Consider the following 72089-nt stretch of genomic DNA (forward strand, 5'->3'; position numbering starts at 1 on the left):
TTGGGTACAGCATTGCATGACCGGGCAATTGTCAGTTAAAGTCGCACAGTGCCAAGTTGAAAAAAGTGGCCTGGTCATTAAGCAGCCAAATCCTCCGGGGCTAAAGTGGATAATGATCCTGTTACTGACACAGGTGTAACATTTTATGTTTAAGTTTATCATCTTAAAACTCAGATAATAAAAAAAATTATGCTGCTTTACTACAGCCAAAAACTGTGAGATCACCACCAATCCAGCTGTTTTGTCTAGACTGGCAGGGCTGTATAAATCTCAGAAATTGTTGGAGAGAAAAAATAAACTTTTTTGGTGGGTAAAACAGCTCCCATATTTGTATATGAACTAAGTATTTTTTTGTTTTTCCTGGAGTTCCACTTTATTTCAAAGCAAGAACCATTTGGTAAATATATATTTTTTAACCACTTCCCGCCCACCCTATAGGCGATTGATGGCCGGAAGGTGGTTGCATCCCCCCTGACCGGGGGACGCGCAGATCGGCGATCGGTGATGTGGCGTGTCACTCTGACACACCGCATCTCCGATCTCTGTAAAGAGCCTACTGATGTAGGCTCTTTACCATGTGACCAGGTGTGTACAATCACAGCAGGTCACATGGGACACAGGAAGAGCCATTGATCGGCTTTCCTTAGTTCGTGCCTGACAGGCACGAGTAGAGGAGAGTCGATCTGCGGCTCTCCTGACAGGGTGGGGTCTGCACTGGTAATCAGAGCATTGATTACCAGTGCAGACCCTTGGGGGGGGGGTGCCACTAGAACCACCAGGGATGCCCACCCATGACCCCAGGGATGCCCACCATGGCCACCAGGGATGGTAATCAGGGCTCAGGGAGCCTGCCAGTGCCCTCCCCATCAGTGCTGCCCGCCAGTGCCCTCCCCATCAGTGCTGCCCACCAGTGCCCATCATTGCCATCTATCAGTGTCGCCCACCAGTGCCCATTATTGCCCACCAGTGCCGCCTATCAGTGCCCATTAGTACCCATCAGTGATGCCCACCAGTGCCAATCAGTGCCTATCAGTGCCACATATCAGTGCCCATCAGTGCCGCCTATCAGTGCCCATCAGTGCCACCTATCAGTGCCCATCAATGCCACCTATCAGTGCCAAGCAGTGCCGCCTATCAGTGCCCACCAATGCTGCATATCAGTGCTACCTATCAGTGCCACATATCAGTGCCCATCAGTGCTGCCTATCAGTGCTGCATATCAGTGCCACCCCATCAGTGCCCCCCCATCAGTGCCTCCCCATCAGTGCCTGTCAGTGTGGTCTCATGAGTGCTCATCAGTGCAGGAAAAAATTTATCTATTTACAAAATTGTTTAACATAAACAAAATTTTTTTTTTTAAATTTGTTTAGCAAAAAAGAAAAAACCTTGCAGTGATAAAATACCACCAAAAGAAAGCTCTGTTTGTGGGGAAAAAATGACATAAATTTGCTTTAGGTACAGTGTTGCATTACACGCAATTGTCATTCAAAATGCAACAGCGCTAAAAGCTGAAAATTGGCCTGGGCAGGAAGGGGGTGAAAGTGCCCGGTATTGAAGTGGTTAATGAGGTGTAGGGGTTCACAATTATAAATAATTATATTTTTTCACATGACTTAGCAAAGCTAAAATCATATCATCCAATTTTGTGATTTTTATTTTTTTTTTTTTTAATCTTAATTCCTTTGCACACGATTAGGTGTTCAAACCAAACATTTTGACAGTTCCAGACCTTATAATTTTCAGCTTTTGTAGTTTACCTTAAAACATTCATTTTTTTGTGAAAGAAAGGGCTTTGCCTTGATAGCAGGTTACTAGCAAACTGTGTATGGCCCCTTTCACACAGATGTTCCGATCGGGTCCACCAGTGGCGGCCGGTCGATAGGGGGCGCAGGGGCGCCGCCCCCCCCCCCCCCCCCCATCAGCATCCAAAGAAAAAAAAAAGAAATTACCATTTTAAAGCCAACTAGGGGCACCGGACCTATTTCTGCTATGGAGGGGGTGGGGTTTGGCATCCCACGTTCTGACAGCAGAGGCGCCGATTGGCGGCCTTCTGGGTGTCATGGGGGCGCGGATCAATGCGCCCCGACACTCCCCACTGTAGTCCTGTCCTGGCTGTGATTGGTCCAGACTCCAGCCTGGACCAATCATTCAGGACATCCCGGCTGACGTCGTTGTGGGGGCGGTGCGTGCGTCAGTCACCCACCGTCCGTCACCTTCCCGGTTCCCGCCACCGTCAGAGCGAAGAGAAGAGCAGCGCATGGACGTCTCACAGTCTGGGGACACAGGAGTTGAGTCAGCCAGCCCCCTGCCCAGGAGAGCAGGTAAGTGAAGTGATTGAAGCCGCTGCACAATACTCAGACGCAGACCGGGGTACAAGAACAAACATGACCGCTTCTCTTTAATTCCTGTCTGTAACAATCTAATCAGTGACAATTGAACAGTCTCTAGTCTAGCTGGCCGGTGACAAGGGACATATTCAAATCATGGCAAGCTACTTCCTTAATGTTATTACCCATGACACCGGTGTCACCAGAACAACCAAATATACTGGGAGGAGGAGGAGGGGCCACCGGGGGTGACAACACAATCATCGGTCATTGATCAGGAATCTAACCACTGCACTACCTGTCCCTGTCTAAATCCCAATCCCTGTACAGTGTAGAGACCAGCACTGTCCAGTGTCCCCAGCAAGACAGGTATAGACATCAGTCCTGTCCAGTCCACACTAGTCACCAGTATAGCACCCAGTGCCCCCAGTAGTAACCAGTATAGCCCCCAGTGTCCCAAATAGTAACCAGTGACTATGAATACTTTTTCAAGGCACTGTTCCTTGATTACTGAAGGCCCCTTTCACACTTGTGTGACCTCAAAGTCACGCAATTTTTTTACCGCGTTTTTCGCCACGAAGCAATACCTATTACATTTTTCTTTTTGCGCCCCCCCCCCAAAAAATTTTGAGCACCAGCCGCCACTGGGGTCCACCTGTCTGTTAGTGGATTTTATCGGAATCTCCATTGCTCTCTATGGAGCGGCCGATATCAGTGGACATGTGTCAGCTGACACCCGCCAATATCCGATCCAGTCTGCCAAAAACAGATGGATGGGGATCCATTTCCCATCCATCTAGCAGATTGGATGACATTTCCATCTGACTGCCCCATAGAGAACAGCGGGCTGACCTGTCATCCGCCTGCTCAGCGAACAGATTTTTGAGCAGGAGGATCCACTTTATGGAGTCTGCCCTGTGTTAAGGGGCCTATATGTATTTTAAGGTTTTAATTGTGAAGAAATAGAGAAAGTTTAAGAAATATGCTGTGATTTTTCCCAATGCCACTTTTGGGTAATTTGCCTGGCTCCAGCTATTTACTTCACAATATAACTAACAAATCCATCTGACTAAACTTGTAAGATGACTGTGATTTTTTATGTAACATTCCTTTTTTCCTCTTCTGAGGTTACATTGTAATGAATACAGTAATAATCTGTAAATTGTTAGTGTTTGATAAATGAACTCAGCTTTGGGCAGGCAGAAATTAGCATAGCTGCACCATTTTCACAAGCTTGTGATTACTACCATGAGCGATATCAGCAATAAGGTTTAGTTTGTGCAAGTAGTCTCTCCATTTTCACAAATCACTCATGCCAATAATTGATTTAGCTGAGCTCCTAGTTTTTCTTCAAGCGGGGTCTGGATCAGGCCTCTCCTGACTTGATCAAGCGCCCCAAAAGCCTTGTACACATGATCAGATTATTGAACGATCTGTCGTCCATTTTTTGTTGCATGCTATTCACATGTCGAAAGTGAAGAGGTTACTTTCATACGAATTTTCCCGTACGACAGAATTCAACTTCAGAAGTGATGTCATGTGTTGAATTGTTTTGTATGTGTTCTTTCGTTTCTGAGCATGCCTAGTCTTGCTCTTACGATTTTTTTCAGATGAAAACTGTACTGATTAAACGAAAATCGGACGTTGTGTTGACGTACGATAAAAATTTTATAGCCTGCACATCCAGTTTTTGTCATCCGAAAATTCTAAATTGGTTGTCGAAAGCACTATACTAACAATCCCAAAATCGGCAGATCGTTCGTCGGACTAAATTTTCCTTCCGATTTTTGTATCGTATGGGCCTTTACACTTCTATAGCAAAGGAACACCTATAATGTGTAGAGGTGATCTATTACTGCAGGGGTAAAGGGAAGAAAAAAAAACGTATTACTTGCATTTTAGCAAAGTGTAACGCGTAGTAACTTAGATCCTAGGGGCTAATGCTGTCACTGTGCAGGGACAAACAAGAATAAATCTTTTTTAAACTAGCACCCAGAACTCAAGTGGGTATCCTGCAAAAATGCCTAGTCTAAAAATGTTTTACTCTTTCTTAAACACTCATACAATGCTCAAGAAAATAAACAAAAGGTATATAGACTCTCAGCAGTATATAGCAGTCTTTTGACTTCTATCAATGCCTGGTTAAAGCTTGTAGGAGGAGTTTTCATACTACACTAGCTGCCCTATCAGCATGCAGGACCCCTGACCCTCTTCTGGACAGTGCTGATTGGCCCTGTGCTGATCACATGCACGGTCCCAAGAAAAAAAATCTCTAGCAATACACACCAAACTGAGCATGTGCAGCCTGACTCTGGTAACTCTGTCTTATTCGGACATGTTATGGGGACAATGCAAGAAGAGGAGAATCAGAAAAGCCAGGATCAAACATACTTTTTACACAATGCAGAGGATTAACCCCTTAGGTTCCACAGTGAGTATAACAAGCATGCTTTACTGCATATACAGACTGATTTTACTGCAGTGGGTTTTGTAACACTTTAACATATTTAAAATGTGGTGAATTTGTGCTCTTGGTGAAAGTAATTGCCTTGCTTGTTGTGAAGTTGGTTGGGCATGCCTAGCTTCTGCTTGCAATAGTTACATCCTAGATGAGCTCTCTCTGCTTTTCTGTTTCCAGACAGGGCAATGTCGTAGGTGAGTCTCTACTTACCAACACTTTTGTGAAGAAAGGACAAAAAGAAAGGACTTGGAAAAGTGAACAAATTGACAGACTATTTTTCCACACCAGACTATCAAAGAAGTTAAGATAGGGATGGATCTTCCTTCATCCTCAGTGAGCTCCTCACTTGGTAGCAGGATGGCATTATTGGTTGTACCATCTCTGCCATCCACATAATATATAGTAAAGTATATGCAGACCAACTAGGACCAAGCTGAGGAAGGCCAACATGCAGACTAATGCCTTGGAAGTCAGAAACCAGAACACATTCCTAGACGACACCAGACAGTTTTCTGACTTAATTATTAAATTTATCACTCTTATTAAACCTGTCTTTAAAAACACACTAAAAGATATACGGTACTTTTAGCTTTAATGGACATGATTATGATAGGCATGCTTTGATAGATATGCTTACTCTATACATAGATTTAAATGGGACATGTATTAAATTAGAGACAAGGTCAATAATATTTAGCATAAAATTGATACACTTGCTGCTGCGCTAAACAAATTAGTAGGCTTTCACAATGATAGGGAGGAAGACACAGCCTGGATTAAATTAGCAGAAGTTTTAGGTTAGCAGGCATGGAAGACCACTTACACCGCAACAGTGTAAAAATCTGCAACCTGCCAAAAAAGAGTTGGCTCTTCAATCTGATTTATAGCCATAACTGCAAAATTTATTCAATATGTTAATCCCCTCACTTTTGAATATGGGCTGATTATTGATAGAATTCACAGGCTTACTAAGCCTATTTTCTGTAAAAACTCCCAAGGAATGTCCTGACCTGCATCCATTTTTACCATGCAATCATTGGTGACCGATAGTGAATTGCACATTCAAGATGAAGCTGAAGTAGCATTTTGTAAAGGTGAAGCATTAATATCTCTTAAATATAAACCCTTTTTTGCATGATAGTATTCTTCTAGCTTTCTTAGCTACAGAATGGCCTCTCAATCTATCATTAAGTTTGTGACCCTTCAAGGACCCACAAATCTTTTTACATCACATTCTCCAGAGGAACCCCTTCTAATAAATAGTTTGATGTGTATTTTCAGCACCCACATGCACAACTATACATTTTTCATTATTGAACCTCATCTAAATGTAGATAATGATTCCACTCTTTTTTAAGGCCTTCCTGTAATGTTGCTACATCCAGGGCCAAATTATTTCCCTGCATAGTTTAGTATCATCAGCAAACACTGAAATTGAGCCGTTAATTTCAATATCATCAATAAACAAGTTAAACAGCATTGGCTCCAAGACAGAACTTTGGGACACACCACTCAAAACCTTAGACCATTTAGAAAATGAGTCTTTTATCACTACTCTTTGGACCCATCCATGTAGCCAGTTTCTTATCCACGTACTTACAATTTCTTCAACATCAATAGATCATGTTTTGTAAATGAAGCATTTAGGAGATACTGTATCAAATGCTTTAGAAAAATACAGATATACTATGTCCACTGGCCTTCCACTATCTAAATTTCTACTTACTTCCTCATAGAACATTAACCACTTCCGGACCGCCTGCCGCATATATACTGCAGCAGGGCGGCCCGCTTGCGCAAAATCACATACATATATGTGATTTGTTGCATTTGATTTCGGGGGCACGAGCGCCCCCCAGAGCACCGCTCCCAATTAGTGGGTCCCGGTGGCCCCAAATGATGGAATGACAGAGCGGCGGTCTGTCTATGTAAGCAAGGCAGACCACTGTTCTGTCAGGAAGGAAAAGAGAGATCTTGTGTTTCAACTAAGCTGAAATGCAGATCTCTCTTTTCCTCTAGTGCATCCACTCCCCCCACAGTTATAAAGCACTCCCTAGGAGCACACTTAACCCCTAGTGCTCTACTGATTGTGGGTGCAATGCTTTCCAGGCTCCTGCAGGAAAAAACACTAGATGCACATTTTTTTCTGTGTAAATATGTGCTTTTTTTTTTTTTGTTTGGAAAGGTGAACTTAGCCTTGAAAGGCATTAGTTGAGAGGAATCATGGCACCAATTTGCTTCTGTGCTCATTCAAGACAAAAATGGATGATAAAATACACTGCTCAAAAGAAATGAAAGGAACACTTCCATCAGATCTCAAATGGAAAAAAATATCATGCTGGATATCTATACTCATATGGACTGGGTAATGTAAAGATGCCACATTGTTTGATGAAAATGAAAATTATCACCCTGCAGAGGGCTTTATTCAAAGACACCCCGAAAATCAAAGTGAAAAAAAATAATGCAGCAGGCTAGTGCTTGTATGCATGTCTGGGAACTACGGGGCATGCTTCTAATAAGATGACGGATGGTATACTGGGTTTTTTTCTCCCAGATCCGGACCAGGGTATCACTGAGCTTCTGAACAGACTGGGGTGCAACCTGGTGGCCTCGGATGGACTGGAACATAATGTCCCAGAGGTGTTCTATTGGATTAAGGTCAGGCGAGCATGGGAGCCATTCAATGCTATCAATTCCTTCATCCTCCACAAACTAGCTGCATACTTTCGCCACATGGGGCTGGGCATTGTCATACACCAGGAGGAACCCAGCACCCACTGCACCAGTGTGCGGTCTGACAATGGATCAAAGACTTTCATCCTGATACCTAATGGCAGTCAGGGTGCCATTGTCTAGCTTGTAGAGGTCTGTGTGTCCCTCCATGGATATGCCTTCCAGACCATCATTGACCCACCACCAATCCAGTCATGTTGAATGATGTTACAGGCAGCATGACATTCTCCATGGCTTCCCCCGACCATTTCAAGTCAGTCACATGTGCTCAGAGTAAACCTGCTCTCATCTGTGAAAAGCACAGGATGTCAGTTGCAGACCTGCCAATTTTGGTGTTCATTGGCAAATACCAATTGAACTCCATGGTGCCAAGCAATGAGCACAGGGCCCACTAGAGGATGTCAGTTACTCAGGCCACCCTTATGAAGTCTGTTTCTGATTGTTTGGTCAGAGACATGCACACCAGTGGCCTACTGGAGGTAATTTTGTAGGGCTCTGGCAGTGCTCATGCTGTTCCTCCTTGCACAAAGGAACAGATACCGGCCCTGCTGATAGGTTAAGGACGTTCTCCAGCCTTGTCCAGCTCTCCTAGAGTAACTGCCTGTCTCCTTGAATCTCCTCCATGCTCTTGAGACTGTGCTGGGAGACACAGCAAACCTTCTGGCTATGGCACATATTAATGTGCCATCCTGGAGGAGTTGGACTGCCTGTGCAACCTCTATAGCAGTGATGGTGAACCTTGGCACCCCAGATGTTTTGGAACGACTTTTCCCATGATGCTCATGCACTCTGCAGTGTATTTGAGCATCATGGGAAATGTAGTTCCAAAACATTTGGGATGCTAAGGTTCGCCGTCACTTCTCTATAAGGCCCAGGTATCGCAACATGCTACCAGTAGTGACACTGACCCTAGCCAAGTGCAAAACTAGTGAAAAACCATCAGAATAGATGAAAATTCAGCAAAATAGACTAACCTGCTGCATCATTTGTTCACTTTGATTTTTAGGGGTGTCATTGAATTCAGCCCTCTGTAGGGTGATCATTTTCATTTCCATCATATGATGTGGCATCCTTTCCTTCCTAACACATTACCCAGTCAATATTAGTATATAGATCCAGCATGATATATTTCCCCATTGATATCTGATGTGTTTATAAAGTGTTCCTTTAATTTTTTTGGTGCAGTGTACAAGATTTCCAAGAATCCAGATTAGATATTAGATCAGAAGCTAAAAGAGCACATCAATTTACAGTGCCTTTTAACATAAGATGTCAATTGACAGCTTAATCTGAATATACATGTGTTAATTATTCCCATAAAATCTGTTTTACCTTCAGTTCATTATACATAATATACAAAAGATAGGATAGAGAACAGGCTAAAAGGATAATTACAAGACCAGCTTCTATGTGACCAAACATTTGCTGGGTGGGTTTTCTTCAGGACTTTATGCCACTAATGAATCCTAAGAGGCTAATTACTTGTTTAAGCTGCACACCTGAAAATGTATTTATTCTGATTTTTATGGGCTTGCTTCTAATTAGTCTTAATTCATTCCTTAGTGAATCAATTATGAACCTGGCAGACACTTGAACAGGCAAAAATTAACTTGGCTCTCTGGAATTTGAGAATAACCATCAGCAAAAACTGTGAACATTGATACAATTAGGAAAGCACAAGATCTGGAACTAATTTTTTAACCACGTAGTTGCCAGTTATATATTGGTCCAAATGATCACATTCTTGATGATTTCACTGTACTGATTATTTGCAATAGGTAATACTAGAAATATAGCGGAAGGAATGAAAAAAAAAAAAGGTATAAGGCGTCAATTAAAGTCAGACTCCAGACAATGTGCTTTTTATTACTTTATGTGTTTAATCTGTAATAGTCATGCTAGCACATATATTTTTTAACTACTTTTTTTGCTTTATAAGTCCAGTTGCCTGTTACTGTGTTTAATAATGATGTAAAAAAGAGATATGCCTGGAGTTGTGTTTTAAGCAATGTTTCTAGTTTTTTTAGGATAGGTTACAACTATATATATATATATTTTTTTTTTTTAGCTGTCAGTGTTTTTTGGGGACAAAAAATAAAGGAAAATCTCCCAAAGACAAAAGTGAGTAGAAACATTTCTAATTTGAGGGAAAATAGCAGATCAGGTGTACCTACTAAAAAAATTGCTACCCATTTTTTATTCTGCTGACAACTAAAAATTTTGAATATCCCTTCACCTGCTGTGCTGGAGATACCAATACAAATGAGGCCCAGTTCACACTAATTCGGTGCGGAAATTCACAGTGATTTCTTTGCATTTTCCACACGTATAAAAATCGCACCACATTCATGCAAACCACTGCGAGTGTGTATGTTAAGCTACCCCAAAATGGATTTGCAAATCCCAGCGCAAATTGCAGAATCAGACCGCATAGGTGTAAACACCCATGTAATCTGATACTGGTGTGGCAAAAAAAGGATCCTGCATGATTCTGGTGCGGATCAGGAGTGATTTGAGTCATACAAAATGAATGGCTCAAATTGCACTGCTGCAGAATCACATGTGATTTGAACAGGAATGCGGTGCAATTTCCGCACTACACCAGTGTGAACCAGGTCTAAAGAAAGTAAATCTCAGCAGGACACACACAGCAATAGCAACCTGACAGGGTTTACAACTATTCCCCACTCTATCCAGAACTAAAAAAGGTTCTGACTATAGATATAAATTATTGTGACAGAACCATTGAACAGAGGGAAGAAGCAGAACACATGAAGTAATAACAGTCATCATTAATGGGGAGTACTCGGATTGGGCGGGTGTGGAAAGTGGGGTCCCCCAGGGTTCGGTCCTGGGACCAATCCTGTTTAATTTATTCATAAATGATCTAGAGGAGGGGATATTTAGTACAATCTCAGAATTTGCAGATGATACTAAACTAGGCATGCCAATATCTTCTATGCTGGAAACCTTACAAGCAGACCTGAACAAAATAACGGGGTGGGCAACTACATGGCAGATGAGGTTTAATGTTGAAAAATGTAAAGTAATGCACTTGAGGGCCAAAAACCAGAAAGCAAGCTACTCACTAGGGGGGGAACCTCTGGGTGAGTCTAAGATGGAAAAAGACTTGGGGGTACTGGTAGACAACAGGCTTGGCAGTGGCATGCAATGCCAAGCCGCTGCAAGTAAAGCCAACAGAATACTGGGATGTATAAAAAAGGGGATTCACTCCAGAAATAAAGAGATTATTCTCCCTCTCTACAAGACTCTGGTCCGGCCACATCTGGAGTATGCTGTCCAGTTCTGGGCACCGGTCCTCAGGAAGGATGTGCTGGAATTGGAAAGAGTCCAGAGAAGGGCAACAAAAATAATTAGGGGAATGAAGGACATCAGCTATGAGGAAAGGCTGCAAGCACTGAACCTATTCTCTCTGGAGAAGAGAAGATTGAGGGGGGATATGATATCAATGTACAAATACTGTACTGGCGACCCTGGCATAAGGAACAAACTATTCAGAGTAAGGGAATACAATAAGACGCGTGGCCACTCACTAAAACTAGAGGAAAGGCGGTTTAACCTTAAAATGCGTAAGGGGTTCTTCACTGTAAGAGCGGTAAGGATGTGGAATTCTCTTCCACAAGCAGTCGTATCAGCAGGGAGCATTGATAGTTTCAAAAAACTGTTAGATGGTCACCTTAGAGACCACAACATACAGGGGTATACAATGTACGGTTAAAAGCAAACACACACTCACATCAGGTTGAACTGGATGGACTGTTGTCTTTTTTCAACCTCACTAACTATGTAACTATATGTAACTATCCTGTATGTAGCTGGAGTGTCAGGAACACTGAGAAGGATCTTTATCAAACATTGCATCCCTCTTCTTTTCTAGCCAAGCCATGCCATATACTAAAGCCCCGTACACACGTACCGATTGTCGGCCGTAAATATTTGGCTAACGCCGATCGGCCGATTGTCGGCTTGTTAGTATGATGCTTCCGACAACTGACTGCGACTTTTCGGCCGAACAAAATCTGGTGTGCAAGCTATAAAATTTTTGCTGGCCGTCAGCAGAACGGCCGATTGTTCTTCAGTCAGTACAGATTTCGGCCAACAAAAATCAGATGATCAAGACTGGGTATGCTCAGTGAAGAAAAAACACACGAAAAGTATACCAGAACATGACATCACTTCTGCAGTTGGTTTTTGTTGGCCGACAAAATTCGTGTGCAGTCTAGGCACATTCCAACCAACACAACAACACTGGACAAAAGACGGCTGATCGGTCGACCAACAATCGGTACGTTTGTACGGAGCTTTAGACAGAAGTTTGTACACACAAAAGAACTAACACCCAAACACAAGGGATGTAACTTGGTATATGTAGTGCAGTGTAGGGTAGTGAAGAAGGCAAAGACCTATACGTTAGGAAGATGAAACAACCTAGGAACAAATGAATTGCCCAATATAGAAGGTATGTACTGTAAATAGGACAGGATGGTCCCACAATAGACACACCTACCAACCTGTTTTTGTATCATAACATTTGCCTTGTCATGGTGATTGGATTAAGGCATCTCTGTTATATGTATGGCATTAGGATTGAAGTAGTGGCTTGGATAAGATAAGAAATGGCTTCAACATTACAAAACAAGTCCAGACAAATGTAACTAACTTCTACTAGCTATATTATAACGTGGATAACTAGGACATTTCACAAACACTGTTAAAGTCAGAGAGCGTTTCTTTTTACTGTAAAGCTGTGCACTTATACACATGGATATTATGACTCATTCTCAAATAGGTCACAAGACTTTTTCACAGACTTATTATTAGGTATACAATTCAGATTTAGGTATTATGAAGCTCCTTGGATCTGTCATTTAGTGATGGTAGTTTGGCAAGGCAGAACTGCCAGGTGAACGGTCATAGTGGTGGCGGGGGTACATTGTTGAGTGGTGGGTTATTGTGATTTATGATTGATCCACGTCACTGGAAAACATGATTGACAATGTGTTTACTTCTGGGGGCATTTTTCTATTTTTAATAAAGGACTTGTTCATGGTGTGTTTATTTACTTTTAATTTTTGGGGGAAGGAGTAATAAGGGGTGCTATTGTGCTTGTGCTCATTCCACTGGGGTAACAAACATCTAGGGGCCCTCTTTCTCTAAAGGGGGTTTCCAGGTTACCTATGTAGCACCCCCTTGCTAGAGTTAGTTTTTTTGTACAGAGTAAGTAAATTGTTCAGGTTTGGCTGGCAGCCAAGCCTGTGTCACTTACTCTTGGTCGGGTAAGTGACTAAGGGAGGCTGGTATGATTCACAGGCAGCATTTCTAAGACCTTCCCCTATTTCTAGAAACATGTAGAAGGTTCTATAGGAATGGGAGTGGAGGGAAGGAGGAGCTGCCTGGAGTATTCATGAGGGCCCCAGATGGGTTAGCAAGGGGCAGGCTCACTTAAATACTCAGGGTCAGCCCAGCTGGGGCAGTGAATTTTGGGTGGAAGCTGGAGTGTTAGGCTGTCAAGGCCTTTGAGAGTAACACCCTAGTTTGGGGGGGGGGGGGGGAACCCAGGCCTGGGCTCGGGTGTGGAAGGGACCTTCAAGACACACAGGGGGATCCTGACCAGGAGGCACAGGAGCAAGGATAGGACAGCAGGAGGGCACTGCCAGTAGGGCTGGTGAGTGACACACAGTCAGGAGGACTGAAAGGCATGCCTGAGAGGACTGGGTGAGAGCTGTCTGTGATAGATGCAGAGTTAGTCAGGAGGACTGTTTTGGAATGGGTAGGAGAAATGGGCAGCAGTAGCCAGGTAGGCTGGCAGTGCCTTAAGAGGTGGTACTGGAATCAGTACCCACAGGAATAGGACAGCTAAGCACTAAGACCTCCTTTCTGCTACACTACCAAAGGGTGCCAGCGGTCCCTGCCTGCAAAGGGCAATTGCTCTGGATCCGACTGTGTTGGATCATCTTTTCAGTGCTAGCTGGTCCTGGGTGTAATAATTACACAAGTAAGACTTTTGCTGGAGGAGAAGGAGTAGATCTGCTAGCAAGTTTGTGCAGAAGGCAGAGGAGTGTATATACTAGATGTATATAGTTGTCCCTGAAGAATCGATTACCTTGATCAAGTGGGCATCACATACTCCCCTCAACCCCTCAAGCCTATCCAAGTTCTATTCCCCTAATAAAATACAAAAAAATGAAATGACTGTTTTCTGATTACAGTGTGCTTGGAAGATTTGTGTGCCTGGCTGTGCAGACTGGGAGATAATCATAGTCCCCAGCGGCTCCAACGAGGGTAGTGCTATACCTACAAACTCACATTTGCCTTTTGGGGGACAGGATGTAGGAAATACTGGTACAAGGTGTCACCTTACAGGAGTGGGAGGCTTCCCCAATGTGGTTAAGGAGGGGGTAGAAACTTGCTGCCACTCCTTTCATTGCCACCCAGGCTGCATGTCTGGATAAGAATCTGGTTGGAACTTTAGGGTGACCCTTTTTTTTAACTTTTTTTTAATAAATGTAACTTTCAAAGGACTTCATTGCTTTGTTCCATAATTTCACAGGCAGGTCTAAAGTAGGGTACACATTATAAGAAAATTAGAGGAATGATCAGTTAGTTTTCCTTGATGTTTCACAGCAAGTTGGAACCTAGGATAGAAATAATGTACAAAAATTCTCGTACACAAAGCCTTTTTTTTCTTTTTTTTTTTGCTTCTGATCTTGCACAGTGTTTCGTATCTGATATTTCCCGTACAAAAAAAATCATATGAAAAGGGTACATGTTAGATGAAAATCATTCATTCCGTTAATTTACGAGAAAAATGTTGGAGCTTGTTCCGTTGGAAATTTTAGTTTGCAAAGTCGGAAGCTGATGTCAAAATTTGTGTACACACTATACGAAAATTGAACTTCAAAGGGAAGGCACTGTGGGGAAAGTAATATTGGGCGTATGCTATAGGCCCCCCAACCTGAGGGAGGAGGGGGAGGCGGACCTCCTTTTACAAATAGGATTGGCAGCAAGGATGGGAAATGTCATTATAATGGGGGACTTTAATTATCCAGATATAGACTGGGCAGAAGGAACCGCGCATTCAGCCAAGGCTCGGCAGTTCCTAAATGTTTTGCAGGATAATTTCATGGGTCAGATGGTGAATGCACTGACAAGAAACAATGCGTTTCTTGACCTACTGATTACCAACAATACAGACCTGCTCACGGATATAGAAATACGGGACAACTTAGGAAACAGTGACCATAGGTCAATTAGTTTCAGTATTAATTACAGTAATAGGAAACACAAGGGCAATATAAAGACACTGAATTTCAAAAGAGCCAATTTCCCAAAACTGCGCTCTCTGCTAGAAAATATCAAATGGGATAGAACCCTGGGAACAAAGAACACGGAGGAAAAGTGGGAGTGCTTCAAAAGCATACTTAACAAAGGGATTGACCAGTGCATTCCAAAGGGAAATAAATTTAAAAGAGCAAAACTAAACCCTGGGTGGCTAAACTCCAACATTAAAATGCATATTAATGCTAAAGGAAAGGCCTTCAAAAAATACAAGACTGAGGGGTCATTGGCAGCATTCAAGCATTACAAAGAGTGTAATAAGAAATGTAAAGACGAAATCAGGGCATGTAAAATAGAACATGAGAGACATATAGCGGAAGAGAGTAAAAAGAACCCCAAGAAATTCTTTAAGTATATAAACAGTAAGAAAGCGAGGCCAGAACACATTGGCCCCATAAAAGACGATAAGGGAGTTTTGGTCACAGAGGACAGGGAAAAGGCGGTAGTGTTAAATAATTTCTTCTCTTCAGTCTTCACAAAAGAATCTGGGGGCTACACTAACCGAGCTTGTAAGGCCAAACTAAACAACACACCTCAGGAAATACCGCCGTGGCTAACAGAAGATAGACTTAGAACTAAACTAGAGAAACTTAACATAAATAAATCACCGGGACTGGATGGCTTGCACCCGAGGGTTCTTAAAGAGCTCAGCCAGGTGATTGCCAGACCATTATTCTTGATCTTTAAGGATAGTTTACAGACGGGTATGGTGCCAGCTGATTGGAAAAAAGCCAACGTGGTACCAAAAAAGGGGCCGAAATATATCCCGGGTAACTATAGGCCGGTCAGCCTAACATCAGTAGTCTGCAAGATTTTGGAGGGGATGTTAAGGGACCACATACAAGACTTTAGTAATGAAAACGGTATTATTAGTAGTAATCAGCATGGATTCATGAAAAATCGTTCTTGCCAAACCAATCTATTAACCTTCTATGACGAAGTGAGCTGCCACCTAGATAAAGGTAAGCCTGTGGATGTGGTGTACCTGGACTTCGCAAAGGCCTTTGACACCGTTCCCCACAAACGCTTACTGTACAAACTAAGGAAGGTAGGTATGGAACATAAGGTGAGTACCTGGATAGAGAACTGGCACCAGGGGAGGTTGCAAAGGGTGGTGATTAATGGGGAGTACTCAGATTGGGCGGGTGTGGAAAGTGGGGTCCCCCAGGGTTCTGTCCTGGGGCCAATCCTGTTTAATTTATTCATAAATGATCTAGAGGAGGGGATATCGAGTAAAATCTCAGTATTTGCGGATGATACTAAACTAAGCATGCCAATATCTTCTGTGCAGGATGTGGAAACCTTACAAGCGGACCTGAACAAAATTATGGGGTGGGCAACTACATGGCAGATGAGGTTCAATGTTGATAAATGTAAAGTAATGCACCTGGGTGCCAGAAACCAGAAAGCAAGCTACTCACTGAGGGGGGGAACCTCTGGGTGAGTCTAGGATGGAAAAGGACCTGGGGGTACTGGTAGACAACAGGCTTGGCAGTGGCATGCAATGCCAAGCCGCTGCAAGCAAAGCCAACAGAATACTGGGATGTATAAAAAAGGGGATTCACTCCAGAAATAAAGAGATTATTCTTCCACTCTACAAGATTCTGCTCCGGGGACATCTGGAGTATGCTGTCCAGTTCTGGGCACCGGTCCTCAGGAAGGATGTGCTGGAACTGGAGAAAGTCCAGAGAAGGGCAACAAAAATAATTAGGGGAATGGAGGACATCAGCTATGAGGAAAGACTACAAGCACTGAACTTATTCTCTCTGGAGAAGAGACGATTGAGGGGGGATATGATATCAATGTACAAATACTGTACTGGAAACCCTAGCATATGGAAAAACCTATTCAGAGAAAGGGAATACAATAAGACGCGTGGCCACTCAATAAAACTAGAGGAAAAACGGTTTAACCTTAAAATACGCAGGGGGTTCTTCACTGTAAGAGCAGTAAGGATGTGGAATTCTCTTCCGCAAACAGTCGTATCAGCAGGGAGCATTGATAGTTTCAAAAAACTATTAGATGGGCACCTTAAAGACCGCAACATACATAGTTACATAGTTACATAGTTACATAGTAGGTGAGGTTGAATAAAGACAATAGTCCATCTAGTTCAACCTGTGTAGGTATGTGTGGCTGTAATCATCTCCCATACCCCTGAATGTTCTGATCCTTGAGATGTAAGTCTAAGAGTCTTTTGAAAGCCACCATACTACCCGCAGAAACCACCTCTTGTGGTAGAGAATTCCACAATCTTGTTGCCCTAACAGTAAAGAACCCCCCGCGTTGCCTGAGGTTAAAACGCTTCTCCTCTAATCGCATTGTATGCCCTCGAGTCCTCATGCAATCCCTTCGAATGAACAGCTTTTTTTCTAAGCTGGGATCCCCATTAAGATATTTATAAATTGCTATCATGTCCCCCCTCAGACGTCTCTTCTCCAGGGAGAATAAATCAAGCGATTGTAGACGCTCTTCATAGTCAAGGTCCTCCAATCCCCTAATTAGTTTAGTTGCCCTTCTCTGGACTCTCTCCAGCTCCAACACATCCCTCCTGAGGACTGGCGACCAGAACTGGACGGAATACTCCAGATGCGGTCGGACCAGAGTTTTATAAAGTGGAAGGATTATAGTCTTATCTCTGGAATGCATCCCTTTCTTTATGCATGCTAATATTCTGTTGGCTTTGGAAGCTGCCGCTTGACACTGCATGCTGTTTCCTAATCTATCATCAACCAAGACTCCCAGATCCTTCTCCATTTTTGATTCCCCCAAGGGCTCCCCTCCTAACGTGTATTGTGTTTTTATGTTTTTAGTCCCCAAGTGCAAAACCTTACACTTCTCCACGTTAAACCTCATTTGCCATGTCGTTGCCCACTCTGTTATTTTGTCCAGGTCATTCTGTAGGATATCTGCTTCATGTTGTGAAGTTATTGCCCTGCCCAATTTTGTGTCATCTGCAAAAACTGATATCGAACTACTGATCCCGGCCTCAATGTTGTTTATGAATAAATTGAACAAGGTTGGTCCCAAGACTGAGCCTTGGGGGACCCCGCTTACCACCTCAGACCAGTCTGAGTATGCGCTGTTTATTACTACCCTTTGGACACGCCTTTTTAGCCAGTTCCGTATCCAAGAGCAAACCCTGCTATCGATACCTGCAGACCTTATTTTATAAATTAAGCGCTTGTGGGGAACTGTATCAAACGCCTTAGCGAAATCCAAGTACACCACATCCACTGGTCTCCCCCTATCTAGCTCACAGCTCACCTCCTCGTAGAATGTTAGGAGATTGGTTTGACAAGAACGCCCATTTGTAAACCCGTGCTGATTACTGCTGATGATGTTGTTGTCCTTAGCAAACTCTACGATATAGTCCCTTATCATCCCCTCCAGAAGTTTACATACTACTGATGTCAAACTGACAGGCCTATAATTTCCAAGGATATGCCTCTGGCCCTTTTTGAATATTGGAATCACGCTAGCTTTCTTCCAATCCCCTGGTACATCTCCTGTCCTAATACTGTCAGCAAAGATCAGGAACAGTGGTCTCGATATAACTTTACTGAGTTCCTTGAGTACTCTCGGATGTATGCCATCCGGTCCTGGTGATTTGTTTGTGTTAAGTTTATCCAGCCTTTCCCTGATTTCCCCCTCTGTTAGCCATGGTGGCAAGTCCTGTTTATTACTACTAACCATACAGTCATGGTCAGTGTACCCCTCCTTTTCCTGTGTAAAGACTGACGAGAAAAAAGCATTTAGCACGGTTGCTTTTTCAGTGTCCTCTGTAACCATCCTCCCATCATTGTTAATTATGTGTGCAATATGCTCTGCCTTAGTTTTTTTGCTGTTGATATATTTAAAGAATTTCTTTGGGTTTTTTTTACTATCCTCTGCTATTTGTCTCTCAAAGTTGATTTTAGCCATCTTGATTTCATGTTTACTTTTCTTATTTGCCTCCTTGTATTGCTCGAAAGCCGATACTGTGCCCTCTGATTTATACTTCTTGAAGGCCAATTTTTTCCCCCTAATAAGTTTTTTGACTCTACAGTTTAGCCAGCCAGGTTTGGCTTTGTCTCTTCTAAATTTATTCCCCATAGGAATGCACTGCAAGATGCCTTTGCCTAATATGTTCCTAAAGCATTCCCATTTTTCCTCTGTGGTCAGGGATCCCAGGGTTTGGTCCCAGTTTACCCTTTCCATCATTGTGTACAATTTTGGAAAGTTTGCCCTTCTGAAGTTTAGAGTTCTTATGTTCCCCACTTGTCTTGTTATATTGTTATTTACACTAAATGTGATCATCCTGTGATCGCTAGAGCCCAGGTTGTCCTGGACTCCTACCTCCGAGATTATGTCTGGGTCATTAGTGAGCAAAAGATCCAGGACTGCGTTTTCTCTGGTAGGGGAATCCACCAACTGTGACATGTAATTATCCAGTAAGGTTTCCGTGAATAGGCGGGCCTTCTGTGAGTGTGCAGTCCCCTCTTCCCAGTCAATGTCGGGGTAATTGAAGTCCCCCAATACGATGACTGATCCCAATTTTGCCACTTTACCCATTAGTGCTAAAAATTCCAGCTCTACCTCCTCCCCTTGGTTAGGTGGCCTATAGCAAACCCCCACAATTACTTTCCCCTTTTCTCCTTCCCTATGGAGTTCAACCCACACAGATTCTAAATCCATGCTCATCCCATCCGTAATGTCACTCCTTTCTGTCACCTTTATATTGTTCTTGACGTAGAGACATACCCCTCCCCCTCTTTTTCCTACCCTGTCCTTCCGGTACACCGAATACCCTTGGATATTGGCCAGCCAGTCATGTGAGGGGTCGAACCAAGTCTCTGTTATTCCCACAAGGTCTATGTCCTCCTCATGTACTAACATTTCCAACTCATCCATTTTATTAGCTAGGCTCCTGGCATTAGCATATACCCCTCTTAGTTTTAAGGAAGTTAAGCGCAATTGGCGGTTATGTTTACTCCTGTTTGGTCTGAGGTTCTCCCACACAGACCTGCCAATTGACATTGTGGACCTACTGTCGCTGCTGACACTACAGCTGCCTTCAGTCCTCTGCTCCCTCCTGACTGACTCTACTTCTGAGCCCCCCCCCCGTCTCCTAGTTTAAAAGCCCCTCCAACTTGGTGGCCATCTTTCTCCCCAAAAGAGCTGTACCGTCCCCATTAAGGTGCAGCCCATCCTTACTAAAGAGCCGGTAGCCGACTGAGAAGTCAGCCCAGTTCTCCAGGAACCCAAACCCCTCCTTCCTACACCAATTCCTCAGCCACTTGTTAAGTTCCCTAATCTCCTTCTGCCTCTCCTGTGTGGCTCGAGGTACAGGCAGTATTTCAGAGAAAACCACCTTGGAGGTCCTTTTCCTCAATCTATTGCCTAAGTCCCTGAAATCGTTCTTAAGGATCCTCCACCTACCTTTAACTTTGTCATTAGTGCCCACGTGCACCATGACCGCTGGGTCATCCCCAGCCCCGCACAATAATCTGTCTGCCAGATCTGCGATGTGCCGAACTCGGGCGCCCGGTAAACAACAAACTGTTCGGTTCACGAGATCTTTTTTACAGATTGCCCTCTCTGTCCTCTTGATAATTGAGTCCCCAACTACCACAACCTTTCTAACCTTTCCTGAGTTACGGCCCCCCTTCTTCCTGGAGCCGTCCCTCCCCTGGCAGCTGGGGGAGGGTGCATGCTCCAGCTCTGCCACCCCTGAGCTGATATCCCCCTCAACCTGCAACTCGACAGATTTGTTAGGGTGTACCAACTCAGGATTGGCCTCCCTGGCTCTCCTCCCTCTACCCTTCCTAACAGTCACCCAGCTGCGTACCTCTGCTGCTTGCGTCTCCTCTGTTCCTCCCTCCTCTATGCTGGCCCCTACCAGCGCCTGATAGGTAATGTCCAAGCTCCTTTCCAGGTTGTTGATGCCACGCAGTGTTGCCACTGTGTTCTGTAGGTCCAGGATCTGGTCTACCAGAGCAACAAGTTGCTCACATCTTGCACAGCAGTATTCGCCCTCGAATGGTTCATCAAGGAACGCATACATGCAGCAAGAAGTGCACTGAGTGGCATCCGCAATCCTGTCGGACATTATTACCCACTACTCTATGGGGATATATTAACTAACTGCTCTTCCTAACCTACACTACCTCTAACTTCCCTGGTACTAAACCTGGGGTACTCACCAGTCGCTAATATACTAACCAGTCGCTAAGATACTCACCAGTCGCAAAGATCCAACAGACGCAAGATACTCACCAGTCGCAAAGATCCAACAGACGCAAAGATACTCACCAGTCGCAAAGATCCAACAGACGCAAAGATACTCACCAGTCGCAACGATACTCACCAGTCGCAACGATACTCACTAACCGCAACGATACTCACCAGTCGCAACGATACTCACCAGTCGCAAAGATCCAACAGACGCAAGATACTCACCAGTCGCAAAGATACTCACCAGTCGCAAGGATACTCACCAGTCGCAAAGAATCTCACCAGTCGCAAGATACTCACCCGATACACACCAGTTGCAAATATACTCACCAGTCGCAAGATGCTAACCCTCGCAAGATGCTAACCAGTCGCAAAATGCTCACTAGTCGCTAAGATACTCACCAGTCTCTAAAATACTCACGGTCGATCAGTCCAGAGCGCCGTCGGTCTTGTCGGTCGCAGAACGGTCTTGTCGGTTGCAGAACGGTCTTGTCGGTCGCAGAACGGTCTTGTCGGTCGCAGGACGGTCTTGTCGGTCGCAGAACGGTCTTGTCGGTCGCAGAACGGTCTTGTCGGTCGCAGAACAGTCTTGTCGGTCGCAGAACAGTCTTGTCGGTCGCAGAACAGTCTTGTCAGTCGCAGAACAGTCTTGTCAGTCGCAGAACAGTCTTGTCAGTCGCAGAACAGTCTATCGGTCGCAGAACAGTCTTGTCAGTCGCAGAACAGTCTTGTCAGTCGCAGAACAGTCTTGTCAGTCGCAGAACAGTCTATCGGTCGCAGAACAGTCTAGTCAGTTGCAGAACAGTCTTGTCAGTCGCAGAACAGTCTTGTCAGTCACAGAACAGTCTTGTCAGTCGCAGAACAGTCTTGACAGTCGCAGAACAGTCTTGTCAGTCGCAGAACAGTCTTGTCAGTCGCAGAACAGTCTTGTCAGTCGCAGAACAGTCTTGTCAGTCGCAGAACAGTCTATCGGTCGCAGAACAGTCTTGTCAGTCGCAGAACAGTCTTGTCAGTCGCAGAACAGTCTTGTCAGTCGCAGAACAGTCTATCGGTCGCAGAACAGTCTATCGGTCGCAGAACAGTCTTGTCAGTCGCAGAACAGTCTTGTCAGTCGCAGAACAGTCTTGTCAGTCGCAGAACAGTCTTGTCAGTCGCAGGGGTATACAATGTACGGTTAACAGTAGACACACACACACACATCATAGGTTGAACTGGATGGACTGATGTCTTTTTTCAACCTCTCTAACTATGTAACTATGTAACTATGAACGATCGTGCCTCATACAGAATTTTTCTTCTGATTTTCTTTCTCATAGTGTGTACTATGCATCCACTGAGGCATGCTTTAGCCATTCACTGGGCATGCTATTTAACCTTTGCTATTTTTATAGCTAGCTATATGCTATTTTTTATTTTTCCATTTACAACTATCAGTTTATAAAATAAACCTCAAACTATATCCATGGTAGCCAATCAGCTTCTAAATTCAGCTTATTTAACTAAGCTTTGAAATACATATTACTGCAAAGCAATACTGTATGTTACAAAGCACAGCAACATATTGAAACACTCCGATTCACATTGAGTCATTTTAAAAAGTAAAAAAAAATTAAAGTAAAAAAAAATTTAAAATTCAAATACTGCAATAAATTGCAACAATGCACCGCAGCACTTGTGCAATGCATTGTGCAAAGAAACAAAATCAAGTATTTAATAAATTGCAACAATGCACATGTGCACAACACACACAAGCACACATGCACACAAGCACACATGGGTTATTTACATACATGCCCACTAATTTATTAGGCCCCAGGAGTCACAGGTGCTTGTTTACAGCCACAGCCAGCAGCCTGTACAAATCAATGCCAAGGTCACAGACATGGCGGCTGTGTGCATATACTGCATATCTGGTATGTATTTTTGATATTTTTTGCAATGGTACATGTCCCCTATGGCAGTGTCCAGCTAACCATGTCATTTTTTTAACACAACTTTGCAAACTAGCTTTGGAAAAGGACAGAAATAAATTAGGAAATTCAATAGGACTTCATTCAAACACACGTCAAACTGAACCTGACCCAGTTTACTAATGTCCACTTAATTATTATTAATATTATTATCATTATACAGGATTCATATAGCACCAACAGCAGTGATTTACAACATGAGGGCAGGCAGTACAGTTACAATACAATTCAGAACAGGAGCAATCAGAGGGCCCTGCTCATTAGAGCTTGCAATCTAGCAATAATAAGTACTGTTGGCTAAGGGGGACAGGGAGGACTGGTCCTTTAACTGTAGATTGTCCAGGTACTCCTCAACATGTAGTGCCTGAGCACAAAGCAGAGCTAAAATTAGGGCACGAACACTGGTGAAAACCCTGGGAGCCGTAGACAGGCCAAAGCAAAGGACTTCAATTGTTGGTCTGTATTTCACATATTAGTTATTTAGCAATAAATTACAATTTCAGTAGTTCTTTTTTTGGGAAAAATTATCAACTTAGTTTCTGTCTGTTTCAGTAAAACATTTTAATTGTGCATACAGTATCTACCTTTGTTTAAATGCTAACAGGGTCTCTAGATGGCATGATATTTACATGACGATTTTGCCTTCAAGGCTCAAGTGACCTAAGTAAAACAGCTTAAATGCTCCAATCAATTTTGCTCAGAGTAAGAGCAGGAAAGACTTGGCCATGCTGACAGTGCAGGAATGGCCCAGCACTGTCACTATTAGAAAGTTGTGTGTAGCAGACACTAAGGTGAATTTAGGCAGACAGGAAGAGGCTGGAGGAGATGTTAAAATGATGGGCTGATTTACTAAAGGTGAATAAACTATGCACCTGAAAGAGAATTTGCTACAGAGCCGTGTAAACTTCCATCAAATCAAGTGCAAGCAAAACGCTGTTTTTTTTAATTTTATTTGCATGTAATTGAGTACTCTTTGCAAAGTGAAACTTTGCCTCATTTACTAAGCTCTGGAGCAAATGTCCTTGCAGGGTGCAACTGCACATAAAAAGTGCATAGTCTTAAGTAAATCCACACTGATGGAAAAATTACAATTACAAAGCTTAAGTAACTACTTTCCGCCCACCCACTGTCAAATGACAGCAGATCGGTGCGGCTCTCGTTCTGGGAGAACATCTTATGACGGCGCCCCAGAAAGGCAGTGTGGTGATCTTGGTAAAGAGCCAATGACGTGGCTCTTTACCCATGTGATCGGCTGTGCCCAATCACAGCCGGTCACATGTAAATGAGAAAGTGCCGTTTATCGGCGCTCCTCGCCTCACACTGTCAGGGTGTGTGGCGAGGAGAGCCGATCAGCGGCTCCTCCTCAAAGGGAAGTCCAGGACAGGTAGTCAGGGCACTGATCGTCAGTGCCCTGATTACAGTAAAATACAGTACAGTAATAACAGTGCCCATCATTGACACCAAACAATGCCCATCAGTGACACCAATCAATGCCCATCAGTGAACCCAATCAGTGCCCACAGTGACCTTAGTCAGTGCAAATTAGTAATGCCAGTCAGTGCCCATCAGTGCCTGCTCATCTGGGCTGCCTATCTGTGCTGCCCATCAATGCCCATCAGTGCCGCCCACCAGTGCCACCTATTAGTGCCCATCAGTGCCACCTATCAGTGCCCATCAGTGCAGCATATTAGTGCCTCCTCATCAGTGCCCATAAGTGCCACATCATCAGTGTCCATCAGTGCCGCCTCATCAGCGCACATCAGTGAAGGAGAAAAATTACCTTTTTACAAAATTTACTGACAGAAATTAAGAAAAACATTTTTTTTTTCAAAATTTTCTCTTTTTTCTTTTTCTAAAAATAAAAAACCGAGTGGTGATTAAATACCACCAAAATAAATCTCTATTTGTGTGAAAAAAAAAAACTAATTAATTTATGAATCATTAATATCTGGACATCGTGTCAACATTAGTGGGTAACCAATTCATCATGTGTTGACTGCTTACAAAGTTTGTATCAAGGGTATCACTAACAAAAGCTTAGAGTATATAGCTGACCTTTGATTTAAGCACTTAGGACATTTCACCTTGAGATTTTAGTTAGCTATACTCATCATACTGATATGCTGCCACCGAGTCAAATGTAAGCTCAGTTTCAAAGTAATCAACAGGATTTGTATAGACAGAAAATCTGCCTGCACTACTAACATGAGTTACATAACAAACACATCACAGCTTCTGCAATTACCAAATAATGCGTTCTGCATAAAAAAACAAGTAGTATACTCTCAAGCATACAATATTACCAAGGGAATTTCTGTCTCACTTTTATAAAAAAACAATTGGCAAACCTTGGTGTTTTTACAATAACAACTGACCCAATTAGCAGTTCTGGAACAAGTTTAAACTTAGCTTATTACTTTATCTACCAGGGTTATTTGTGGATTATACTCAGTGGGTTAATTATTTGTTGCCAAATACATTTTTTCCTATGACTTCTTTCTCTGTCCCAGTAGTGTTTGTTGATTGTTAACTCCCAGCAGATTTCACTGTTGAATTCATTGCATTAAATTAATTAAGATCACAAATAGAAATGTACTTTCAATCTTGTTTCTGGCATGAAGATAATTGTTTTCAATGAACAGTGTAGCCTCCTCTATGACACACATTTATATTTTCAAAATGCATAATGTGATTGAAGGTGGTGTTTTCATCACAGCATTATAAAAACATGCATCTAATTTATTTTTGGTGTTTATTGCATGCATACTAACTAATGTTAAGATTTGGATTCTGTCACATGTGACTTTGACCTAAAATTCAGGAATTTGAATTTAATTAATTCATTTTCTATATCTGATCGGATTTGTGGTAGGCAAATTTGGCACCAGCCATAATGCCCTGCGCCCAGCAATTTAAAGATTGCTGGGATAAGTGGGGAGGTTAAAAGAAGAACTCCAGGCAGAAAATGTATCAGCCAGCAGCGCACGTGTGTGTGTGTATGTGTGTGTATGTGTGTATCTTAATACAATATGCTTCTTGTTTCCTTCCCCACTGTGTCCCCTTGAAGAAATCCAGTGTGCATTATTTGAATTAAGGCTTCATTCCCTGTTACATCCGCATTGCAAGACCAGTGGCCGCTATGCTGTGTATTCCCATGGCCACTGGTCTTGTCTCTGCCCCCCTGTAGTTCTTTACAGTGAACAGGGACATAATTACATCCCTGTTTGCTGTAGTGGGCAGACTCAGAAGTCTTAGATCCCCGTTCTGAGCCACCCACGTGTATCCGGCTATGTGGGCATGCCTGAGATAGAGCAGTCAGGACCAACTCTGCCCACCAATTCTCCTCAGGTTCAGACTGTATGTGACTTCTTGCATTCCCCTTTGCATAATGGGAAATGTGTTTTTTTCCCCACATGGATTTAATGTGAAAAAAGAGATAAAGTCCTCCTCTTGGCACCAGGAAGAAGCATAGATTTCATGACATCACTTAGATTGTAAATGACAAATTGCAAGAAAAGTAAGGCACTATGTTTTAAACTTTGTCAGTGGTGTAACAGAGCTTACAGAGAGGGATATGCATTTGCAAAGTTAGCTAGATCCCGGAGTTCCTCTTAAAAAAAAGGCAAACTGATTTATGAAAGTGCCAAAATCATAAAAACCTCCAGTTGCTTTAAGGCAAAGCATTGCCTTGTCTCTTCCTGACTCTAGATGACAAAGGGTTATCTTATCAATCAACCTTTGTCATCTTTTGGTGCTCATCCCATCTCCCCATCACTTCAGGTATGCATTTGTTCGCATACACGCTATGCTGTCAAAAGACTAATGACTCTCCCTACATTTTTATAATTATGGTTATGCACATCAAGTCTGTTAATAAAAAGTTATGAATGGGCTTTATCTTATTCCATCGCACTGATAGCTTATTGAAGTGTTTTGTAATGGCATTGAGTAGTTTTTTGATATTTAAGGCTTTCTAGGCAATATAAAATGTTCAAATCACAGCTTTGAATATTCAAAGAGTCCAGTAACTCAAACATGTGCATAGTACTGAAAGTGCAAAGTCTGCTATTTATTTATTTTTGTAAAAATGATAACAAAATATGTCAAAAATAAGGAAGAAAACATAGGGAAAAGGCAAACAAAGTTTTGGATTTTTAATTCGATTTGCTTTCGTATTTTATTTGTCTATATTGTTGTTACAGTATTTGAAGTTTTTTTAGACAATAAGTACAAGACCAAAAAAAGACAATAGGGTTGATTTACTAAAACTGGAGAGTGAAAAATCTGGTGCAGCTGTGCATGGTAGCTATAGTTGGGCCGTACACCCCCCTGTTCGGTTTGCATTAGAACTCCCGAACATGTTAAAAGTTCAGACCCAAGACGTGAACTCTAATAAAGTCTATGGCAGCCGAACTTAAAAAATCAAAAGTCTCCATTTTGAAGGCTTATATGCAAGTTATTGGTCATAAAAAGGATATGGGGGCATGGGTACTGCCCTGGGAGACATGTACCAATACAATTTTTTTTTTCTTGTTAAATTGTTTTTATTACGATTATTTCAAATAGTAAAAAACAGGGAAAGGAAATCATAATAATAAAAGAGGAAAGCAAACTCATAAAACATTGATATCATGGCCAGTAGTACATAGGTGCAGTTATGCAATCTAACTTCATGCCCATGAAGATAAGCCATTACAGCATTAAGCAATCCAAATATACGAATAGCATTGATACTTATAAGATGGGATCACTGATGGCCCCCCAACCCCCCTGAACACCCCAAATGGGTACACACTGTGTCCAGTTGGGGGGGTAGACTCTCCGTCATCTAAACATCCGCGGACCACCATATATTAGACTGACATACACATAGTTCTACATGATATTATTTTTGACACTAACAGAGAATATATGAAAGGTAAAGTAAAGGGAATACTCTTTGGTGGTAAATAGAGTTGAGCGGACACCTGGATGTCCGTGTTTGGCGGGTTCGGCCGAACTTGAAAAAAAAGTCCGGGTCCGTGTCCCGGACTTTTTCCGAACTTTACCCGGACACCGAACCCCATTGAAGTCAATGGGGACCCGAACTTTCAGGCACTAAAATGGCTCTAAAACACCAATGGAAAGGGCTAGAGTGCTGCAAATGGCAGCAAAACGTAGTTAAGAGCATGGTGAGTGCTCTGCAAACAAATGTGGATAGGGAAATAACTTAAAACAACAAAAAAAAAAACAGAAAAATAAAACAATGTTCTTCATCTGTGAAGGACGAGGCCCATATGGGAGTAGGAGGGAGGTTGAGGTGGTGGTGGATGTGGCGGTGTCATAGGCATGCGCACAGGGTGTGCCGGGTGTGCCTGGGCACACCCTAATCACCTAGGGCATATTAGCATTATCGCTCTGTTTGCCAGTGAGGAGATGGGAAAGATCTCCCTCGGACCTGCTCTGCCATAAGAGAAGTGCCACACACTTCTATTTCACTTTGCCAGCAGGGAGAGTAATGTACCGGGGCCATATACATGTAGGCAAACACATGCATGTGTATTTAAACTTTGGGGTGCACACCCTAATGCAATAGGCTGCGCACACCTATGGGCGGTGTAGGTGGAAGCGGCGGTGGAGGAGGACGAGGTAGCCAACACTGCTTTTTTTCAGTCATTTTAACCACTTCCCGCCCGCCCTATTACAAATTGATGGCGGGAATGTGGTTGAGTTATCCTGACCGGACGTCATATGACGGCGGCAGGATAACACAGCTCTGGGCACCCCCCCGGGGGCGCGCAGAGCGGCGATCGGTGATGCGAGGTGTCAGTCTGACACCCTGCATCTCCGATCTCGGTAAAGAGCCTCTGACGGAGGCTCTTTACCATGTGATCAGCCGTGTCCAATCACGGCTGGTCACATAGTAAAACAGGAACAGCCGTTGATCGGCTTTCCTTAGTTCGTGCCTGACAGGCACGAGTAAAGGAGCGCCGATCGGCGGCTCCCCTGACAGGGGGGGGGTCGGCACTGGTAATCAGATCATTGATTACCAGTGCAGACCCTCGGGGGGGGGGGATGCCACTAGATCCACCAGGGATGCCCACTATGACCCCAGGGATGCCCACTATGACCCCAGGGATGCCCACTATGGCCACCAGGGATGGCGATCAGGGCTCAGGGAGCCCCCCATTGCCCTCCCCATCAGTGATGCCCACTAGTGTCCTCCCTATCAGTGCTGCCCACAAGTGCCCATCATTGCCATCCTTTAGTGTCGCCCACCAGTGCCCATTATTGCCCACCAGTGCCACCTATCAGTGCCCATTAGTGCCCATCAGTGCCGCCCGTCAGTGCCGATCAGTGCCGCCCATCAGTGCCCATCAGTGCCCACCAGTGCTGCCTATCAGTGCCCATTAGTGCCCGTCAGTGCCGCCTATCAGTGCCCGTCAGTGCCGCCTATCAGTGCCCATCAATGCCGCCTATCAGTGCCCAGCAGTGTCGCCTATCAGTGCCCACCAATGCTGCATATCAGTGCTACCTATCAGTGCCACATATCAGTGCCTATCAGTGCCGCCAATCAGTGCCGCCTATCAGTGCCACCCCATCAGTGCCACCCCATCAGTGCCACCCCATCATTGCCTCCTCATCAGTGCCTGTCAGTGCAGTCTCATCAGTGCTCATCAGTGCAGGAAAAAACGTATTTATTTACAAAATTGTATAACATAAACAAAAAAACTTTTTTTTTTTTCAAACTTTTCTGTCTTTTTTTATTTGTTTAGCAAAAAGTAAAAATCGCACAGGTGATCAAATACCACCAAAAGAAAGCTCTATTTGTGGGGGGGGGAAATGATATAAATTTGGTGTAAGTACAGTGTTGCATGACCGCGCAATTGTCATTCAAAATGCAACAGCGCTAAAAGGGGAAAATTGGCCTGGGCGGGAAGGGAGGGAAGTGCCCTGTATTAAAGTGGTTAAATGAGGGTACACCCCAAAAGAGTGAGAAAGATCAAAAATAGAACAATGGCTGGGTAAGGTCGGTATCCATCTCTATTCTGCACAAGGTACGGAAAAGTCATGTGGGATCCATGCCTGGTTCATTTTAATGAACGTGAGCTTGTCCACATTGTCTCTGGACAGGCGGCTGCGCTTGTCTGTGATAACGTCCCCAGCCGTACTAAATACACGTTCAGATAATATATAATACACTGGCTGCAGGGCACGCCAGCACCTCCAAGGCGTAAAGGGCAAGCTCAGGCCATGTGCCCAATTTGGAGACCCAGAAGTTGAAGGGGGCAGACACGTCATTCACTACATGTAGGCGTGTGCACACATACTGCTCCACCATGTTGGTGAAATGCTGCCTCCTGCTAAGACGTTCCATATGAGCTGCTGGTGCTGCTGTTTGTTGTGGCGTGCTGACAAAGCTTTTCCACATTTCGGCCATGCTAACCCTGCCTTCTGAGGTGCTGGCGGTGCCCTGGTTGCGTTGGCGACCTCTTCCTCCTCCTCTGCCTTGGCCTTGTGCTTCCACTGTGACCCCGCTGTCAGGTGGGAATGCCAGCAGCATCGCGTCTACCAGCGCGCGCTTGTACTCGCGCATCTTGCGATCGCGCTCCAGTGAGTGAATTAAGGACGGTACGTTGTCCTTGTAACGGGGATCCAGCAGCGTGGCCACCCAGTAATCAGCACAAGTTAGAATGTGGGCAACTCGGCGGACGTTGTGGAGACACTGCAGCATGTAATCGCTCATGTGTGCCAGGCTGTCCAGAGGCAACGAAAGGCTGTCCTCTGTGGGAGGTGTATCGTCTGTGTCCTCTGTATCCCCCCAGCCACGCACCAGTGATGGCCATGAGCTGGCCTGGGTGCCACCCTGCTGTGAACATGGTTCCATCTCCTCCTCCATCTCCTCCTCCTCATGCTCCTCATCCTCCAGAACTGTGCCCCTGCTGGACAATTGTGTCCCTGGCGTTTGTGTGTGCAGGAACCCACCCTCGGAGCCCCTTGCGAATGACTGCCCTGAAAGCCTTGGAAATATTACCTCTTCATCCTCCTCCTCCTCATCCTGTGGCACATCCTCTTCCATCATCACCCGAATCGTTTTTTGAAGGAGGCATAGAAGTGGGATAGTTAAGCTTACAACGGCGTCATCGGCACTGGCCATGTTGGTGGAGTACTCAAAACAGCGCAACAAGGCACACAGGTCTCGCATGGAGGCCCAGTTATTGGTGGTGAAGTGGTGCTGTTCCGCAGAGCGACTCACGCGTGCGCGCCGCAGCTGAAACTCCACTATGGCCTGCTGCTGCTCGCACAGTCTTTCCAGCATGTGTAAGGTGGAGTTCCACCTTGTGGGCACGTCACATATGAGGCGGTGAGCGGGAAGGCCGAAGTTACACTGCAGCGCTGACAGGCGAGCAGCAGCAGGGTGAGAACGCCGAAAGTGCTCACAGACGGCCCGCACTTTCTGCAGCAGCTCTGACATATCGGGGTAATTTTTAAGGAACCTCTGCACCACCAAATTCAGCACATACGCCAGGCAAGGGATGTGCGTCAAACCGGCTAGGCCCAGATCTGCTATGAGATTTCGCCCATTATCGCACACCACCAGGCCGGGCTTGAGGCTCGCTGGCAGCAACCACTCATTTGTCTGCTGTTCCATGCTCCTCCACAACTCCTGCGCTGTGTGTGGTTTTTCCCCCAAACAGGCAAGTTTTAAAACTGCCTGCTGTCGTTTACCCCTGGCTGTGCTGAAGTTGGTGGTGAAGGTGTTACGCTGACCGGATGAGGAGGCGGTAGAGGATGAGGAAGTGGAGTAGGAGGAGTTAGGAACAGGAGGCAAACTGAAGCGCCCTGCAATCCTCGGTGGTGGAAGGATGTGCGCCAAATTGCTATCCGCCTCAGGCCCATCCGCCACTGCATTTACCCAGTGTGCCGTTAGGGAGATATAACGCCCCTGACCGTGCTTACTGGTCCACGTATCGGTAGTTAGGTGGACCTTGGCACAGATGGCATTGTGCAGTGCACACCTGATTTTTTCCCCCACTTGGTTGTGCAGGGAAAGGATGGCTTGCCTCGAAAAGTAGTGGCGGCTGGGCACGACATACTGTGGGACAGCCACCGACATAAGGCTTTTAAAACTGTGCGTCTCCACCAGACGGAATGACAGCATTTCAAAGGCCAAGAATTTTGAAATGCTGGCATTCAGGGCCAGGGATCGCGGGTGGGTAGGGGGTACTTCCTCTCAAGTGTTTGGGAGATGGAAAGCTGAACGCTTCCACAGGACATTGTGGAGATGGTTGGTGAACCCGGTGGTGGCGTTGCTGACAGATCGTCTGTTTGCGGGTGGCAGGTGCCGGTATCACTACAGATGTGGATGGAGAGGCAGAGACTGCAGCAGAAGAGGAAGCAGGAGGAGCCAGAGACCTTTCTTGGTTTTGAAGGTGTCTACTCCACTGCAGCTCGTGCTTTGCACTTAGATGCCTGATCATGCAGGTTGTGCTCAGGATGAGAAGGTTTATGCCTCGCTTCAGGCTCTGATTGCACAGGGTGCAAACCACTCGTGTCCTGTCATCAGCACATTTTCTAAAGAACTTCCACGCTAGAGAACTCCTTTGAGCTCGCTTTGGTGCGCTCGTTCCCTTGCTGCGTTGGGCAGTAGCAGGCGTAGTGTCTAGGGCACGGCCGCTCCGCTTCTGCACCCTGCTCCCTTTTCTGCTGTGCTGGTGGCTCTGTGCGACCACCGCCTCTTCCTCCAAACTACTCAGGTCACCTGCATGACCTTCATTCCATGTGGGGTCGAGGACCTCATCGTCCTCCACATCATCTTCCACCCAGTCTTCACCCCTGCCCTCCTTGTCGGTCTCCACAATTCTGAATGCTGCAGCAGTTGGCACCTGCGTTTCGTCATCATTGGAGACGTCCTACGATGGTCCTTCCATGTACTCATCTTGAGAAATAAGTGGTTGGGCATCGCTGCACTCAATCTCTTCCACTTCTGGGGCAGGGCTAGGTGGATGGCCCTGGGAAACCCTGCTGACAGAGTCATCAAAAAGAAGAAGAGACTGCTGCATGACTTGGGGTTCAGACTGCTTGCCTGATTTGCAAGGGGGTGAGGTGAAAGACGGTTGGACATTGGCTGCAGGTGCCAACTCTGACCTTTCTGCAGTAGACTGGGTGGGAGACAATGTGAAGGAACTGGAGGCACTGTCAGCAACCCAATCTACTATCGCCTCTACTTCTTCTGGCCTCATCACTTCTAGAGGCGTATGATGCCGTACCACTTGAGGAAGGTGTTTCACTTGTGCGTGTAGCTGGCACAGATCGACCACGTCCTCTCCTTGCAACAGGAGCTCTACCAGCAGCACCACGACCCAGGCCACGGCCCCTATTTGACGGTCTCCTCATATTTCTGTAATTTATGATCTTGCCCTAGAAAGGTGTTTATTGAATAGCGGAACAAAACAACAACAGTATCGCACGGGTGTATCTCACAGTCAAATATGCAAACTATGCCGCAATTTAATTTTTCTTACCCCAAAAGGGTTTTTATTAAATAGCGGAATAGAAAAACAGTATACAAATACAACGGGTGTATCTCACAGTCAAATATGCAAAGTATGCCGCAAATTAAATTTTTTTCACCCCAAAAGGGTGTATATTGAATAGCGGAATAGAAAAAAAGGATATAAAACGGTGTATCCCACATGTACAAACACAGACTAGGCCCCGATTACAATTTTTTGTACCCTAAAGGGAGGATGAGGAAGAGGAGTAGGAGGAGTTCGGAACAGGAGGCAAACTGAAGCGCCCTGCAATCCTCTGCGGTGGAAGGAGATGCGCCAAACAAATTTAAAGAGGTGTATCTCACATGTACCGATACAGACTATGCCGTAATTTAGTTTTTTACACTCCAAAAGGGTGTATATTGAATAGCGGAATAGTAAAAATTTTATAAAACGGTGTATCTCACACGTACAAACACAGACTAGGCCCTGATAACAATTTTTTTTACCCTAAAGGCAGGATGAGGATGAAGAAGAGGAGTAGGAGGAGTTCGGAACAGGAGGCAAACTGAAGCGCCCTGCAAGCCTCGGCGGTAGAAGGAGATGCGCCAAACAAATTTAAAAAGGTGTATCTCACATGTACAGATACAGACTATGCCGTAATTTAATTTTTTACACTCAAACAGGGTGTATATTGAATAGCGGAATAGAAAAAATTTTATAAAACGGTGTATCTCACACGTACAAACACAGACTAGGCCCCGATTACAATTTTTTGTACCCTAAAGGCAGGATGAGGATGAGGAGTAGGAGGAGTTCGGAACAGGAGGCAAACTGAAGCACCCTGCAATCCTCGGCGGTGGAAGATGCGCCCCAAAAGATTGGAAGGTGTATCTCACACGTACCGATACAGACTATGCCGCAATTTCATTCTTTTTACCCCAAAGGGTGTAGATTGAATAGCGGAATAGAAATTTTTTTATAAAATGGTGTATCTCACACGTACAAACACAGACTAGGCCCCGATTACAATTTTTTGTACCCTAAAGGCAGGATGAGGATGAGGAGTAGGAGGAGTTCGGAACAGGAGGCAAACTGAAGCACCCTGCAATCCTCAGCGGTGGAAGATGCGCCCATAAAGATTGGAAGGTGTATCTCACACGTACCGATACAGACTATGCCGCAATTTAATTATTTTTACCCCAAAGGGTGTAGATTGAATAGCGGAATAGAAAAAAATTTATAAAACGGTGTATCTCACATGTACAAACACAGACTAGGCCCCGATTACAATTTTTTGTACCCTAAAGGCAGGATGAGGATGAGGAGTAGGAGGAGTTTGGAACAGGAGGCAAACTGAAGCACCCTGCAATCCTCGGCGGTGGAAGATGCGCCCCAAAAGATTGGAAGGTGTATCTCACACGTACCGATACAGACTATGCCGCAATTTAATTCTTTTTACCCCAAAGGGTGTAGATTGAATAGCGGAATAGAAAATATGATATCAAAAGGTGTATCTATCTCACACGTACAGACCCAGACTAGGCCCCGATTACTATTTTTTGTACCCCAAAGGCAGGATGAGGAGTAGGAGGAGTTCGGAACAGGCAGGAGGCAAACTGAAACACCCTGCAATCCTCAGCGGTGTAAGATGAGCCGCAAAAATTGGAAAGGAGTATCTCACACGTACCAATACTGACTATGCCGCAATTTAATTCTTTTTACCCCAAAGGGTGTAGATTGAATAGCGGAATAGAAAATATGATATAAAATTGGTGATTTTTAAATAGCACATGTGAACACAGCAGTGACTTATGTCAGTCAGCTCTGCTGCAGGCTATGAAGGGAAAAAAAAAAGAAAATTCCCCTTTAAGTTTGTAATTTTTAAATAGATTAGTACAGACTATGCCACAATTTATTTTTTTTTAACCCAAAAGGGTGTATATTGAATAGTGGAATAGAAAAAAGTGTATAAAATTGAAAATCACTCAATAGCACATGTGAACAACACAGCAGTGTCTTATGTCAGTCTGCTCTGCTGCAGGCTATGAAGGGAAAAACATAAGAAAATTCCCCTTTAAGTATTGTGATTTTTAAATAGATTAGTACAGACTATGCCACAATTTAATTTTTTTTAACCCAAAAGGGTGTATATTGAATAGTGGAATAGAAAAAAGTGTATAAAATTTAAAATCACTCAATAGCACATATGAACACAGCAGTGTCTTATCCCAGTCAGCACTGAAGCAAAAACGCTGCACACAACTGACTGATAAAAATAGATTTTTTTCTCCCTCCTCCTCCTCCTCCTCAGCGGGCTCAACTGAGGGCAAAACGATTGTGTTCACTGCACCAACCCCCACACAGCAAAATCGATGTAGAACACTGACCCTGCCTATTCTCCAGCCTCGCCCTAATATTCTCGATAAGATCGTTCACTGGCACTGCACAACCAACCCCCCACACAGCAAAATCGATGTAGAACACTGACCCTGCCTATTCTCCAGCCTCGCCCTAAAATGCCCAAATATCGCCCTGCTTGCAATCCGACCTGTCCCTGCATTCTTTTCGGACACAATACAATTTTTCACTGTCTGTCCCTAATCAGCAGCCAGCACGTATGATGTGTGCTCTCTCCCTAATACTACAGAAGAATGACGCAGCGCGCTGGGTCTCAAACTTATAAAGACCTGGTCACATGCTTCAGATGGCCAATCACAGCTACTAATACATTAGTAGGCATGGCTGGGATGGCTTAAGGCACACCAGTTAAACACTTGTTGATTGGCTGTTGAAAGCCCGCCATTAAAAGCGCGCCATTACATACAAAACAGGAAGTAAAATGACCGAACACGGATTTTAAACCCGAACATACAGTAAAGTTTTCGGGTCCGTGTTCGGGTAACAAAAATCCAATTATTCGGTACGAACACGAATAATACAGTCCGTGTTCGCTCAACACTAGTTGCTGGCAGCAAGCCTCAAGCCCGGCCTGGTGGTGTGCGATAATGGGCGAAATCTCATAGCAGCTCTGGGCCTAGCCGGTTTGACACACATCCCTTGCCTGGCGCATGTGCTGAATTTGGTGGTGCAGAGGTTCCTTAAAAATTACCCCGATATGTCAGAGCTGCTGCAGGAAGTGCGGGCCGTCTGTGCGCACTTTCGGCGTTCTCACCCTGCTGCTGCTCACTCAGTGTAACTTCGGCCTTCCCACTCACCGCCTCATATGTGACGTGCCCACAAGGTGGAACTCCACCTTGCACATGCTGGAAAGACTGTGCAAGGAGCAGTTGGCCATAGTGGAGTTTCAGCTGCAGCACGCACGCGTGAGTCGCTCTGCGGAACAGCACCACTTCACCACCAATAACTGGGCCTCCATGCGAGACCTGTGTGCCTTGTTGCGCTGTTTTGAGTACTCCACCAACATGGCCAGTGCCGATGACGCCGTTGTCAGCTTAACTATCCCACTTCTATGCCTCCTTCAAAAAACGATTCGGGCGATGATGGAAGAGGATGTGGCACAGGATGAGGAGGAGGAGGATGAAGAGGTAACATTTCCAAGGCTTTCAGGGCAGTCATTCGCAAGGGGCTTCGAGGGTGGGTTCCTGCACCCACAAACGCCAGGGACACAATTGTTTAGCAGGGGCACAGTTCTGGAGGATGAGGAGGAGGAGATGGAGGAGGAGATGGAGGAGGAGATGGAACCATGTTCACAGCAGGGTGGCACCCAGGCCAGCTCATGGCCATCACTGGTGCGTGGCTGGGGGGATACAGAGGACACAGACGATACACCTCCCACAGAGGACAGCCTTTCGTTGCCTCTGGGCAGCCTGGCACACATGAGTGATTACATGCTGCAGTGTCTCCACAACGACTGCCGAGTTGCCCACATTCTAACTTGTGCTGATTACTGGGTGGCCACGCTGCTGGATCCCCATTACAAGGACAACGTACCGTCCTTAATTCACTCACTGGAGCGCGATCGCAAGATGCGCGAGTACAAGCGCACGCTGGTAGACGCGATGCTGCTGGCATTCCCACCTGACAGCGGGGCCACAGTGGAAGCACAAGGCCAAGGCAGAGGAGGAGGAGGAAGAGGTCGCCAAAGCAACCAGGGCACCGCCAGCACCTCAGAAGGTAGGGTTAGCATGGCCGAAATGTGGAAAAGCTTTGTCAGCACGCCACAACAAACAGCAGCACCAGCAGCTCATATGGAACGTCTTAGCAGGAGGCAGCATTTCACCAACATGGTGGAGCAGTATGTGTTCACACGCCTACATGTAGTGAATGACGGGTCTGCCCCCTTCAACTTCTGGGTCTCCAAATTGGGCACATGGCCTGAGCTTGCCCTTTACGCCTTGGAGGTGCTGGCGTGCCCTGCAGCCAGTGTATTATCTGAACGTGTATTTAGCACGGCTGGGGGCGTTATCACAGACAAGCGCAGCCACCTGTCCAGAGACAATGTGGACAAGCTCACGTTCATTAAAATGAACCAGGCATGGATCCCACAGGACTTTTCCGTACCTTGTGCAGAATAGAGATGGATACTGACCTTACCCAGCCATTGTTCTACTTTTGATCTTTCTCACTCTTTTGGGGTGTACCCTCATTTAAAATGACTGAAAAAAAGCAGTGTTGGCTAATGGCTACCTCGTCCTCCTCCACCGCCGCTTCCACCTACACCGCCACATCCACCACCACCTCAACCTCCCTCCTACTCCATATGGGCCTCATCCTTCACAGATGAAGAACATTTTTTTTGTTTTTTTTTGTTGTTTTAAGTTATTTCCCTATCCACATTTTTTTGCACTTGCCATGCTCTTAACTACGTTTTGCTGCCATTTGCAGCACTCTAGCCCTTTCCATTGGTGTTTTAGAGCCATTTTAGTGCCTGAAAGTTCGGGTCCCCATTGACTTCAATGGGGTTCGGCGTCCGGGTAAAGTTCGTAAAAAGTCCGGGACACGGACCCGGGCTTTTTTTTCAAGTTCGGCCGAACCCGCTGAACACGGACATCCAGGTGTCCGCTCAACTCTATTAGAGAGCATTGCATTTGGCTTTGGGACAAGAGGAACACTTTGTTTTATTATCCTATTTATTGCTCTCAAATCTTGTACCATTCGATATTTGACCGGGGCGTTTCGGTCCAATGTTTTTTTTTTTACCAGATAGAGAGGTGTATTGCAAGGAGAGTTTACTTTTTCCAACACCCTCTTCTTCAGACACATTTTGATTTGTTCTCTGATAACGTCCTTTTGCTGCTGAGACAACGGGTACTGGGACAATTTTGGCCGAGGTACCCCAGGCTTTACTTCTACATTGACTGGAGCCAAATTCAGTACTCTCACATCTTCTCTTGAGGTGGCCCAGAGAGTCTCTGGCAGCCCCTCGAGTGCAGGTGGGTGGCTCTAATTTTGTTTCACTGCAACTAACACATGCAGACTGTTACATACATCTTGCTCTATTTCAGTCAATAGTGAACTTGCGAAGATTCCTTCTGGGGTATAAGTTATGGAGCATTGTAGTTTAGACAAACATATCTTTTCTCAGCAGATTACAAGGTACTGTATCCGACAACAAGAAGGTTGACTGCAAAGAAATATCCCCACTTTTATTTTTAGAGGGTGAGTTTCCTGTAACATCATTGTAGAACCATTTAGTCTCACAACTGCTACACTATGCCCTGCTGGCAGAGGGAGAGTAGTTTGTGTAGATAAAACAATCTTACTAGTCCCTGAGTCAACCAAAAGGTCAACTCCCTCTCTTAAAAAAATGGCGCAGACTGTTGCCTGACCTCACCTTAGGCAATTAACCCAGGCTCCCCGATGAGGAATGCAGCTTAGCAGGGTAAATTATTTATCATATAGAAAGTATAAAAATAAAAGTAAATTGAAAGTGAAAACTTAAAGTACAACAGATACAGGACACCTGGGATCTTAGGGGGGACCCTTCTACGGCTCCTACACCGATTTTACGAATGTGTGGATCCGCCCGCCTCAGAGGGGCTTTGCAACTTTCTCAACCTTGTAAACATGATTGATGAATAGGTCGCCAGATGTCCTCATGAGCAGGTGCTGGGGCAGCACTCCTCTGTCCCAATGTTTTCAGGACAGGGCATGTATTACCACACTTTACATTGAACCCCTTATTATTCAGAGCCGTTCAGCACTATGTGAGTGTGAAAGGGGGAGGGGGGCAGGGAAGAAATAGAGAGATACAACAGGAGGGAGAGAGAGAGAAAGAGAGAGAGATCAAGATCAGGCTTTGTATTAGTATGTACTCTGCGCCCTACTATTCTTTCCACTCTCTCACACACACGCCCACCAAGGGTTTTTTCTTACCACAAAACCACCTGCCTTCACTCTTTCACACACACATCACTCCTCCGTTGGATGTGACAGCTAAAATGACATCACACCTTAATTCTTCTTGTGTCCCCATGAGGACATATGATAGCACCTGTTAGTCAGATGCCATGCCAGAACACACACACACACAGCATAAGTGAGTTTGAGATAGAAGAGAGGACAACAGCAACAAATCACAGACAAACAGACAATTACAAGTTACACATTAACTAAATACCCTAGCTTAATAAAAAATTCAGCCAAGCGCTCACTCCGAAGGGGAAGACTGGCGTGCTGCTCTCCTCAGGCAGGGAACTCCAACATGGGTACATAAAAAAGAGAGAAAGGAGGCGCAAACACCTAGTGCATTACCCGTGGTCACTGTTAATAATTTTAATAAAATGCCAAATGCATACTCACAGACATGAAGATAATAAGAGCTCTGAGGAAGGGGGCTTGACTCCCGAAACGCGTTAGCGGTCCTGACTTCAAGGACATGTTCCTGTTTATGCATGGTGGATTCTTGTAACACGCTTTTATTATCTTCATGTCTGTGAGTATGCATTTGGCATTTTATTAAAATTATTAACAGTGACCACGGGTAATGCACTAGGTGTTTGCGCCTCCTTTCTCTCTTTTTTAAATACCCTATCTTGTCTGATCTGGGTTTTTTTAAATATGCGTTTTTATCATCACATTTCCATATACTCCCCAGCCCCTAAAAGTACAGACAAGCATATATTATGTGAGTAAATTTACTCACCTGGGCCCTTGTTTTAATAAAAAAATTACCCATTGGGGTGCCCAAGCTGCTAGTAAAATCCCCTATCTATGCTGTTTGCGATAACAAGTTGTTTACTCAGAAAAGCTGATTATACATAACCTAAGCGGTCATCTTAGCTTCATTGAAACAAAATGGAGTGAACACACCATATTTGACATCAATATTATTTCTAATTAATGTATATTATAATGTATAACAGTAAGGATTACTATTATCCCAATACATGTATATAGACTGTATATAGGAAAAGTGTCCCTGAAGATGTTACTAAAGTTTTGCTAAAGCCAAGTGGAGCATCCCATAATTGTCCATACCCATCCAGATTAGATTTCGATTAGCAGAAAGGCTAATGTTGCTAAACAGCAACCAGGGGAGCATTTTTTGAAGATTTATTGGGGTTTGAGCTTTTTTGAAAAAAAAATCCTCTACCCTGCTGGTTTGACAATGACATTTTTTTTTAACATTTCAATATGGGATGGCTTCCCAATGTACATTCATACCTATATTTGCAAGAACCAGGCCACTTACACTGATAATAGTTTAAGGCAAAACACATGCACTTTTTGTACCGAATGCTGCAGACACTGAATTAGCTTGCTAAAATAGTGATCTGATCTATGAGGCAGAAAAATATTCAACCACAGTCCAACTGTCATGGAAGGCCTAGCTATAGCATAGAAGAAGTTTCCAGGCGCATACGTATGCGCATGCTGGAAACTGGCCGAGCAGATGTGCACAGACAGGGGCATAGGCGCACTTGTATGCGCACTTGTACGGCCAGGCGTGTGCCTGTTACCAATACTGGCACTAAATAGGCTTTTTAAACAAGACTGCAGCATTGGCTCATTGGTTTACAGCTTCTGTGTGTTTTGTTCCTGATTCCTGTGTCTGACCTCTGATTTTGATCCGTCTTGCTTCTAACCATGCTTTTCTGCTACCTGCCCTGACCTCAGCTTATCCTCACATTCTGCTTCTGCCTCCTGTTCTTGCCTGGTCTCACCGTTGCTGAAGCTGGCCTGTGCCCCAAGTACCCCGCTGATTGTTGTTTATGCCTGATCTGCCCGACTGTTACTGACCAGGCTTGTCTTTCCCTGCATCCTGCTCAATCAGCCTGCTACAGCTCTATCTTTCTTAGTCTGCCTCCAGCCTGTCCTGTTGCCATATCAGCCTGCTGACAACTGCTACTACGCAGACTACTGGACTGATCACAGGCACTCCCCACCATGCTTTCATGGCTGCTGTCTCACTACCAGTGGCCCCTGAGCCGAAGCTGTGTGAGAGGCCTTCCTCTTCACATCAAGTTTTCTAACTAGGTACATTACACTAACATCTTTAAATCCCCATTTTAAATTAGGGAGAACTTCTGCCTTAAAGACTTATCGTAAATTAACCATGCCAGCCCTCCCAATTTTTTTATGCCTCTGTATAATGTCTAGATGCTGAAATAATGCTGCAATTTTTTTCTGGAAATTTCTCGCAAGTAATGCTAACATAAATACAAAATGACCAATTGTCAAATATTCTAGAAATAGGTCTACGTCTGTCTTCTTCTGATTTATTTTTCTTCTTTTCACTTTTGTACAAAAACTCCTTAAAAGAAGGAAGGAGCAACAATAAATCCTACCTCCCTCCCCATATTTTTTCATTAGTACTGCGGGGAGATGAAATCCCAAGGGCGAGAGCTCGAAGGATATGGACTCCTTTAAACAAACCCCAGGAACATTCTGGATACCGAGCCACTGGTCACCTAAGGGGAGATCAGAAATAATTTCAGAATATTTCAACCACTTGCCGTCCAGCCGCCGCAGTTATACGGCAGCAGTTCTTCAGGTTGCCGTGAATTGCCGTACCTGTACGGCGGTCCACGGGAGCGATCCTGGGGGCGCGCCCGCACACCCACTTGCCAGCGGGGAACCCGATCCACAGGGCTGGTGACTGTGATTGCCGCCAGGCACCCGCGATTGCTCCCTGTGAAGAGAAAACAGCCGTCTGCAGTTGTAAACATAGCAGACCGTTGTTCTCTCTGGAATCAATGCAGAGCTCCTGTGTTTCTCCTTTTTAGGAACACAGGTCTCTGTATTGATTTTACAAGCCCATCCTCCCCACAGTTAGAAAACACCCCCTAGGCTCACACTTAACCCTGCAAACGCCCCTGGGTTAACCCCTTCCCTGCCAGTGTCATTATTACAGTAACGGTGCATATTTTTAGCACTGATTACTGTAGTAATGTCACTGGTCCCCCCAAAGTGTAAAAAATGTCAATTAGGGGTCCGATCTGTCTGCCACAATGTCGAAGTCCCACTAAAAATCGCTGATCGCCGTCATTACCAGTAGAAAAATATAAATGACATAAATCTTTCGTCTAGTTTGTAGGCGCGATAACTTTTGTGCAAACCAATCAAAATATGCTTATTGGGATTTTTTTTTACCAAAAATATATGGCGCAGAATACAAATTTGATTTAAATTTTTTTTTTTTTTGGGAATGTTATATAGCAGAAAGTGAAAAATCGTTTTTTTTTCAGAATTGTCTATCTTTTTTTGTTTATAGAGCAACAAAAAAAAAAAAACCCCACAGATAATTAAATACCACCAAAAAAAGCTCTATTTGTGGGAAAAAAAGAACATCAATTTTATTTGGGTACAGCGTCGCAGGACCACGCAATTGTTCGTTAAAGTAATAAAGTACTTAATCACAAAAAATGGCCTGATCATTAAGGGGGAAAATCTTCCGTTCCAGAAGTGGTTAAATTAGATAAAAAGGTAATGCCACCAATCTATCACCACCACTATTACTAAAAGGAGGTGGTGGACAAGCAGCACAACTGCGGCAGACATAAGGTGCCAAAGTGTACACCAAACAGCAGCACACAATCAAGGCAAAGTAGGATATGAAAAATAATGCGGTTTAGAAGCTGGTATGTGTGTGCTAAAATGCAGCTGTGCATGGATGCTATGGTTTAGAAAACTTATTTCAGGGATTAGAGGATCAAAGGCACATTAGTCATCAGACGGGCTCTTACCACCACCAGAAAATGTGGCAAAAGGTTGTTATGCAGCATCTCCTCAGTGTGGTGCATTTTGTGCTCCCTCTGGGATGATGGAAGTAGATAATCCTTGTATTCAGGATCAAATAGAGTTGCCAACGGATACTGGTTCCTCTTTTTGATTATCTGAACAATTCCTGGGGTTTTTGGAGGTATTAAACGCCCCCCTCCCTCACCAGTACCACTATCCTAACCCTTCTCTTTACCATCAGGACCCCAACCCTTCTTCTCTTAACTTCCGGCACCCCAACCTTCCTCCTTACCACAAGCACCCCAACCATCCTGATCAAATTCCTCCATTGCCTCCTACTGACTCATTGCATTTCACATTCTGGTGAAGGACAGGAATGGCTTTCTGTGTAAAATAATGGTGGCTGGGAGATGGCTTTCTGTGCATAGTAATTGTGGCTTAATACCTGCCACTGTGGAATAGCACAGACCATAATGATTTGGGGTATGCAGCGCTTGATAAGATGAATTTGCAAGGGTTAGAACAATAAATGTAAACCAATTGAAGATAACATCATAGGTTTGAACCATGAAAGTCCATAGGCAGAGGGGCCTCAAGAACAGTCCCATGAACCAGGTGATGTAGTAGCAATGAAACCTCCACCAAACACCAATATGTGTGGCCTCTTACCAGACACGGTCGATCCCCATTACAGGGATCCACATAGGCTTCAATAAGAATCTTCACAGACACAGATGAATAATGGCTCTTGCTGACCAGACCTCACACAGTTCAGAAATAATGCACCCTCATAGGCAGTAGCTCAGACGTACCAAAATATACAAAAAAGGAAAACTCCTCATAGTGCAGTATGTTGGAAACATGACTTTTAATAGCTAAAAACAATGTTGCACTCACATTTAGCACAGATTCAGTAAGCATCAGAGCAGAGTCCTGTAGAGGTATTCTCACGTAAGCCGTGTGGAAGCAGCAGCCGACAGCATCAGACTTGGGCAGAGAGACACTGGGGAGATGTATGTAGCACAGGCGATGCCGGTCCCCTACCGGTTTCTGTCACAAGATTGTCTGAACTCTGTAAAGTGGTGGGTCCTTCCTGTCATGGGAGAAGTTTGCAGCCTGCAAAGATTCTTATTGAAGCCATTGTGGATCCCTGTAATGGGGATCGACCGTGTCTGGTAAGAGGCCACACATATTGGTGTTTGGTGGAGGTTTCATTGCTACTACATCACCTAGTTCATGGGACTGTTCTTGAGGCCCCTCTGCCTATGGACTTTCATGGTTTAAACCTATGATGTTATCTTCAATTGGTTTACATTTATTATTCTAACCCTTGCAAATTCATCTTATCAAGCGCTGCATACCCCAAATCATTATGGTCTGTGTTTACATTTTGTCTTGCTAGTTGAGTTCCAACAACTTTTTTTATGTCAGCTGCTGATACATTATATTTATATCATTACTATTGATCAAGCTCAGTGTATTATTGTTTTCATAGTGATTTAGGGACTTTCTTCCTCTTCCATTTTAGCATCAGAAACAATAAAAAAAAGCCCCCTCCCCTCCTCCTCGCCAAAACAAAAATAAAAACACTGCAGCTCACTGCGGATAGCAATGTCTAACAAATTATGCCAACTCTTCAGAGCCAGTTTTTGGGGCTATTGTGGGAATAGCAAAAGAAGAAGAGGAGGAGGAGGAGAAAAAAAGCATGCATTAGCAACACTTACCACCATGTGGATGCTCTGGCACGTTGAGGAGCAGGTGAAGTGGAGGACAAGGAGGATGAGGAAGAAAAGGGCACACTAGCAGAACTTTTAGGTAAGTTGCTGCTCTGCACCTTTGAGGAGGTAAGGGTGAATGAACAGCCCTTGTCAGACACTTTATCACCTAATTCACAATTCACCACTGTTCCTTCCAAAGCCTCTCCTCATGCCATTATTACATTGAAAAGGAAGAGGAAGAGATAAATTAGGAAGGGGAAGAAGGAGGAGGGGAAGAAGCATAAGCAGAAGGAGGTCACATTATGAAGGGTGGACAACCTATATCTGTAGGATTCTACATGTCATTTATGCTGCAGTTTACACTTTCCCCTGCTTATAGAATTCCCCCTGCATTTGCTTTTTCTTGCCCTTTCTTCTGGATTGTGGAAGACTGGGCAGTCTATGGCCTTTTTTTTCCCCTCCAGTGCCCTAACTATAATGAAATAAATAAATGAAAAAAAAAAATACAACTTGTTGTTGAGCACTTAGAAGGAGAAATATTATGCTGCCAACGCCCTCTGATGTCTTTTTGTAAATAGATATCAATTAAACTAAAGTATATTGGGGCTGCTGCTGTCTGTAACTCCTGCTAAAAATATGCTACCAAAGTACTCATTTTCTAAGAATGTCCCTTAAAACCATGCATGTTTTGAAACCAAATGATCGGCACTCCTTAAATGAGAGTTAAATGTTTTGTGTTTTTACCATGTGGCCCTTGAAATCACGAGAAAAGGCCATCTCCTATTGTATGGGGTTTTTTTTTTGTATATATTTTTTGTATACATTGGCACAAGCAGTTTGTCTATTAGCCCTAAAATGGCCAGAATCTACAAAACAAAATTCACCCCTTTCCCCCTTCAGTGGGAATCATTGCTACTTTTGGGTGCGTTTGGTCATTTTTAAACAGAATACCACAACCCCCCACACTAGGGCAGATTCACCCATTTCGAATCAATAGTAAGGACAAAATAATTGCTTAACCCTCCTCTTGTGTTAGGGTCAGAACCGACCCGTTTTCAGGTTTTGAATGTCTATAAGTATCACATAAATTTGTTTATTGCATCAAGATTTTTTTACTTTGTCAGGAACCTCTATTTAAACAATGTAATAGAAAAATAATCCTTTTCACTAAATTATAAAATACAGTGGTGAAAATTAAGACGTTCATGGTGTTAGGGTCAATTCTGACCCAGTTATAATATAGGATTTTAGGACACTAATAAGTGCCAAAACTGAAATCATAAACACTCTCTCTGCTTGGTAACACTGACAGCCAATCACCTCTCAACTCTGTGAGCTGTAGTTAGGGAGGGGCCTCTCTCTTTGCCTGCTTGTCTGCTTCTCTAAATAAAGGAAAGAAACATAGGACCTATACATTTCAGAGTTGCTGACTTTATTTTACCATTTTTTAAATTTGAAAATGAGAGGCATGCTATCAAAAGAAAGGTCTAAGGGGTCACACCAAAAATATTAAAACCAATCTTTTCAAGGATAAAGAAGCCTAACAAGGTAACCAAGAGGTAAGAAACAAATTGGATGATAAATAATTGTTCAGAGGTATTTTATGGCTGATTTAAGACACCGGTCAAAACCGACCCGTTAACATCATGGATAGTAACAGAAAGATAACATAAGAGGAGGGTTAATTAATAGGTTTATATAGCTACATAGTGGATAAGGTTGGAAAAAGACACAGATCGAGACTAACGTACATGTGCGTTCGTGTATGTGTGTACATTTATTTTATAAGACTTTTCCAAGACTATACATATTCCTGTATGTTGGGAAATTATTACTGGAAAAATGATCTGGTCCATAAGCAATATACAGTACTGATGCAGTAGTTTAAAAAGTGGTTACTGTTTAAATCTCTACAAGTCTTCTTCAGCTGTAAGAGTTGGAGAAAGCTTTGCATTTAAAAATTTCTGCCACTGGAGGGCAGTAATACCACATTGACAAAATGTTTTTAATGGTAAAATGAATAAAAGGAAGGCCAGAATGGTAACGATTTATTTAACGATGTATTGTTCATGCCTTCAGTAAACCTGTCATCCCTACCAATGTCTTTTCAAAATCACAATGTAACAAAATAGTTAGCCTGGCAGTGCCTGCTGTATTCATTTCTCTCTCCCTTTCTTCCTATGAATATTTTCAGTGTTGTGAAAAGAAAAATAATGGTAAGACTGATAATACAATACTGGATAGAGATAGATAGATAGATAGATAGATAGATAGATAGATAGATAGATAGATAGATAGATAGATAGATAGATAGATAGATAGATAGATAGATAGATAGATAGATAGATAGATAGATAGATAGATAGATAGATAGATAGATAGATAGATAGATAGATAGATAGATAGATAGATAGATAGATAGATAGATAGATAGATAGATAGATAGATAGATAGATAGAAAGGTCGTGTTTGTATCCAATTATGTATAAAGGTACCGACATCCCATTGACTATAGATGAGGATAGGGATGATCCCTAAAGGAGCTGGGAAAAGGCTCAAGGTGCCAGAGCCATACACCAGAAAACAGATAAACAGAGAAAGAAAAAAGGGGGAAAAAGAGGAAAGAAAAGAAAAAGGGGGGAAGGGAAAAGAAAAGGGGAGGGAAAAAGAAGAGGGGAAAGGAGGGGAGAAAAGGAGAAGGGAAAGAAAAGGAAAGGAGAAAGAGGGAGAGGGGAGGGAAGCAACACGATAAAGAAAAAGAAAATGGAAGGACAGAAAGAAAGAGAAAGGAAAAAGAGGGCTGGTGGGATTTTTAAAGGTACCGTAGCTCACAAACTAGCAAAAATTTTATAAAATATAAATATTTATTGGTCCATGTTAAAAACAAGAATATACATCAAACAAATACATATACAACCACAAATGTCAAGCACAAGTGTGCAGTACATATGCATACAGTAATTTTACAGCGGCAGCATATACCTATACATAGTCCAATGAAAACTCATCAGAAGTTAACCCGACATGTTTCGCGGACTCAAACGATCCGCTTCTTCAAGGGTATGTATCATAGTGTAGAAAAAATGTGCCTTTATTGACCTGCATAGTGTAATAACAAACATTATTAACATCATCAAGAAAAAAGCATGTATATATATAAAAAAATGTATATCTCAAGCAATGCATGCATAAGAGGAGCTCCCATGTGTGCACCAGAAATTTCCCCCATGCCAAGTCATTGAAGCTAGACCAGGAGGAAAGAAGCGCATCCCAGAAACGTCTCCCCAACGGATGTGGAAGGAGAAGACAGGTAGGACAGCCCAGAGGATCAGCAGCAGGAGAGCAAGTTGATCAAAGATATATCAGGTGCCAGTAGGTATGGACAAAAGTGAGGAACATATCCTATCACCAAAAAAGGAGGAAAGGATCTGAATTCAAATATGAATACCTGGGCGAAAACCGCTATTTGGAAATACTGCACTTAATGCAGCATAGACAATTGTCTAATGCAAAAACATCAGCGGAGGGATTCCTGCATATAGATGAATAGCCAAAGATAAATAAGAAGTCCCTGTTAAATATATGGTGGATATGTAGGACAGGGGGTTATATATAATAATGAGGGGCTACCTTATAAATTAACGAATAGAGTGTCCGGAGATGCCAAAGGTTAGTTTCAACTCAGCAATGGAAAACATATGTTGTTAACTGGAGATAGAAATCCAGGGATCGGGAGGTACTAAATGTACCATAGCTGAGTGCCAGTATCCGAAGACATCTAGGATGGCAAAAGGGTAGTCAATTAATGAAAAAGTTGCTCAAAGGGATGAGTGTAGCAGGATAGAAACCACTGAGTGGAGACCTACCATGATGTGTCTGCAGCGGCGGTGAACGCCATCTCCTGAAAGCTGCTCAAGAAACCGCCCGCCTAAATACCCCTTCAACCCGGTGCACGGCGCACGTCTGAGACATGCGACGTGTGGGCGGGTCAGGTCCTCAACTGCGCGCTCAATCAAGGATGCGCGCGCAGTGCCACACTGGAACGCAGCCACGTATGGCCACAATGACGGCAAAGGACAGGGTGAACTTGTTGGACAGTTTACCCTGTCCATTGCCGTCATTGTGGCCGCACGCAGCTGTGCATTGTGGCTGCGTTCCAGTGTGGCACTGCAGTTGAGGACCTGACCCACCCACACGTCGCATGTCTCAGACGTGCGCCGTGTGCCGGGTTGAAGGGGTATTTAGGCGGGCGGTTTCTTGAGCAGCTTTCAGGAGATGGCGTTCACCGCCGCTGCAGACACATCGTGGTAGGTCTCCACTTGGTGGTTTCTAACACCTAACTGACACTTTTTGGGGAGCAGTGACACTAATACTGTCACTGTACTAATAACACTAGCAGGGAAGGGGTTAACATCAGGGGAGATCGAAGGGTTAAATGTGTGCCTTAGTTGGGCTTACTTACTGTGGGGGAAGTGCTTTGACTAGGGGAAGGCAAAGATCCATGTTCCTGCTTAGCAAAAACACAGGATCAATGCCTTCCCTTCTGACAGAACGACAATCTGCCTTGTTTACATAGGCAGATTGTCATTCTGCCAGTGTCCTGTGTAATCGGCGGGTGCCGGTGGACATCAAGTTCACGTTACCTGCTGTTGGGCTTCCGCTGTGTGGTCACCGGCAGAAAGCTTGTGCGCTACAGACCCAGAAGTGTCAGATCACGTACTGGATGTGATTTGGTGCAGAGCAATGCTGCTGCAGTAAATGCACGGTGGACGGTCCTCTAGTGGTTAAGGTGTTCTCAAGATTTTTCACTTCATTTCCAGTCGGTGGAATGCAGGCAGAACGCGGAAGTGTGTTCCGGTTCCAGATTGTGATACTGCTCGTCTTATATCTGGATATAAGGAGCTTGCTGTGAAGATCTATACCTACTGCCAATAACCTTAAGACGTCCAGTAAGTAGGCTGTCGGTGGAGGAGCGCACAAACCCGAGTTTGAATTAGAGGCATTAAAGGGATCCACCATACTTATTCCAAAAAGCTGTTTTGTTGTCACAATTTGTTATGGACACTATTCACGTTGTATTGAGTTTTTAGAGCGCAGTCTATATCACCTTTGGACACAATATCATCCTCTGCTAAGTCTGTGGGGATGGAATGAATTCCGAGACTTTCCCCTTGTAACGGTGGTCTAGGAGGGTTGCCAAACAATAATGATCCTTCTTCTTGATGCCACGAGTTCTCGGGTCCTTTTGCAGGCTTTAAGGAATAAGGGAGCCCATGCACCACGTTTCCAGAGGCATGAGAAGCAGAGAAACTCCAGCATTGAGCCCTGCCCTGCATCCTTCTGAATTGCAAGCAGAGTTACTCAGTGTGCTGTAAGCAAAATATAGCATCCTTGACCATGCTTGCTGGACTACGAGTCAGCAGTAAGGTGAACCTTGCAGCTGACTGCTTTACCCAATGATACAAAATATTGCCTTCCACGTGATGGTACAGAGCTGGAATGGCCTTACATGTAGAGAAATACCTACTGGGAACCTTCCATTGTGGTACAGCACATACTACAAATTCACGAAAGGTGGCAGAATTCACCAGATGGAAAGGCGGGAGTTGTAAAGCCAGCAACTTGGACAAGCTGGAATGTAGCAGAAATTTGCCTGCTATACTCTACAGCTGGTGGGGTGCTGCTGGCGGATGTGCTGCAAGGACCTGTAACACCCTTCGCTATACCATCATCCCAGTCAGTGGAGACTGTTGAGAGGTCATGATATATAGCGGAGGTAGACCTGAAAGGTGAGGAGTGAAGAGGAGAAGAATTGCATCCCTTTTGTGGCTTTCAGGTGCTATTGCCCACGGGAGTGGTGGGAGGTTAAATGCCTTGTCTAACATGTGGTACCCAAATGGCTGGTGTTTTTGCCATGCTTGATCTGCTTGAGGCAAAGTTTGCAAATTGCAACAATAATTGGCTGTACATGTGCTAAAAAAGGCCCAGACAGTTGAGCTGTAGGAAGTGGGCGGGGAGATAACAGCTCCACAATGTGATAGAATAGGGTGGCTGCTCTCTCTTCTTCCATGATGGCTGCCTCTGGAGGACATCCTACCTCGTTGGGGTTGTGCCTCACCCTTACTTTCCTCCTCTGCTCTATCTGGCACCTAAATTGCGTCAGTGACCTCATCATCATTATCCCCTCCATCCTCATCATCACTGAAGCCAATTTGACAATACGCTTCATCTGGGGGAACATGACTGCCAATTTGTTGTTTATCAGTGTTCTCCCCTCTCTGTACGATCATGTTCCTACCTTCCTCAGAGTCAGAACTGACATCAGAATCAAGTATTGCCTGTGCATAGTCAAGGAGCAAGTGGCTGATGCTGTGTTCAAATAACTCCTCCATGCATGATGCTGAGGCTATGGCAGGAGTAGCTGTGGACAAAAGGGCAGAATAAACCCCTCTGGCAGCTGCAATGGAATGCACACTAGTCTCTGCATGGATGATAGAGGATTAGGAGGATGAGGATGGTTTAGCAAGCCAGTCCACCACCTCCTCTGCATGCTATGGATGGATAACCCAGGTAACATCACTAAACATGATGCGTGAGGATGGACCATGTTCACCTTTGCGGGGAAATGTGTTATTGGATGCACTTTATTCAATGGAAAGCAGTGTTTGGTGCACTTTAACTTGAGGACTGGTGCTGACAAAAATGCTGCTTCAATATATTGAAGTAATACTGCATTGACGCACTACAATATCCTGCATTAAATCTGTACTGATGCATTTCAATTTACTGCAGTAAAACTGCACTGATGCATGACAATATACTGCAGTAAAACTGCACTGATGCACTAAAATATACTGCAGTAAAACTGCACAGACGCACTACAATATACTACAGTAAAACCGCACTAACGCACTAAAATATACTGCAGTAAAACTGCACAGACGCATTACAAAATACTGCAGTAAAATTACACTGATGCACTACAATATACTGCAGTAAAACTGCACTGACACGCTACAATATACTGCATTAATGCTGTACTGATGTACTTCAATTTACTGCAGTAAAACTGCACTGATGCACTACACTGACACACTTCAATATACTGCAGTAAAACTTGCCTGACACACTACACTGACACACTTCAATATACTGCATTAAACTGCATGGATGCACTACAGTGACACTACAGTAAAACTGAATGGATGCACTACACTGACGCTGCACTATCACTATAGTCACACAACACTGACACTCTACTCTCACAATAGAACACTAAAGCACACTAACTCGCTAGTAGCAATAAACAGAGCACTGTTTTATCTGTCTCCAATCCAATATCACACCGCAAATTGCTCCTCTGGGAAAAAAAACATTTTATAGTGTGGGGTGGGTCTATGAGCAATGAGCAGTATCCAGCACCCCGTGCCAAAATAATAAATAAAAATATTAATAGACACATAATTAACCACTTAACGCAAACTGACGTAGACCTACGTCGGCTGACTTTAAGTGGTTGTACCGGGGTGATGCCTCTAGCTAGAGGCATCATCCCAGTACCGTTGTTTGGAGCTGGCAGTCGGCTTTCCGGCGGTAATGACTGATGCGGCTTGGGAGCCGCTCAATCGTTACCCCGGCGAGCGGGAGGGGACGTCCCCCCGCCGCCTTCTGCTGCTCTGCCCAGGTCTCCTGTTCCACCGGGAGACCTGAGCAACCAGCCGGCGCGTCCGCATGCTGCATGGAGTCCCAATCTAAGACGGATGTGGCTTTGATCGGGTCTCCGATGACGTAACTCGGAGGCGGCGTCCATGACGTCACATCCGGGTTACTCGGCTGCTAAAGGCGGCAGTTTCAAAAAGTGAATGTATTCAAAAATGCAGTTTTCGGCGTTTTGAATACATGGAAATGTAGTGGAGAGGTCTAGGGTACTAACCCTCCATAAAGAGTACCTGTCACTGCATATCGCTGTCACAAGGGATCAGATTTTTTATTTTTTTTAAAAAAAACCTGTGTTAAAATAAAAAAAAAATAAAATAGGAAAAAAAATATATTTTAGCCGCCCCCGTCGTGCCGTGAGCTTGCGCACGAAAGAAAACGTATATTGAAGTCTCACCGCAAATTAAATCGCTTTTCAAACCACACATGTGAGGTATCGCCACGATCACCAGAGCATGAGAAATAATTTTAAAAAAAGAGCTACACTTGAACTCTAAACTGGTAACCGTTAAAAAATTTAAAGCGTCACCTATGGAGAATTTTTTTGACCGTAGTTTGTTGCCATTCCACGGGTGTGTGCAATTTTAAACCATGACATGTTGGGTATCTATTTACTCAGAGTGACATCATCTTTCACAATATTCAAAAAAAAATGGACTAACTTTACTGTTTTGTTTTTTTTAAATGCAGTGAAATGTAATTTTTCCAAAAAAAATGGCGTTTGAAAGACCGCTGCGCAAATACCGCGTGACAAAAAATATTGCAACGACCGCCATTTTATTCAACAGAGTCTTTGCTAAAAATATATATGTATACATATATATATATATATATATATATATATATATATATATAATGTTTGGGGGTTCTAAGTAGTATTCTAGCAAAAAATACTGATTTTAACTTGTAAACAAAAAGTGTCAAAAATAGGCTTGGTCCTTAAGTGGTTAAAAAAAAGTATTAAAGCAAAATAGAGCACCTTTACAATTTTTACATATAAAAAGGTCAAGATCCTTAGTGATCTTGTAAAAGTGTGTATAACATTAAAACACTGCAAAGTAGTAAATTGAAGGATTGGCATTTTTCCCATGTTGCCTAGAAGCCGCATAAAATGGCACACTCCCTCTTCTGTACAGTTTCCCCTTTTTTATCTAAATAGCAACATAAAAAAAAACTATTGCCTTTAGAATTACTATATGCTCAAATAGCTTAACCTCTTGGCGCATGCCGCACACAAACATACGACCTCTCACCGGGTAAGCCTTAGCACTGAGCAGCCACATATTTGCGCAAATTAGTGTAAATACAGCTGTGCCAAGAGCGCATGCCCTGTGGGTTCCCGACACAGTTAAAGGCCGCTAACTGAAAGCTCCCGATCGCTAATATGATGTGGAGATGAACAGGACACAGGAAGCATGATGGGACATGGGGACATATAGGAAACCATGCAGGTCTGGCTATTATTATTTCATAAGTTGTGGATAACACTATATGTTTAAGCAAATATTCTGACAACTTTAGCTGTCATATAGCATATAAGAGGAGCATTCATACTTCTATGGATGAAGCAGATGCCAACAAAATAAACATATTCTTTCTTTTCCTCAGTCTAGTTCTAACTAGTTCAAAATTCCCAAAATATATAATCCTTATAATCATTGTCTGCTTATGCTTTTGCAAATGAGCTGTCTGTTATTTTGCTGGCCAATGGCTATCATTCACTGTCGTATTTTAAAAAATGTAATTCAATTTGCCGTAGTCAGTTTCATCCCATTCTGAAGCAGTACATCCTTAATTCCCCTAATATCACCAGTCATTCATTGTGTATTTTCTCGGCAGAAAACAAAATATATGTCCACTAATTCTACTGTCTACAAAATACATTTTCACCTAAAGCTAGTGGTACTGTCACCGATTTAAGCTTTTTTTTTATTGAAGGTTATGAAATTCACTTAAGCACAATGGAAACTACCAAGCCTTCACTATATTTTCATGTTTCTTTGTTCATCCTTCCTTTTGTGTCGCTTCTGCTGGTACAATCCCTCTTTCTGATGCTACTTTTCCAAAGAAAATATCAAAATGTTAATGAACAGCTTAAATGCAAAGTAGCCCCCACTACAACATACAAAAAGAAACCAATTTATATCCTCTATCTGCCAGAAGAATATTATTACAACATTTAAGTGTTTATTCAAATAATAGATTTACCCTTCTTTCCCTTGGCCAAAAACTACTGTAAATAAGTACTTAAAAAGACTCGATAAAGTAGCCACAAATGAAATCTACAGTGCACAGACCCATGTGAGATTTGTAAAACTGTATCCTGATTACTAAAGGGGTTTATCGAAATGTTTAAAATTCTTAACAGTGCCTTGAATTAAGGCACCATTTTTATATGGTTGCACTTTGTTTGTTGCTATGTAGCTATGCAAGCGAAGAAGATACATCAAGCGTATGAATATTTATGTGTTGCCATCAAGGACCAATATAGGGTGGATGAGGTGTAAGAGAATGCAGAGAAGGTTGGGAGGGTTATTTTGTGGATATAAAGGAGGAGGTGGTAACATTTGGCATGGTTCACTATGGGATTGAAGGCTGATCAACATTGACTATGATAATTCAGCAAGGTGGAACAGATTTAAGGTAAACCTGAGGTCTACCTTTGATCCCAGGTGCAATAGCTGCCTAAGAACTCAACTATGCTCTTTACTCACATTTAATTAAAGAAAACACATAAAAATATAGCCACTTTCTGGGATCTCCAGAGTTTTTATCCATCTTTATTGGATCAGATAGAACATTATGGCTTTTTCTATTCTTAAAATAACAATAATGATAATGATGAATAAAGTATTCCAATGGGGGAGGGTGGGTGAAACATATTAACTCGTACAAGCATTCACAGGGTAGATTTACAATGGGCGTGTATGTGCATTTAAAATTGAGGTAATTGTTAGAACTGAACGAATAACAAAACTATGATCTGCTGAATGTTATTGTAGCACACACTAGTGTAGAGTGCTATTGTAAATAGGGTTTCTGATAGTGTAGGTAAGTTTAGGCTTGGCTGGCAGCCAAGCCTGTGTTGAATATGGGTCAGGGTGAGTGACTCTGACGGCTGGATGACTCATGAGGTGGCACCTCTACCCTCCCCCCTCCCCCTACTTGCTGGAACCTTGGAGAAGCTTCCTGAAGAATAGGAGGGAGGTTATGAGGATCTGCCTGGACTATTGAGCAGGGCCCCAGCCAATACTCAGAAAATGGGCTTGGCAGGGGCTAATCTCCTCTTAAATAATCAGGGTCATACCAGCAGGGGCAGGAAAGCAGGTGGAAGATGGAGATGAAGTGCTGAAGAGGCTTTCGGTGGCCCTTAAGGTTAACCTTCTAGTCTGGGAGGGGGGTGACCTCAGGCCTGTGGGTTAGGGTGCTGGAGGGATCCTCTCATGACAGACAGAGGAGTCTTGTCCAGAGGCACGGGAGAAAGGGTGAGAACAGCAAGAGCCAGCTAGCAAGTCCATGAGATCTCCAGGAGAAGTCAGCCAGGTGGCTGGTGAGTGTGATAGTCTGGGAGGACTGTGGGAAGTTAGCCAGGAGGGCTAGTGAAAGAGGCAGCTGCAACCAGGTGGGCTGGTAGTGCCTGATGAGGTGGTGCTGGAATCAGTAGCCACAGGAATGTAGCTGGACACTGGACTATTTCTGTACACACCAAAGGGCCTGCAGTCCCTGCCTGTAAAGGGCTTTTGCCTGATCTGGCAGAGTGTCTTGCCAGATTCATCAAACAGTGTTCCAGCTAGGTATGTGTTATTTTCTGAATGCAAGTGATGTGCTGGAGGAAAAGGAGTGTATGTAGACTGTGTTTATAGTCGAAGTGTCCCTGAAGACGTTTGTTCCATTCCAAGTTCATTAACCCCTACATAAAACACAAAAACAAAGTTTCTGGACTGTTTCCTGTCTCAAAGGTGCCTATGGAAATTTTGTGTGCCTAGCTGTGATCCCTATTCACCAGCTGCTCCTATGGAGGATGTGCTACATTATATACAGAATATGTCACATTTTACTTAAATTGAAAACAGGCTGATGTCTATTAGGTCATCAAGTTCAACTACATGTATCTAAACACTTCCTGCTACAAGGACGACCAGCTTAAAAACCCACCCTGTGGCCTGCACTTTGGTTTCTGGATCTTGTCTGTTCCTTCTACAACATGTCTATCACACGAATGGGTTCACATAAGGTATGAATGAGCACAGTGTGTCTTGATGCTTATAAGTAATGTGCATTTTGTTCATAATAAACCTAGCTAGTTGCCAATCTGCAAGTTGCCATCAGTTGTCCACGATTTGTTTTATGTGGACATCAAGTTCATGACTTTAGAAAGAGGCAAAATGACACCTCAAAATTAAAAATATTTTCTTTACCTTCTATCGCGTTTATAATTTTTACTTCTTTTTAACTCTCTCCGAAATCTTTTGTTCTATAATAAAACAATAATTTTTCAAGTTAACATCCTGCACCTCTCTGTTTGATATTGACATCAAGTTCAACTGATCAAGACCCCAGAGTAAGATACAATGAGATTTCAAATTTAAAAATATCTTCACTTTCATTGCTTTTATTAAATGATTTGTGCTTTTGAACCCTCTTCAAAATTCCACTTATCTTTTTATAGTGCAGTGTTCAAAGTTGTACCCATCATTCTACTGTATGTCCAATTTTAAAAATAGTTCATAAAGATGCAAGAATATTATATCATCTCTTGTTTTTCTCACCTTTTATAGAATCCATTTTTTTTTTTTTTTTTTGTGTGTGTGGAGTTGGCACTTGCCATTGAGTTAGCTAAATGTCAACCAGTATTTCTAATACTGGCCATAAATTGATCGAAATTCAGACAGTTTTGCTGTGGGAGGCTGTATAGAAGCTGATCTACTGACTAACTTTTGTTCAACCGCCCTGTCAGATTTTTCCTGCTCAATCAGTGATGCAGGTTATAGCCTACAATGCTGATCAGTGTATTCCGACGACAGGGCAGTCCCTTTAATGTCAAAATACAATAGCTTAGCGGGTGAGAAATCCCCCCACCCACATTGAATATCTGGAATTGGGGGGGAATTGAGTCAGTATTTTCGTACAGTCTACTGGTTGAATGAAAAAATTAAAAAATGACTTGTCAATGGGCTGCTTAATTTCTTCTTCTAATCTTTCCTGCCCAATTGTGTTCCTTGTATTTTATGTATTCTATAGAGAGCAGCACTGTTAGCGCAACCTAGGTAAATAACCTTAATTTAATGTATCAATTTTTTTTTCTGTTTTGTTTAGGTTTAACTTTGGCTGAGTTTTAATAGCTCTAATTAACACTGAATAACCAACAAAATAGCAACACTTCTATTTTATGTACCAGTTATTTATTAAATAGACTGGAAAATCTAAACTTCTTGTTTCATATGGCATAGCAATCTACAATAATATTTTAAACTTTTTTTTAGAGGTTCTAAATGATTCTATTTCATTTTCATATAACTTTATTCAATAAAGAATACTAATTTTTAACAGGAACTTATAATGGTTTTGGGTCAAAATTTCTAAACATTTTTTTGCTACTATACTATATTATACTACTGTATAACAAACAAAGAAAAGTAAAACGTCTTTGCTAAAAAATAGAAATACAAAACTCAGCTGCACACAAAGACTAATATATAAACTCTTACATTTTCAAGAAAATGTGGTGCTCATACTCAGAATAATATCAATATAAAGCCCTTTTGAAATCTTTATACACATACATCCTTCATATGCAGCGTGATTTCTAAGCACCTCCATGAGGAAAAGAATAATGTGACCTCCAACCAAAAGTGAAATGGATCACTAACCAGATGTGTACTCATGAAACAATGAGCTCTATAAGTGTGTAATATATCATCCTCCCACAGGTTTCAACAATTATCAATATCCTCTATGGAGTTCAGTAACAGTCATAGATAAGTGAAAGATGCAAGTTAATGCAGAAATTGTCTGCTACAAAAAAAATCTGTTGTGTGAGTAATTTATTAAACTTGCAAGAGACATATTAATACCCTTTAAAGAGTACCAATACCAACTAGATAAAAAAAAAAAAAATGTTCAGCAGAAAACATATATGGTATTACAAAATGACAATCAACTATCATTGTTTTATATAGAAAACATTAAGAATGAAGTAAAAATAATTAGTATGTTAAAAATAAAAAAATACTGCAGCTGAAGATGAATACTAGCTCATTATGTTTTTGTCCTGCAGGTTTTTTTTTTGTGAGGATACAACTGCTTTAAGTTTGTTTAACTACCTCAATACTGGGCACTTAAACCCCCTTCCTTCCCAGACCAATTTTCAGCTTTTAGCGCAGTTGCATTTTTAATGACAATTGCGCGGTCATGCAACACTGTACCTAAACCAAATTTGTGTCATTTTTTCCCCCACAAATAGAGATTTCTTTTGGTGGTATTTGATCACCGTCAGGTTTTTTTCTTTTTGGTGCACAAATAAAAAAAGACCGAAAAGTTTGAAAAAAAAAAAAAGTTTTTTTGTTTAGGTTATAGAATTTTGTAAATAGATACGTTTTTTCCTGCACTGATGAGCACTGATGATGCCGCACTGACAGGCACTGATGAGGAGACACTGATGGGGTGGCACTGATGGGGTGGCACTGATATGCAGCACTGATGGGCACTGATAGGTAGCACTGATATGCAGCACTGATGGGCACTGATATGTGGCACTGATAGATAGCATTGATATGCAGCATTGGTGGGCACTGATAGGCAGCGCTGATGGGCACTGATAGGCAGCACTGATGGGCGGCACTGGTGGGCACTGATGGGCACTGATAGGTGGCACTGATGGGCGGCACTGATCGGCACTGATGGGCAGCACTGATCAGCACTGATGGACAGCACTGATGGGCACTGATAGGCAGCACTGGTGGGCAATAATGGGCACTGGTGGGCAGCACTGATAGATGGCAATAATGGGCACTGGTTGGCAGCACTGATAGATGGCTTTGGTGGGCAGCACTGATAGGGAGGGCACCACTGGCAGGCTCTCTGAGCCCTGTTTGCCATCCCTGGTGGCCATGGTGGGCATCCCTGGTGGTCATGGGTGGGCATCCCTCGTGGCTCTAGTGGCACCCCCCCCCCCCGCAGGGCTGCACTGGTAATCAATGTTCTGATTACCAGCACAGACCCCCCCCTGTGATCAGTGAGTAATTAGAAATTCTCACTGATCCCCCCAGCTGCAGTACAGATCCTCTCTTCTTCTCCTCACTGACAGGATCTGTCAGGAGGAGAAGAGATTGAAGCCGTTACAACAGCTGTGTTTACATTACATGACTGCTGTGATTGGACACAGCCGCCATGTGATCAGGAGGGCCAATCACAGGGCCCTCCTGCCGCATCTTGTTGCTCTGTGTCCGAGGGACACAGGCACATCGAGATTGCGCCGCTGCGCGTGCCCGCCGCGGCGCAATCTCGCTCCTTCTGAAGGACATTCCGGGAACGTCCGATCAGGACGAGACTCCCACCCGGCCGTATATGTACAGTGGCCAGGTGGGAGGTGGTTAATGTATAGACATTTTTTTTCAAATAGACCCTGAATGTCTGATATAGAGTACCTGTCAGCCTATATGCTATCACATAGGGGGCTATTGGTCCCCTTTGTAATGGCAATAATAGTTGTGTAAAAAAAAAAAAAAGAATATCAAATTTATAAAAAAATTTAAACATTTAAAGAGACAGATCATCAGCAGTAATCAGCACGGGTTTACAAATGGGCGTTCTTGTCAAACCAATCTCTTAACATTCTACGAGGAGGTGAGCTGTGAGCTAGATAGGGGCAGACCAGTGGATGTGGTGTACTTGGATTTCGCTAAGGCGTTTGATACAGTTCCCCATAAGCGCTTGATTTATAAAATAAGGTCTGCAGGTATCGACAGCAGGGTTTGCTCTTGGATACGGAACTGGCTAAAAGGGCATGTCCAAAGGGTGGTAATAAACAGCGCATACTCAGACTGGTCTGAGGTAGTAAGGGGGGTCCCCCAAGGCTCAGTCCTGGGACCAACCTTGTTTAATTTATTCATAAACATCATTGAGGTCAGGATCAGGAGTTTGATATCAGTTTTTGCAGATGACACAAAATTGGCCAGGGCAATAACTGCACAGCATGAAGCAGATATCCTACAGAAGGACCTGGACAAAATAACGGAGTGGGCAACGACTTGGCAAATGAGGTTTAATGTGGAGAAGTGTAAGGTTTTGCACTTGGGGACTAGAAACATAAAAGCACAATACACGTTAGGAGGGGAACCCTTGGGGGAATCAAAAATGGAGAAAGATCTGGGAGTCTTGGTTGATGATAGATTAGGCAATAGCATGCAATGTCAAGCGGCAGCTGCCAAAGCCAGCAGAATATTAGCATGCATAAAGAAAGGGATGTATTCCAGAGATAAGACTATAATCCTTCCACTTTATAGAACTCTGGTCCGACCACATCTGGAGTATTCTGTCCAGTTCTGGTCGCCAGTCCTCAGGAGGGATGTGTTGGAGCTGGAGAGAGTCCAGAGAAGGGCAACTAAACTGATTAGGGGATTGGAGGACCTTAATTATGAAGAGCGTCTGCAATCGCTTGATTTATTCTCCCTGGAGAAGAGACGCCTGAGGGGGGACATGATAGCAATTTATAAATACCTCAATGGGGATCTCAGGCAAGGTATGGGGTTCTTTACTGTTAGGGCTACAAGATTGTGGAATTCTCTACCACAAGAGGTGGTTTCTGCGGGTAGTATGGAGGCTTTCAAAAGACTCTTAGACGTACATCTCAAGGATCAGAACATTCAGGGCTATGTGAGATGATTACAGCCACACACACCTACACAGGTTGAACTGGATGGACTATTGTCTTTATTCAACCTCATCTACTATGTAAGATAAAAAACAAAACAATGTGATTGCCCTACACATGTTATGTATCCCTGCGCATGCCAGAGTGAGAGCAATAATTCTAGCATCAGAACTACTGCATAACACTAATCTTTTGAAACGTTGCCTATAAATAAAATATAGGGACCTGAAGTTTTTCACTGTTTCATGGGTGCACACATGCAAAGCCCCTATAGGTCATCAGTTTAGTGTATTGCAGGAGTTCTGGTGCTAGAATTATTGAATTTTTGTTTTTTTTTGTTTGTTTTTTTTTTGGGGGGGGGGGGGGCGCAAGTAGCTGGTCTTGCCTAGATCTAGCACCGGCCCTGTTTATAAAGCAGTGAATGTAACATTTAATAAACATTGACTGCACTGTAATTAAAAATACATGTACCAGAAAACATATACAACTACATTAAAATGTTTGGTGATCATCATAAATAATTGATTTTTAAATATATCCCCCTGAGCTTTTGATCTCTGAAAACATAAGCTTTTTCTGCACATTGTAAATGTAAGAGTTCTTCTTGCTGGCAGGATAAAAAAAAAAAAAAAAAAAAAAACCTACATAATAATATATAAACTACATTAATTTTAAATTTCATATTTTACCGAAAACAAGAAAACATGTTTTAAATGATGTTTTTTTTATTGAAAAAATAAAAAAAACTATAAACTGCATTTCAATTATGTGTAGTAACCCATATAAACCATTAAAAATTCATCTTCTATTGGTCTGACTTTATCAAAATTAATTTTTTATTGGATACAGTGGCTTACTGTACTTAAAAATTAGCTCTTAGGAAAAAACACTCTTTATTGATTAAAGTTGTTAAAATTTATATACCTGTAAAATTTTTGTAGATTTAATTTTATGTCATTGCCAATCTGAATATTGCTTCAGTCTTTACTATCTTGAATTCTTTCTCTGCAGTTTTATTACATTCTCTATTTTTCTTCATCAACACAGTTTCTGTTCTTTCAAGCTTTAGGAATTTTATTTCTTATCCTTTTCTGCCTAATCACATCTAAAGCTTTCATATTTAGCTGTTCTTTCTTTTCTAAAAAAAATTCATCCCACAAAGGATCTAATTGCAACATTATTTTTCTAAAACACTTCTCAAAAAAACATCCCATATTGTGACTTATATACTTAAAAGTTTAAATTGCTAATTAAAGAACATCTCTGAGATGCTTAAAATTTGCTATTCTAAAAATCATATGGACAAGTTCATATTTTGGACTAATAGTATACTATTGCCTGACACTTACCCTGCATAGTTGGCAAAAACATTTGCCAGATTTATAAGGAAATTAATTTGGCGTACAGTGAATGTTTAAAGTATAGCATCAGCTATTGTGAGCCTGAAAAAATGTGCCTAATAAAGCTGTTCATGTGTTGAAACTATTTGGAATGGCAAGGAATATTCCCCCCATGGGGTAAGGTAGGTGGCACCTCACCTCCTCTCTTCTCTCCCTAAAATAAAATGATTAGTCCTATCTAGTAATGGACAAACATTGGTTGGGGCGGTTCGCGAACATTAGCCGCAAACTTTCTCAAATGTCCGTGAATCGCAATTTCGTGGCTGGTCCCATTGACTTTAATGGGAAGCGAACTTTAAAAACCTTTAGGTTTTTGCAGCCACAAAAGACTTACTAGCTGTGCACAAATAGTCCCACCACATGGACCATGTCATAACAGAAGTATTGCAATTGAAAAAGTTGCCCTAAAAATTTTTATTTTTTTTTACAGCAAAAAAAAAAAAAATGTTTTTCCTAAATCAGCCAGAACTGACAGCAGCCGGTAAATACATGTCAAATACATATAGGGTCCATTCACACATCTTTAAAACGGTTCCGCATCCATTCCACAATTTGGCGGAACGTTTACAGACCCATTGATTTTCAATTCCAGTCTGAAAAATTAGGCATTCACAGGATGAAGAAGTAAGTGTCGGCCAGGAAAGGCCCCAAAAATTAGCCCACATGGGTTTACCTGACAGCTAAGAACGTTGTATTCTGTGGCTGAAGGTACATTAGGCATTGACAGGATACAGAAGTAAGTGTCGGCCATAATAGGCCCCAAAAATTAGGCATTTAATGGACATGAAATGCCTTTTATGCCGCTGTATTTGCCGAAGACAAGGACCATTTGTGGCCTGTCATGAGGAATTTAAATGAAACATGGACACTGGACGGGGGGGCAAGCCAACAGTTCCATTGAAAATTGTGCAAGCTCTGGCTGGAGGTCAAGCCTGCCCACCCAGTAGTCCAGGGGTTCATCACTTCTCAGAGCGTCCACATTGGCTGTTAACCCGATGTAGTCGGACACCTGTCAGTCTAGGCATACCCTAATGCTGGATCCGGAGTACAGCTGTTGATGGGTCGGCTGAAAGAAGTATCTCATATCTGAAGTGACCAACGCATCTTCAAACTGCCCTCTACTTGCAGGCGTCCTGGGAGCCTCAGATGTGACCGTACATGGTTAATAGCTCGTTCCTGATACATTTGCAGTCTGCTTTGTACCTCCTTTTCAATGCAAGTTCCGCCTGCTTCCCCTCCCTATCTGCTGGTCCGTCTCTCTGGTTCCCTCTGAACTCCCCTCCTCTTCCTCTCTTGTGGGCACCCATGTGACATCCATAGACACGTCATCATCCACGTCAACTTCCCCACCACTAACATCCGAGATCTCGGAGTAAGCAGCAACAGCGGGGACCAACCTCCTTGGGCTGATCTGGGTACTGTCCTCAGACTGCTGAGTGGCAGCTGTTGCTATCTCCTATTCCTGATCCAATGCCAACAATGGCTGTGCATCTCAAATGTCTTGTGATGGATCAGAAAATAATTCCAGTGACTCAAGCGGAGGGTATATGGCGGTGGTGGCATTGGTGGTGGTGTCTTTGGGGGTGTAATCAGCAGAGAGTGAAGAGGGTGCACATAGAGAGGATGAGGAGGGTGCAGAAGAGGAAGGCTGAGTGAGCCACTCAACCAAGTCTGGTGCGTCCTTTGACGTAATCAAATGCACCTTCTGAAACTTCTCACTTTGGCTCCGGCCTACTGCTCCTGCCCTACCCCTACCATCCCTGCATAAGGGCCTGCCTCTTCCTCTGTCTGTCATTTTTTAAATTACCCTGTGACAAAAGTCTCTAGAGAAGCGCAGTATATGTGGAACAAGTTATATAACACCCCGCAGGACTAAAATACACTCTTAGAAAAGTATACTGTTAAAAAACACCCCTCTTCAATATGTGGTATTGGGGGGCCACTGGTCTATCACACCAGTTCTACAAATAATTGGCCAGTAACTGTTGTCACTGTGTGTAGCACAGTTAACGCAGCAAAAGAGGCCACATTTTTGCACGACTAAAATACACTTTTAGAAAAGTATACTGTTAAATAACACCCCACTTCAATATGTGGTATTGGGGGGCCACTGGTCTATCACACCAGTTGTATAAAAAATTGTCCAGTGAGTTTGGCACTGTGTGTAGCAGAGTTAATGCAGCAAAAGTGGCAATATTGTTGCAGGACACAAATACACTTATACAAGTATACTCAGATAACACCCCACTTCAATATGTGGTTTTGGGGGGCCACTGGTCTATCACACCAGTTGTACAAAAAATTGGCCAGTGAGTTTGGCACTGTGTGTAGCAGAGTAAACGCAGCAAAAGAGGCAATATTGTTGCAGGACACAAATACACTTATAAAAGTATACTCAGATAACACCCCACTTCAATATGTGGTATTGGGGGGGGGGGGCACTGGTTTATCACACCAGTTGTACAAAAAATTGGTTAGTGAGTTTGGCACTGTGTGTAGCAGAGTTAAATGCAGCAAAAGAGACAATATTGTTGCAGGACACTAATACACTTATACAAGTATACTCAGATAACACCCCACTTCAATATGTGGTATTGGGGGGCCGCAGGTTTATCCCACCAGTTCTACAAATAATTGGCCTGTAACTGTTGTCACTGTGTGTAGCACAGTTAACGCAGCAAAAGAGGCCACATTTTTGCAGGACTAAAATACACTATTAGAAAAGTATACTGTTAAATAACACCCCACTTCAATATGCGGTATTGGGGGGCCACTGGTTTATCACACCAGTTGTACAAAAAAATTGGCCAGTGAGTTTGGTGCTTTTGTCGCTGTTTATAGTATTGCTGCCGAAACGCTCAATACACCAGTCACAATGCTGCACAGTGCACAATACAAATCCACTATAATATGCTTTCTATATTACAAAGTATATTATAAGTGGATGACACCCCTATATAGTAGTCTGCACACCTATAACAAATACCAGTCCTTAAAATGACTTTTGTGGACCTTAACAGAGCGATTTGTGTTACTGACGATCTGTCCCTGGTGCACACAGCAGACCTATCCCTACACTGACAAGAGACTGTAGACCTATACCACATACCAGCCCTTAAAATGACTTTTGTGGATCTTAATAGAGCGATTTGTGTCACTGACTATCTGTCCCTGGTGCACACAGCAGACCTCTCCCTGCACTGACAAAAGAGACTGTAGACCTTTACCAAATACCAGCCCAAAGGACTTTTGTGGATCTTAACAGAGCGATTTGTGTCACTGACTATCTGTCCCTTGTGCACACAGCAGACCTCTCCCTACACTGACAAAATAGACTGTAGACCTATACCAAATACCAGCCCTTAAAAGGACTTTTGTGGATCTTAACAGAGCAATTTCTGTCACTGACTATCTGTCCCTTGTGCACACAGCAGACCTCTCCCTACACTGACAAAAAGCAGAATGTGAAATGGCCGCCAGCTCAGGTCTATTTATAGGGTAGGGAGTATGTCCATGTGCTGTAATGTTTCAATTGGCTGTCCCATTCCCCCTGATGGCTGTGTCATGGGTCAAAGTTCTCCCCAATGTAAACTAATATGGCCACCGTGAACAACATCATGTGTTTGCAAAATCGGCGGGCTGCGAACAAGCAAAGTTTGCCGCGAACCGACCGCCGGGCGAACCGCAAGGCCATCCCTAGTCATATCATCCTGAAAAATGAGCTTCAGTTATAATGGTCAGCCTTATTAGTTGAATGTTAAAGTAAGCACCTTTTGCAAGTGAAGTACAGATGCAATTTTCTCACCCGGAATATGTGCTTTATAAATAGGGTAAAAGAGTCATAGGAGTTGTGGGGAAATGTGTAGTGAATATGTCCTGCAGTTTTTGTAAACCTCCTGTTCAATACTGTATTGAATACCAATTCAAATGGCAACACATTCTCTTCAATGTTGCCCAAGTGTTTCTGTACCTACACAATTGATATGGTATCAGGTCTATTAGAAATGAAAAAACCGAGTAAAGCTTGTTCTCTAGTTTGTTTAACCACTTAAGCCCCGGAAGATTTTACTTCCTTCCTGACCAGGGCCTATTTTGTTATTCGGCACTGCGTTACTGTAACGGGCAATTGCGCGGTTGTGCGATGTTGTACCTAAACTAATTTGACGTCCTTTTTTTCCCACAAACAGAGCTTTCTTTTGGTGGTATTTGATCACCTGTGCAATTTTTTTTGATCACGCGCTCTAAACAAAAAAAGAGCGTCAATTTTGCAAAAATAACAATATTTTTCACATTTTTTTTATATGAAATCCCCCCCCCCCCAAAAAAAAATGTAAAAACAAAATTTTTTAACATTTTCGGCTAATTTGTTTTATGCTACATATGTTTGGTAAAAAAAATCGCAAAAAGCGTGTTTTGATTGGTTTGCGCAAAAGTTATCGCGTTTACTAACAAAGGGAAAGATTTTTGTCATTTTTGTTGTTTTTTTTTTAACGCGTAATGGCGGTGATCTGCATTTTTTTTTCGGTACTGCGACATTGTGGCAGACAGATCGGTCCCTTGACTGACATTTTTGACACTTTTGGGGTTACCAGTGACATTTCTACAGTAATCAGTGCTATACATATGCACTGTTACTGTAAAATTACACTGGCAGTGAAGGGGTTAACTTTTTTGAGAGGGAGGGGTTATGTGTGTCCCTAGGGGCGTGATTCTAACTGTGATTGGCTGTGGCTTGAGGTGTAGGAACAGTGATCAATGGTCCTACATAGTAGAACCGTATGATCACTATTCCTACACAGGGGAGAATGACAGGTGGCTTGTTTACATCACCGACGATCGCCGAGTGACCGGCGGACATCGGGTCCGTCGGTCACACGCGTGGGGGGGTCCTGACCACGCGGGAGCATGCCTCCATTGGCGCGCGCTCGCTCCCTAGACCCTCACAGGCTAGCGACGTAGTACTACGCCGCTTTGCCTGTGAGGGGCTGACCGCCGCAGTAAATAGTCGTGCGGCGGTCGGCAAGCGGTTAAAGAAACTAGAAAATTTCCCCAGAATCTCAAACAAAGACAATCTAAAGTTAAGAGAACTTGGTGACATGTTGTTGGAAGTAGATGCAGCGAAGTCTGGAGGCTACTTGCCGAGACTGGCATACTTGGACACAGCTCGTGGGATTAAACCAATAATTGAAAAGCTCCCATATAGTCTGCAAGAAAAGTGGATTTCCCAAGGCTCCAATTATAAAGAAGATCATCATGTCTCTTTCCCACCATTCAGTTTCTTCACTGGATTTATTGTCAACCAAGCCAAGACTAGAAATTATCCGAGCTTCATATTCTCAACATGCAGCAACCAAATTACAGCAAATTCAGAGAAGACAGGAGCAAGGTACGGCAACAGACCATCAGTGTCAGTCAGAAAGACGGAAGTGTCATCCACTAATTCGACTCCACAAGTAAGCAGCCATGAAAAGAAATCCATGGATCCGGACAGTCCATGTCCAATTCATAATAAACCACACTCACTGTCAAAGTGCCGTGGGTTGAGAAGCAAGCACATTGATGAACAGAAAGCTTACCTGAAAGAAAATGGTATCTGCTAAGATGCAGAGAATGTAACAGTGACCAGCATATCTCAGCATTGCATCCAGGTCCAGCCCCCTGGGCAGCAGAGACTCTTATAACTGGAAAAGAGCAACGCGGGGAGAAAGCTGAAGCTAGCCCATCCGCTATTGCATCCAAGAGTACAGAGGTATGCGCGCAAGGGACAACGCCCAGATCATGTTCCAAGATTTATTTAGTGAATCTGTATCCCTCTAACAAACCTGAGTGTGCAGTGAAAATGTATGCAGTGTTAGATGATCAAAGTAATCGGTCATTAGCCAAATCAGAGTTCTTTGATATGTTTAACATTAGTGGTGAAACACTGTCCTACACTCTAAAAACATGCTCAGGCATTATGGAAAAAACAGGGCATAGGGCGTCTAACTTCACTGTTCAGTCTATTGATGGGCAAATACACATAGAACTTCCCACACTCATTGAATGTGACATGATTCCTGATGACAGGTCAGAAATTCCAACACCTGAGGTTACATAGCATTTCTCTCATCTGAAATCCTTAAAAGACAAGATCCCAGAACTTGACCCTAATGCCCAAATTCTTCTCTTGCTAGGAAGGGATATCCTAAGGGTGCACAAGGTATGTGAGCAGATTAATGGGCCCCATAACACACCTTATGCACAATGTTTAGATTTAGGTTGGATTATAGTTGGGGAAATTTGCTTAAGAAGAATTCATAGATCAGTAGCTGTGAACTCCTTTAAGACAAATAGTTACATAGTTACATATGTGCTGCCTAGTGGACGCACTTCACTATTCAGCCCTTGCACTAGCTATATGCAGGTTAAAGATATTTATGATGCTAGCAAACAACAGCCACGCACCCTCTCACTATCCTATTTAGGAACTGCAACTAACAGTGTAGACAGTTTAGGTGATAACGTGTTTGTTAGAACTTTAAATGATGAAAAATCTGCTATGTCTATTGAAGATAGAATGATCTTTGATATAGTTGAAAAAGAGATGTTTGTTGATGAAGAAAATTACTGGGTAGCACCACTACCATTTTGCTGGCCACGTCCTAGCCTGCCAAACAATATAAAGCAAGCACCAAAAAAGATTCCTGGCTCTACAACGTTCTCTTGAAAAAAAATCTGAGTTGAAAGAACATTTTGTGAGGTTTATGCAGAAGATCTTTGACAATGACCAAGCAGATCATGCCCCACCATTGGAAACAGGTGAAGAATGCTGGTACCTACCAATCTTTGGCGTCTATCACCCTCATAAGCAGATCAGGGTAGTTTGATTCAAGTGCTCAGTATCAAGGCATCTCATTGAATGACACACTTCTCAGTGGACCCCATTTGAATAATACACTGTTAGGTGTTCTTCTGAGTTTCCACAAAGAGCAAGTTGCAGTTACTACTGATGTACAGCATATGTTTTACTGTTTCACAGTTAGAGAAGATCATCGCAACTTCTTAAGGTTTCTTTGGTTTCGAGACACCAACTGTAACAAAGAAATTACAGAGTTCAGAATGAAAGTGCATGTCTTTGGAAACAGCCCTTCTCCTGCCATAGCCATTTATGGCAGACAAATAGCTAAGCAGAGAGAGTGTGAGTATGGTGAAGATGTAAAAGAGTTTATCTTAAGAAATGTTTACATAGATGATGGACTCACTTCCTTGCCTGCTGAAGCTGAAGCAGTCAGTCTTCTGCAAAGGGCCAGGGAGATGCTTGCAGAATCATATCTAAAGCTACACAAAGTGGCGTCCAATAGAAGTTCGGTTATGGAAGCATTTCCAGCAGATGACAGAGCTAAAGATCTAAAGGATCTTGTTTTAGGTGTCGACCCTCTGCCACTTCAACGGAGCTTAGGAGTGAGTTGAAATCTACAGACTGACAGTTTTACCTTTCAAGTATCCAGAGAAGTAAGGCCATTCACGCGAAGAGGTATCCTAGCCACAGTAAACAGTCTTTATGACCCACTTGGATTTGCAGCCCCAGTCACCATTCCATGCAAAATCTTTGTTAGGGAGCTCAGTAGATCAATGTGACTGGGATTTCCCACTCTCACCAGATCGAGAAGCTCAGTGGATGACATGGACAGAAGATTTGACTAAATTGGAAGATCTCAGTATTCCCAGATCCTATGCCCCAGTGTCACTGTCTTCCACAGTACGAAGGGAGGTACATATTTTTTCTGATGCCTCCACTGTAGCTCCTGCATTCTCACATGTAGGGCTCAATGTTTTCAGGCCTTGGAATGTATTGTCTTGTTATACTAGAGGACAAACTGACGAGAGTAAGGGATGGGCTATAATGTTCACTTGTTTAAATACTAGAACAGTTTATTTGGAGGTGATTAAATCCATGTCATCTTCAAATTGTTTTAATGCCTTGAGAAGATTTTTGTCTTTTCGTGGACCAGTCATGCAATTCCGATCGGACCAAGGGACAAACTTTGTAGGAGCCTGCAAAGAACTACAAATTAACTCAGAAGATCCTGAGATCCAAAAGTACCTACTGGGTCAGGGATGCACTTGGACCTTTAATGCTCCCCACTCATCTCATATTGGAGGAGTGTGGGAGAGAATGATTGGTATTGCTAGACGTATTCTAGACTCGATGTTGATGCAAAATGAAAACATTCGACTGTCACATGATGTGCTTACAACCCTGATGGCTGAAGTTACAGCTATAATTAACTCTAGACCATTGGTTTCCATTTCAACAGACCCTGAGAGACCTGAAATTCTTGTGCCAGCAATGCTCTTGACTCAAAAAACTTGTACAATATCAGCTCCTCCTGGTGAGTTCACCCTAAAAGATCTTTACAAGTGTCAGTGGAAGCAAGTTCAGAATCTTGCTGACACCTTTTGGAAACGTTGGAGGCAAGAGTATTTATCATCACTCCAAACTAAAAGAAAGTGGAAAGAGGAGAAACCAAATGTTGAAGAAGGAGATCTTGTGTTGTTGAAAGACCATTTCCAGCGGTGATGGTAGAATTCGCAAAGTAGAGGTCAAAATCATTAAACAAGGAATTGCTAAAGTATATCTCAAGCCTGTCTCAGATTTGATTGTTCAAAAGATAGAGTCACCTGTTGGAATAGTTTAGTAATTCATAGATTAT

The sequence above is a fragment of the Pelophylax lessonae genome, assembly GCF_965119305.1.
Source record: "Pelophylax lessonae genome assembly, chromosome: 2".
NCBI lineage: Eukaryota > Metazoa > Chordata > Amphibia > Anura > Ranidae > Pelophylax > Pelophylax lessonae.